General features: G+C 40.0%; 1 protein-coding gene, 3 long non-coding RNA genes and 2 pseudogenes across 5 annotated transcripts; 4 read left to right on the forward strand and 2 right to left on the reverse strand.

Annotated features, from left to right (window-relative positions):
* The first annotated feature begins 8,012 nt into the window (after window positions 1-8,012).
* On the forward strand, window positions 8,013-14,320 carry LOC121764005. Of its 2 annotated transcripts, none has more exons than XR_006042543.1 (7): window positions 8,013-10,014; window positions 10,450-10,502; window positions 10,576-10,650; window positions 11,776-12,003; window positions 12,177-12,649; window positions 12,726-12,839; window positions 13,951-14,320. It is a non-coding gene; the product is annotated as an uncharacterized LOC121764005 (long non-coding RNA). The 2 variants fall into 2 exon arrangements; XR_006042544.1 differs by having other exon boundaries at window positions 11,776-11,912.
* Window positions 14,321-20,092: 5,772 nt separating this feature from the next.
* Window positions 20,093-21,857, forward strand: LOC121764603 (splicing factor 3B subunit 6-like protein). The gene is made up of 2 exons (XM_042160614.1): window positions 20,093-20,245; window positions 21,342-21,857. Exon 2 carries the CDS (start codon window positions 21,350-21,352, stop codon window positions 21,728-21,730), a length of 381 nt encoding a protein of 126 aa, XP_042016548.1. The 5' UTR covers window positions 20,093-20,245; window positions 21,342-21,349; the 3' UTR covers window positions 21,731-21,857.
* A 153-nt stretch (window positions 21,858-22,010) lies between these two features.
* LOC121764604 lies at window positions 22,011-24,450 on the reverse strand. The gene is made up of 2 exons (XR_006042571.1): window positions 24,072-24,450; window positions 22,011-22,913 (listed from the first exon to the last, which is right to left on the reverse strand). It is a non-coding gene; the product is annotated as an uncharacterized LOC121764604 (long non-coding RNA).
* A 13,171-nt stretch (window positions 24,451-37,621) lies between these two features.
* LOC121765483 lies at window positions 37,622-43,905 on the forward strand (annotated as a pseudogene).
* Window positions 43,906-44,429: 524 nt separating this feature from the next.
* LOC121765482 lies at window positions 44,430-47,777 on the reverse strand (annotated as a pseudogene).
* An 11,079-nt stretch (window positions 47,778-58,856) lies between these two features.
* LOC121763984 lies at window positions 58,857-61,330 on the forward strand. The gene is made up of 2 exons (XR_006042537.1): window positions 58,857-59,101; window positions 60,716-61,330. It is a non-coding gene; the product is annotated as an uncharacterized LOC121763984 (long non-coding RNA).
* Window positions 61,331-72,089: the final 10,759 nt, after the last annotated feature.

Consider the following 72,089-nt stretch of genomic DNA (forward strand, 5'->3'; position numbering starts at 1 on the left):
GGCGATCTATAATCACCCAAATCACCGTGTTCCCTCGCTGGGATTTTGGCAGTCCTACCACAAAGTCCATTGCAATATGTTCCCACTTCCATTCCGGAATCTCGAGGGGTTGCAATTTCCCATAGGGCCGTTGGTGTAGCGCCTTTACTTGTTGACATGCTAGGCATCTCTCCACAAATGCCGCAACATGCTTTTTCATACCGTTCCACCAAAACTGTCTTTTCAAGTCTTGATACATTTTGGTGCTCCCTGGATGAGCAGCGTATGGGGTTTCATGTGCTTCTCTCATGATTTCCATCCTCAGGCCTTCATCCTTAGGCACACACAACCTTCCCTTGTATGTGAGACCATTATCCGCTGCCTCACGAAAATTTCTGAGTTCACCCGTCCTCACTTCTGAGCGAATCTTTTCTAGTAACGTATCTCGCCGTTGAGCTTCTACAATTCTGGCTCTTAAGTCGGGTTCCATCACCAACGTGGCTACTATCCCTTCCACAGTCTCGGGCATTCTCACCACTTCCAAGCGCATCTTACTGAACTCTTGGATTATACTCTCCTCGATAGTAAGAAAGGTGGCCAGCTGAGATTGAGACTTCCTACTAAGAGCATCGGCCACTACGTTTGCTTTTCCCGGATGGTAATTTATACCACAATCGTAGTCCTTTACCAACTCGAGCCACCTACGTTGGCGCATATTCAACTCCTTTTGCTCAAAGAAGTACTTTAGACTCTTATGGTCCGTGTATATCTCACAACGGACTCCATAAAGATGATGTCTCCAGATCTTCAAAGCATGTACCACGGCTGCCAGTTCCAGGTCATGTGTCGGATAGTTCAGCTCATGGGGCTTCAATTGTCTCGATGCATATGCAATCACTTTTCCCTTCTGCATAAGCACACCTCCAAGTCCCACCTTCGACGCATCCGTATACACTGCATAGTCAGTCTCTGGCTCTGGCACGGCTAGGATTGGTGCGGTGGTCAATTTCTCCTTCAACAACTGAAAGCTCGCCTCACATTCTGGTGTCCATATCATCTTGACTCCCTTTTTCAGTTGTTGCGTCATTGGCCTTGCTATCTTCGAGAATCCCTCGATGAATCTTCGATAATAGCCCGCCAGTCCTAAAAAGCTTCGGATTTCATTTTGTGTAGAAGGTGGCTTCCATTCCTGCACTGCTTCCACCTTGGCCGGGTCTACACGAATTCCATCTGAGGTTACTACATGTCCAAGAAAGTTCACTTCCTTGAGCCAAAACTCGCATTTACTGAACTTGGCATATAGTTTCTCGTCCCTTAGAGTTGCTAAGACGGTTCTCAAGTGCTCTTTGTGCTCCTCTTCGTTCTTTGAGTAAACGAGCACGTCATCGATGAAAACCAGGACAAACCGATCCAGAAATGGATGGAACACGCGGTTCATAAGGTCCATGAACACTGCCGGGGCGTTCGTCAGTCCAAAAGGCATTACAACGAACTCATAATGACCATATCTTGTTCGAAAAGCTGTCTTGGGTACATCTTCTCGCCGAACCCTCAGCTGATGGTACCCAGACCTCAAATCCATCTTAGAGAAGACTCCTGCCCCTCGAAGTTGGTCAAACAAGTCGTCTATCCTTGGTAGTGGATACTTGTTCTTTAGCGTTAGTTTGTTTAGCTCCCGGTAGTCGATGCACATCCTCATCGTTCCATCCTTCTTCTTTACAAACAACACTGGTGCTCCCCATGGTGACACGCTAGGTCTAATGAATCCCAATTCCAGTAGCTCTTGCAGTTGCACCTTAAGCTCATCCAACTCTTTTGGCGCCATTCTATAAGGTGCTTTGGATATTGGTGCCGATCCGGGCTCCAGATCGATCGTGAATTCTACCTGCCTGTCGGGTGGGGGTCCCGGCAATGCATCGGGGAAGACATCGGGATATTCACTCACTATCGCCACATCTTCTATCTTCCTGACTTTCTTCTCCTCCCCATTCAAATAAACGAGGTACGCTGGACATCCCTTCCTCATCATTGTAGTGGCTTGCAGCGCAGAGATAATGGACTTGCGTCGGCTCATTGGGACTCCGTGAAACTTCATCGGCTCTTTTCCGGGGGTTTCAAACGAAATTTCCCTTTCTCTACAATGAAGGGTAACGTGGTTCTCCGCTAACCAATCCATACCCAAGATTATGTCTACGCTACCCATTGTCATTACTTGCAAATTATAAGCCACTAAACTGAGTTCACCTATTCCAAAGTTCACACATCCACAAGATCGGGATATATCTATAGCCCCGCCTACCGGTGAGGTCACACTCATAGTGGGTTCGGTCTTAACAGTAGGTAATTCCAAAGTATCCACACAAGACGTTGATATAAAGGAATGCGACGCACCCGTATCAAACAAGACAACTATAGGCATATTTAGAAGTGTGCCCATACCTGCCAAGTTTCCTTGCCCAAAGGTTTCTTTCCCGTTTGCCGGCTGCTTCCCCTTCAAGGCGTAGGCCCTTGCTTGCGACGGCAATCCTTGGCGGCGTTGTTGCGGTTGAGGTGCAGGGTAGTGCCTGGGATGGTGGACGGAAGCCTAGCTGGTTTTGCCTCATTCCCATTCCCATGTTCTTACTCGGGCAACTTCGGAGGTAATGGCCACTTCCACCACAGTTGAAGCACCTGGGGTCTCGACACTCCCCGGTGTGGTACTTGAAGCATCTCCCACATTGAGGGTTCCTCGGTGGAAAGTTTGCCCTCGGTTGGAAAGTATTCTGTCTCCCGCCATTGTAAGGTGGGTTCCTCATGTGTTGTGGCCTCTTACCACCATACTGAGCCTGGTCACCATCCCACCTCCTCTTCTCTTGGTGGCCCGGCTGAGCTTGTAGAGGTGTCGCGTTTGTTGTTGCCACAACTCTTGGCTTAGGGAGTGCATCTTCCACGTCCAGTGCACAAGTCAAGATCTCCGAGTAGGAGAGTTCTCCTCGACAGGCCAATGCGGCCTTTATCTCATCTCTGAGCCCGGCCCGGAACTTCACCGCCCATTTCTCATCGGTGTCCATCAACTCGGGCGCATATCGTGCCATCTGCGCGAGGGCTCGGTCATACTCGGTTACAGTCATTCGGCCTTGGCTTAGTGTGTGGAACTCTACCACCTTGGCCCGTCTGTACGTCTTTGGAACATACTTGTTATCGATCTCTACTTTAAACTCCTCCCATGTTAGCGCCTCCAGGCGGGCAGGATTCATAGTTCTTTGCCGAGTCTCCCACCAGTAATCGGCAGCACCTGACAGTTGAAAGGTAGCACCAGCAATGCGCTCCCTATCTGTGCACTCCATGACCCTGAAGATACGCTCGAGGCCGCGTATCCACTCTTCCGCTTTGGATGGGTCTCCTTGTCCGTCAAATTTTGGGGGATTCTGCCTTGAGAACGTAACTATGAATCTTTCTTGTTGAGGCGGGGGTGGAGGTGGTGGTGGCGGTGGTGGTGGAGGTGGTGCCTCCACGTGGGGTCCTTGTCGTGGTTGGCGTGCACGTCTTGGCGGCATTCTGATTCAATATCCAAAAAGTGTTACTACAATTCTCATCCAAAATTACCACTTTCTCCAAATTTTCTTATAAAACCTTCATGTAGTATAAGATGCAACACATAGGATATAAATCAAAATCAAAATTCTCATTAAAAGAAAGAAGGCCAACATTGTTCCCAAGAGTAGATCGTACTGAAAGCAAAAACTGAAAAGACAACGAACTATTCTAATTCTAGACTACGACTCTATCATCCTCATCCATAGGCCCTTCCTCCGGGTCTTCGTCGTCGTCCTCCTCGGAGTTCCCTGGCAGAGCCTCCTCATAAACATCTTCATACCCTTGTTCACCCTCGTACATGCTCACATACTTGTCCTGATACACGACCCTCTCTTCCACCTCCTGTGGGGGCTGCTCCTCTCGAGAGTCCACCAGTGCACAAAACACGGCTTTCCGAAAGCCAGCCATGTCACCCACCATGTCGTCGGTAGCGGGCTCATGCCACGTGTACCTCCTCGCCGTTCTTTCGGCCCACTCCTTCCAGCTATCGGGAAGCAGATCTATTAGCTTCTCAATGCCGTCATGCTCTGTCACTCCGAACTCCTGAGCTGCCCTCCAGAGGGTGTCGAAGTGTGCCACGAACTCGATCAACGGTACGTGATCCTTCTTCCGGTACACTCTATAATCCCTGAGCACCCTCTGTGCCCTAAGTCTATCGCGATCACTCCGTCGCGGGGTTCGGAACATACGCGTCATCTATAGAAAAACAGAAACAACCGCCTCGCGTATAAAAACAGAGTGCATAACCGAAGAAGAGCGAGAGAGAGTGTGTATGCACGTATCGTTGTTCTAACCCAAACCCGCTGGTGTTCAAAGGCCAAAAGCTCTTATCTATCATAGGTCCAAGAAGCACTAGTGAAATTCTATCACGTCTAAGTTCAAACATTCAAAAGGCCAACACATACTCACATAAAAGCTCACATCAACATTCACGTCATCATATCATCACACATCAGCCACATGCTTTCATATAAGTTCATCATACATCAACAGTTCATAACACCATAACAGTTCATAACTCAAATAATTTCCAACTTTTCCACATCACGTTGTACCCTTCCACATGTCTCAACATTTACTTAAACTTTCTAAAAATCATTTTCTCCAAAACAACCCACACACAAAACCATTCCACACTTTCTCAAAAAACTCAACTCTTTACATCCACGTTCCAACGAAACCCAAATTCACAATTCCCTCCACTTACATATACATTCCAAAAATTCAAAATTTTCATTACCTCATTTCAGGTTGAGTGCGATGAGTCGGATGTTGAGCCAATGACACTTTTGAAAACTTACTCCAGTCAGAAAAAGAAATTTTTTTTTTTGGTCCAGAGCAGAAAGAGAAAACCTAGGCTCTGATACCACTCTGTCACGCCCGCATTTCCTAAGGATAGGAAGTACGGTGGACCGCGACTAGGGGAGGAGTAAAGAAGCGGGGAAGAAAGGGGAAAAACAAGAATATTTGACCCAAAGACATTTAATAAAAGGAAATTCATTTTAAAACAAGGTACTGTAGCGACATTTCAAAAGTTTAAGTAACCAGAGTTTAAAAGAAAACATTGTTTCGGATTACAAGCAGCGGAAAAAGATCAAGAGACAGATAATGCCGGGTATGACGACACGACATTATCCAAAACAAAGTGAAACGCATTTTGACTTTAACTGCTCAACATCCGTCCTCCCCATCGCCGCTCAACCTGCACATTAAGAAAACAACATGCAGTGCTGAGTACTTATTGCACTCAGTGGACACACGCCAAAAACATAGTTTGTCATGCCACATCAGTGTAACCTTGGGGTTTTAAGTGTAAGAAAGTAACCCAAGTACACCAAATATATTTCATAAATTCGACTGCGCAGTCATTTTCAGATATTGCCACCCTTATTCCCTCTATCATACACTATCTGATCCAACCATGACAAGGGGCGTGGCCACACCCCAGGTCAACTAGACCGGCCAACTTGCTCTCAGATGGCTCCCGGTCTCGTGTACACTAGCCTGAGGGTTCGCAGCCCAACAGACCCGAATTCGATTAAACATATGTGGTAAACCACTTCAGATAGGTTTCAAAACAAAACAATTGGCAAGACAAACAGTTCACCTCCATAAACATTTCCGGAACAAAGTCCGTATTTAAAGATAACCCACATAAAAGTAGGGTAGAAAAGCCCACCTCGATTGCTTAGCTTTTAAAACAGTTCCCTTCAACCACACTTTCCTCGAAAAAGATCACCCTTTTGAAAGATAAATAATATCATGATTAGAGTCAGAAGAGACGAGACTTTAAACGACAATGCATGATTCCTACGTGGACGACTTCAACATCTAGCACGTTACACGTACATACACTTAACAACATATTACAAAACAAACACACAAAGTCACACGTTCGAAACACACCCCGCACGCAAACGACGTACCCAAAACGCGCACACGACACACGAACACAGCACTCCAAGTCCTGGCATACCCTTACTGTGCAAACGGCTCACTTGGCTCGGAAAAGGTTCGGAAAAACTCGGAAAAAGGATCGGCGTCTCGACATGGCTCGGTGTCTCGGCCGCCTGGCTCGGCACGTCGGTCGCTGGCTCGGCACCTCGGCCGCCTGCTCGGCACCTCGGCCGCCTGGCTCGGCATCTCGGCTGCTGGCTCGGCACCTTGGCCGCCTGCTCGGCACCTCGGCCGCCTGCTCGGCACCTCGACCGCCGGCTCGGCACCTCGGCCGCTGGCTCGGCACCTCGGCCGCCTGCTCGGCACCTCGGCCGCCTGGCTCGGCATCTCGGCCGCTGGCTCGGCACCTCGCCGCCTGCTCGGCACCTCGGCCGCCTGGCTCGGCATCTCGGCCGCTGGCTCGGCACCTCGGCCGCCTGCTCGGCTCCTCGACCGCCGGCTCGGCACCTCGGCCGCTGGCTCGGCACCTCGGCCGCCTGCTCGGCCAGTGCACACTCCCCTTCCTCCAACTTCCGATTCTCAAACCCTATACAACATTCACACCACACATTCTACGTCCCAAAACACACCCAGACACCTGGGATCATCCCTTCAAAAACTCCCCACAACACTGCCCTAGGCCGGACCCTAAACTCTCGGCCAACCCACGCGAAACCCTCGAACCAAACACTGATTTTCCCGAGCCATCTCTTGGCCAAACACACCCACATTCATCACAAAAACATATCACTCAGAATCACGCCACTTGCACATGAAAACATCTCCCAAAAACATACAACTCGCGAAACTGCGCAGTTTACTTGCAAAAATCATAATAAATTCATACGACATCCAAAGAGGCTGAAATTTACACACCACACAAAAGACACATTAACCTTTACACAGTTCAAATTTCGTACCCAACGGAGATCGTTTGCTTAGTTAAAAAGGGGTCGGAACCCACTGCCAGTTACTATCAAAAACATGCTCAACCATATCACATAGCCACAAACCCTATTCAGCATCTAAACCAACCAAAACGTCCTATATGCATGAGTTTTCGAATTAAACAAGGGTTAGGGGTTACCTTCCCCGGATGGTTCAAACGAAACGCAAAAGCTTTACTTCCTTTTCCGACTCCGATTCACGACGAAGGAGGGTATCACCTTGAGGAATCCAAGAAGGTGATAAGAGGGAGTGAAAGGAAGAAGATAAAAACCGAGAGGGAGAAGGAGGGAGACTTACCAGTGAGAGAGAGCAACTTTGCGAGAGAGAGAGGGAGAGATTGAGGGAGTGACCGAAAAGAGAAAAGAAAAGGAAAGGGGAAGAAAATGATCGGTTATGTGAGGGTGGAGGAAGTTGAGAACATCATGGGGTGATGGGGAAGGGATTTCGAAAATGGGGAGGGAGAGAGAGGTTTAAATCGATTAATTAGAATTTTAAATCATAGCTGAATTAATAAAACCAAATTTTAATTTGTCTAGGTAGAAAATCCCATATCCACAACAAAATTATAAATCAAATAATATTTCCACACCATATATTAAACACAAAATCATAAAAATTTCATCCTTAAATAAAAGAATAAAATTCCACAAATTTTCGGATATTACATATAGATAACGAAAAACTTAAATGTACCAAAAGATCTGTTAAATTAGGATTTAATTAATTAAATAAAATACTCCCTCTGTCCCATTAGAAATGAAACGTTTTCATTTTTAGTTTGTTCCATTAAAAATGAAACGTTTCCTAAAATGGAAACATCTCTATCTCTACTTTTCATCTATCTTGCTTTACTCTCTCTTCATTAACTCACAAAACAACCTTACATAAAAACCCGTGACGATTCTCAAATGTTGCATATTTAATGGGACGGATGGAGTACAAACTTATCAAACAAAAGATAAAAGAACATGGGCTTAAGGTGTGTTTTGGGCTTAGAAAGTTATTCAAGTTTAGAAAAAATATAGTGAGCCGGCCCTAGTATTCATATCCTCTCTTCCGCAGCCAAATATGTTGTGTACTCTACCATCGAAGAATTCGTTGAACTTGTAAAATCTCATTCCCAACCTTTCTCAAGTTGAAAGACATTCCTCCATCTCATGGACAGGAAGTAGGTCAACCTATTTTTATCAAGAATTCATTTTGGTGGAATGATGGCTGGATTATCTGATCAATTTGATAATCGAAGAGATAATCTTCTAGAGCAATTGCACTTGTCGGAATGGGCGGCATTGGAAAAACTACGAACATCAAGGTAATAATTGTGAATCAACTTCATTACTACACTCGATTACTCCTAATAAGCTGATATCTCGGATTGAATTACTGAATTTTTTCGTTACTGATGCCCTCTGATATGAGATTGAGTAATTAGACTAAATGCATAAATAAGAAATAAGGAATGTGTGTGTGGGTGATTCAGTTTACGTGCTTTATTAAACAAGAACTCTACCGTTTGATTTATGTGTTTGCAGATTCATATCTAATTTTGGCCCTATATTTATGTATTCATATATAACTGATCACTATATGAATTGTTCTAAAATTCTCTGTGCCTTTTCTCTTGCTTCTGATTCTATGTTCTAAAATGTGTGTCTTGCATTTTGGAGATTTTTTTTGTGAGAGGGCATCGGAATTTGAGGGGATTAACATACTTGAATTTTATTGGCAATTTCTCTGCAAAACTGTGAACCATAGAATAGAAGAATGAGAATATGAAATTAAATCTCCGTTTCCGATTATGTGTCCCACCTTGACATTTTTATAGGTGAAGGTTGACATTGAGTTGACATTATATTAACATGTCAACTTCGTTTTTAGCGAGAGGTGTGCGTATTATGACGATGTTGTTTAGTTAAATAAACAATCAATTTTACTCTCTCAAACCTAGGTCTGACAATCAGACACGGACACACACACAATTAATGTGTTTGTGTTAAGCCTGACTGGATTTGTGTCATTAGTTAAACTCCAAAAATTGACTCATTATGAACAGAAAATTTTCGAGTTGGATTAATTTCACCATTTTGGGCCATCTCCTAAAATTAGAATAAACAACTAAACACTACTAATTGTGTGGATCTCACAATCCATTAATACTACGTACACTATCTTTTCTCCTTCTCTCTCTTTTTTACCAACTAAACATTAAAACCTATGTTGTTTCAAATGTGCTATTTTTATGGGACGAAGAGAGTATAATATAATTCATTCATTAGTGTTAGGTACCTTAAAGGTTAGTGAATCCCGAATCCACTAGTTCCAACTTCTCTATTTCCCTCACATTACTTTCTTTCCATTTTCCTTGTAATTTGAAATCGCTGCCGCTCATCGTTGGAGAGCTGGAGTCCGCTGCTAGGTGCCATTGTTGTCGCCCGCGTCCTAGTTCTAGTAAGGTTTTTATCTTCTAATAATATATGGAGTGGTAATGAAGTTTTACCAAAATTGTTATAAAGATTTCTACCAAACGAGATATAGTATTAGATATTTAGATGTTGAGTTTGGTCATTCCAAATTTGGTGTAAAGTTATCTTCTATATTTTTGAAATCATCTTATAAATTTTGAAAGTTTTTTAGTTTGGAAATTAGTTTATACTTTGCAGATTTATTAAGGGCTAATTGCCTGAAAATTCATGAACTTTCACAAAAGTTTGGTTTTTTCGTGAACTATAAATGTTGCTTTACAAGTCATGAACTTTACCCTCGAGTACCGATTTCCCATATCGGTTATTCTAGCTAAGCAGTGTGTTAATGTCGATATTTACGCTGACGTGGAAGATGAGTTGGCTGGTGAGTGTTTGGGGACATGGAAAATTTTATTTTATTTTAATAAACAAAAGCATTACACTTATCCCCCATCCCCAAATCCCAAAATTCACTATCAATTGAAACAAAACTCTATCCTACGAATTGGCAAAACCCATCTGCGATTCTTCTCAAGTGCTCCCATCTTCTGCGGCGGTTACGGCGACGGTGACGGTGACGAGGGCTACGGAATCCGATGACGCCACCGACTCTGTAAGTCCTCCCATCTTTAGTGACTCGTTTTTTGTCGAGAAAATCCATACAACTACTCAAGCTAAATAAAAATTGATTGTTTCTAATGAGTAAAACCTCCAATTTGCGTAAAAATATCTTCTTGAAGAAGCTATGTTCTGTTGGAAGATTGAGATGGTGGAGGGAGTCAGCTTATTAATCTGTATTGGTTTTATTAGAATACAAACTAAACACAAAATATGTGCATAGAACTCCATAGAGGTGTTCGTTTACATTTTTTGTATGTTTTTTTAAATTTGTTTACATATATACTTTACTTTTTTAAATTTTTTTTAATTTTGAGTCAATATTCGTTCACATTTGAAGTGTACGTTTTCTAATTGAGTTAGTTTACATTTTCTGATTTTGAAATTGAGTTGAGTTAGTTTAGATTTTTTGAGTTTGGAATTTGTACAGGGATGATGTTTTTGGCCTCTACATTCACCATGGGGGACATTTCATTTCAAATGGTAAGTTATAGAAATATGTTGGTGGTGGAACAGCAGAGGTCTGACCCAGACAGATTTGGTTATTTTGATTTAGTTGAGGAATTGAATAAAATAGAGATTGGCACCTCCAATCATCGGCGCGCACTTCTTCCATTTCTCACACCTGCAGGTTAGTGAATGTCCCGCTTCTCTATTTGGGTTAGCTAGGGTTAGTGAACATGATCTGATTTAGTTTAATTCAATTTGTTTATTATGTTTATATGCCAATTGAACATGTGTTGGATATCATTTCCTCTGATTATAACTAATGTAGCTATATGTGTAGCTAAATTTCCTCTGATGTGTTTCTACAATGATGTGTTCGGGATATCATTGTTCCTCTGATGTGTTTCTACATTGTTCTTCATGATTTTTTTATGTGTTTCTACATTGTTCTTTATGATTTTTTGGATATCATTTCCTCTGATGTGTGTTGCTATATGCCAATTGAACATGTATTGGATATCATTGTAGCTCCTTTCTACATCGTCATCATGATTTTTGTATCTCTGATTCTATGTAGTCAGGAACATATGAGAATGAGAGAGGGAGTAGGAGATGATTTTGAATATTGAACTCAAACTGGTCAATGCTTGTTTTTCTTTAAAATAAAGCAACAATTAGAAGACCATCTGATTATATCTTTCCCTTTCTCTATCATTTACATTTACTCATTTGCTAAAATGGATTTCTTGGGGAAATATGAGATAAAATTATTTGGATCAATTAATTAAGGTTATCCACCATCCTTTTCTTTTATCCTTTTCCCAGCCTTGCTTAATTAGGTAATCTTTTTTTCCCTATCCAATTTCTATGAAAATTTCTTCACTTTTTACTAACTGGGATCCTTTTTCATGCTTCTGGAATATACTCCCTCCGTTCCATATTAATAGAGGCATTTCTTTTCGGCACGGAGTTTAAGTATAGTGTGTTAAATGGTTGGTGAATAAAGTAAGAGAGAATAAAGTAAGAGAGATGAAGAGAGAATAAACTAAAAGAGAGAATTACTTTTGCCAAAAATAGAAATGATTCAATTACCTTGGAACTTGCTAAAATAGAAAAATGACTCTATTAACATGGAACGGAGGGATTAACATGGAACGGAGGGAGTATGTTGTAGCCATGAAGATACCGTCTTGATAGGTTGCTGCATTCTCTATTTTATTGTCTCTAACACATTTTTTCTACTTGTCTGAGGTATGTCTGAGGTAGTTATAACAGCTCTGAATATAAAATTTCTACTTGGCTGTTGTAGTTATTTAATTGTAGAAATGGGAGGGTCATCATCGGAACGCTCAACTACACACTCCGATGACTTACCACCACTTGGTACTTTAGAGTTATTGGACGAGAACAGTGAAGGAGAACATTCAACCGGTGATAGCATTGAAGGTGGGGCAAGTGCAAGTACTAATAATGCAAAAAAAGATGGATTTAAGAAGGACGCAAGAGGCTGCATCTATGTACATCTTAGGGATGGAAAGTACTTGCTCTGATAATTTTATGCAGTCATTATATTATTTTAAGTTACTAACTCTATATTAATATGCAAGAGGCTGCATCTATGTACACCTTAGGGATGGAAAGTACTTACTCAGATAATTTTATGCAGTCATTATATTATTTTAAGTTTACTAATTCTATATTAATCTGCAGATTGTGTCCGACCGACTGGTGTAGTGGCCAACATATGCAATAAGTCTTTCAAGCACATAGTTGACTCGGGAGGATACAACCAGGCAACGCTTTCAGAAGAATACATTGATCATTATTAGAAAGAATTTCATGTCAAATTGTGCATTTTATATTTATATCTCAATTATCATAAATTATATAATACTTTATTATTTTGCAGAAAGGTGCAAACTGTGAAGCTTATGATCAAATGCTATGCAAGATAGCAGTGCAAAGCTAGATACGGCGATTCCATGGGTTATAAGAGAAAGTCAATGAAGAAACCGGCCTACTTCATGGATGTCCAGTGGACGACATACACCGATGCCTGGAAGCTTCCTGAGAATATCAAGGTTTGTGAGAGGTGCTCGACAAATCGAAGACAGGGTCGGGAGAAGGCCTTTGGAACACATTGTAATGGTTGTATTACATTTGAAGAGACAGTTGAAAACATGGTAAAATTTATATTTTTCTAGTTTAATTTGTTTACATTTTTAATTATTTCTAAATCCTTTTTAATGTTGTTTGCAGACCGAGGAAAACAACTGGATATTGCCTACATTTGTAGATGTCTTTGGTAAGGCCTACACGTTCAGAACAATAGATTCACATGGGATGGTTTCGCAAAACGCCACTCAATTTAATGTAAGTTTCATCTTAATTTGACTAATTTTGGGCTTTTGATCCCTATTGGTATTTGAGAACAGAAAAGATCCGAGCCAGTAATGTGCATAGGTGATATATCATATGGTACATTCTGACTTGATTAATTTTTAGAACTACATGCTAAGTATTCTGAGCTAGTATTTATCATGTTGTTTAGTACTCCCTCCGTCCCTCTGTATTTGAGTCGTATTCCCTTTTTGGTTGTCTCACTGTAGCTGAGTCATTTCTATTTTGGCAAAAAACACAATCTTTTCTTCTCTCTTACTTTACTCTCTCTTACTTTATTTCTCTTAAGTCTCTCTACCTTTTTCCTTTCCTACTTTATTCTCCCTTCACTTAACTCACTTTTAACACAATTCTTAAATTCCGTGCCGAAAAGAAATGCCTCTACTACAGAGGAACGTAAGGAGTAGCATTTAGATGAAGCATCCTTGAAAATAGCATAAGAGGAGTAAAGAGTAAAAGTATATGACAGAGAAAGGAATATATAATCAGATGGTACATTCTGACTTGGATTAATTTCTTAGAACTAAATGATAATAAGTATTCCGAGCTAGCATTTATCATGTTGTTTAGTAGCATTTAGGTGCACCATCCTTGAAATGGGCGTAAGAGGAGGAAGGTACACCATACATAAAAATAGGAGAAAACCAAATTGGAATTTAGTAGCTACACACCTCCTTAATCACTCTTTCAAGATTTTGGCTTCGTTTTTTTTGTTGGGGGGTTCTCTCATTGTATACTTCTCAAATTTCAATGTTTTAATACAGAAATGCTGCAACAACATCTGTCAACTTTACCCCCTCTGCCCTGCAATTCTAAGTGTATAAAATGATTTGACTTTTGTCTTGCTGAGCATTTTCAACTTTAGATTACTTATGCTTATGCATGAATTTGATTTATTCTCTCTTAAAATGAAGCATAATCCAATTAGTTAGTCCACCATCTATACACAACTGAATTCTCTGTTGCCTCTTGTTCCATCAACATGATAACATGTTGCATTGCACTATTGAAGAGAAAGTTGTGTGAAACTGTTTGTTTGTTCGCTTGCTTATGATAGTATCTAATTGTGTTTGCTTGTTGGAAGGATGATATTATGAGAAGGGCCGAAGAATTAAGAGCCGAAGGGATAGACAATCCGGATTTAGATGCCATCTTCTTGGAGCTTCATGGGAAGGTGAAGAAGAGAGAGCAGATTCCCGGTGCAGGAAGTGTAACAAAATTATACTTCTCATCAGCTACTTCAGCATATGCAATCTGGACATTTGACCGGCAGCGACCCTAGGAAGATGGACAAGCTCTACGAGCAACAACTTCAAGAAGAGCGGGAGCGTATGGAAGCCCGGATGGAAGAGAGAGTTAGAAAGATAGAAGTGTCGGAGAAGAAATGAAAATGATGAAGGAAACAGATGCAAGAACACATTTTATTTCGCGTATGGAAGGCTCAGATATTACATAAAGGAGTTGACCATGTTTCGAGCACCCCGAAATGTGCTCGGAAAAAACTGGAGTATTGCTCGGAAACGTGCTAGGGAATAATTCCGGGAAGCAAATGGCTAGTACCCTATGTGCTCGGAATGTGCTCGGAAAACCTAATTTTTCCTAGCACTTTGGGGGTTTTCCTAGCATTTCGGTGCTAGCTAAATGTGCATTTTTTTATTGTCAATTTATTGCTTCCCCTTGACTCGCCCATTTATTTTATTTATTATTTTATTATACTATTATTTTATGAACAAAACTAAATCAATAATGCCATAACTAGATTTGTGGAGACTCAATACTACACACAAATAGACCCAATTTATACTCGAACACTCCCTTCAATAGATAATAAAGTAAACAGACTATATATAATGTTTGAAAGAAAATAAAAATAAGAGAAATTGAAAATGTAAGATATTTGATATGTAGAGAAATGATTCAAAATAATGTAAGACAATCCAAAATAGAATACAATTCAAGTAATGTATGACTGAAAATAGTTTTGAAATATTATAATCCGCCCATAAGCTGTTTATGTGGTTGGTAATTCGATTCATCAATCTACTACCAACTAAATTTCAATTCGTCATTAACTAAATTAGTCTTCTCATCAAGTCAAGAAAATGCAAAGTACTAAGAAAAACAACCGTTCTTGTTTTCTTTCATAATCAACAAGCACATAAATCATATCATCAAATTTATAGTGTTACATTTTTATTGCCTTCATCAACATAACACATTAGACATACAACTTGGATTCTGTAAATCATAAAACTGTGGGAGGGGAGAATTAAGGCCTTCTTGGGAAGACAATGGAAGATTGTGCCTTTTAGAGGCACGAGATATTGTTCAACGCAGAGTGGATGGTCGTTTCTTCAGACGATATGCGATTCTCCTCGCATAGAGTGAATGCAGATACGGCCCTGCCCTCTCTTTCAGCTTGAGAATCACAAAGAAGAGGAATCTGTAAACTACGATCAGAGCATACACTGCGCATAGATCCAACCACTTGGAATGATCTAATGACAAACCGAACATCTTCGTCAAGACATATTCGCCAGTCAGTTTTGGATCACCAGGGAATAAAGGGTTGAACACGAGCCCCAGCATGTCGTTCTTGTATCCTCCCTGCAAAATAATAAGGTGGAGTCGAGATTGAAATTCGATCACGAGTGAGCCGAAGAAACCTGATTGCAAAAAAAAAAAAAAAAAAAAAAACTAAAACCGTAGGGGTTTGATAGGGTCCTCGATTTAGTGAATCTCACTGAAAGTCATCTCCAGTATCTTTATCTTATTTGATTTAGTATCTTTTATTTTAGTTAGTTAATTTCCATATCTTTGTAATCTTTTATTTTAATTATCTTGCTTGATTAGCAAGATAGGTTTAGAGTTTAGAATTCATTTATAGAATTCTCTAGTATTTTGATTCATTGAGAAATAAAGTTAAAACTGGTTCTTATTCTGATTCTGGCAGAAATCGCCCCCTAGCACCTCAACTAGGGTTTATCTTGTTCTTCGTAATCGTTCTTGTTCTTTGTTTTACTACAAATCGTTGGTGCTCTAGTCCGATAGATCAAGGGTCTATCAACTGGTGCTTTCATTGATTTAATCTTCTCCCACCACAAACCACTACCTCCAAAGTCCTCTCAAATTTTCGCAAAGGTTTCACGCCACTTTCTCTCAAATCTTAATCACCCACACGTCCGATGGCACCGGAATTCGACCTCGAATCTTTTGCACGACGACAAGATTCTGTTCACAAAAGAATTGAGGAAAGCCTCGCCAAGCTCATAGCCGTTGTCACCGGGGCGCGAGCGAAGGAGCCACCCGACCCAGTCGCGACGCCCACCCAGGTTGGTCGTTGCCACCGTCGGTCACGAAAGCACCCCTGGGTGTCAGGCCCGAATCCCTACCATGGATCCTTCTCGAACCACCACGTTTCGATGGAGAGAACGCCCGAGATTGGATCTGTAAGATCCAAGAGTACTATAACTACCACTACACACCGCAAGATGATCGTGTTTATCTTATGCAATATTTATTCGATCACCCAACATCGGATTGGAGGGAATATTGGGTAGAAACTAACAAAGGAAAGAGCTGGGATGATTTCTTGTTAGACGTCAAACAACGGTTCGATCCCGAATTTTATAAACCCTGTGCAGTGACCGCCTCACCTGGGCTATCTATGGGCCCGGTATGGTCTGTCCGAGACCAGCGACAACCCAACCGCACATTGGCGAACCCTGTTGCGTACCAGAAATCTGATCGCCAGCCACCGCATCGAAACGAGGAAGCCAGACGAGTAGTTGATGAAAAATCTGTGTGGTGTTCAGCCTTTGGGAGTTGTCTGTCCTAACTTTGCTCCAGAATTAATCAAGGATGAGGTGATAGATGATGGAAAGTACATAGTTGCTCCACCTTCAACCGAGGAAATTATCACTGATTCACTTTCTCAGCACACGCTCTTTCTCTCCCATCAACCAAGGAATTATCCGGTGAGCCTACTCGGTTTATAAGGTCAAAACCTGATGAATTTGATAATGACACGTCAGAACACTTGCGCCCTTGGGCCGTGACAACAAGAAGTTGTAATAAAAGGGAACACCATGGGACGGGTGGTGGTTCATGCGCAGGGCTGCCCTGATGATGCTTATCGAGCCATTGCCGTCCCCGATGATGGTGAAGGTATTCCAGAAGATCCGTCTCCAGCAGCTCCCTTGGCCACCACCGCCGCTCGTGCTACCCAGCCTGAGGAGAGCTCTTTCTACTTTTGTTCTAGTCTAGTAATGGAATTTCATTTTAATGAAGGGGTTTAGATGTATTCCGACTCAGGGAGTGACGCACAACAATTATGCGTCGTTATTAATGAACGACGCACAACCCTTATGCGTCTTTGGTTAATGACGCACAAGGGTTATGCGTCGTTCAAAGACGCATAAGAATTATGCGTCTTACCCCAGTGACGCATAACCCTTATGCGTCACACTGGTAAGCATTTCCGCCTGTCACCCGGGTGACCCGGGTTCCGATCCATGAACTCTAAGGCAACTCACACCATGTGATCAATCCCCGCAGCAGCAAAAGAGCATATTGGTTGGCAGCAGCATCTACACCCAAAAGTCTGCCAACTCTCATGCCTTGTAGAGTACTAGATTATCACAATTCCCAGAATCTCCCCCATCTGGTAAATAGGAGGATGAATGGAAATTATAGATGAAATGTTCAACACTAACCCATGAAAAAGCAGGAACCTAAGTCACAGCTCTAGTAGAAACCTCCTTGGCGAAGAAAGCTCAACTGATGAAGTAAGCCGGCGACTTAACGCGAGAAACTTTGATGTGATCATATCTTACATCGAGTGCCAAAGCACAAACTCCTTCTGTAGAACGTACAATCACGTAATATGCCATCCAAAATCTGAAATCATATAAAACAATAAAAATGGCCAATACTCTTAGCAGGTAACAGAGGACTCACATTATTAGGTGGCCTTCCAATCATTGAAACTCACAGTGATTGCCCCCTTTGAACATGCACCATAGCAAGAATTTGCAGAGAACCCTGAAGGAACAAAAATCATCATAAACAAGTTTAAAAGTTTTATTAACACAGTAATGGATCTTTCTTGTTATTCAATTATAAATGGCTAAAGTCAATGACCACCAAGACAAAACTAGAACCTTATTATTAAGACACAGAGCCCTGAAGGAACATTAAATCATCAACAATCAGTTTAAAGAAGTGCTCTGTCAAGTGATGCAAAGGCTCCAAGATAAGTAAGTCCCGTTTAACAAAAAAAACTTGATGCCAAGATGCATTAAAGGTTTAGCATAAAGGTAAAGTTTCATGACTGCATGTGACTAACCACTCCAATAAATATTCCAATGAAATCAAATTTCCAAAGGAAGATGACGATGTGTGTCATTTCTCAGTCCAATAAGGTGTTTGTAACTTCCTTCCTTATGACTGATAAAAGTTTTGTATTCGTTCTCTTTATTCTCAAGACAATAAAAGGAGAAGTGGATAATGAGCTAAATTATGGAAGTGATTACATAAATTGTGCTATCTTGAAATCAATCATTAAATAAGAGCAATAGTCCTAGCCAAAGTCCAGTAGAAGTTCAAGCAACTACTTCCTTATTGATACCAGGGGAGGGAAATGCAAATATTCAACCTAGTTGAACCAAGTTCAGCTCTGAAAGCTTTATGTATCCATGAAAAGAGAACAAATGCCGGGACAAAGGCTTATCTAAGTCTACAACTATGCCCTTGAACGCAGAATATATATAAATAAACCAAAACGAAGCATAAGGTCTTTACTACATTAAATATCTCATAACTTTTGTGGGTCTACTTCAGCAAAGACTTGGGGCATTGTACACTCTAAAATGGAAAAAAAAGGTACATGGAAAATGCCATACTAACTACCTCCATACAAACTTATTGATAGGAAACTCATATAGCATATAAGGGAACAACTCAACTTTCAATTGCAACTAATAATTTTTCATAGCATGTATACAACTACTATATGCTGGAAAATATGCTCAGATCATATTCAGAAAGATCAGAACAGCAGGCTACTTTCAGTTGACAATCAATCAACACACAGTGCATAATTTCCAATCAAGTCTAACAAAAAAACCTTTTCCAGCTTGGATCAATCCTATTCCAATTTACAGTATAGACCAATCAAACCTTTAAGAAATAAGCTCATGATATATGTATACTGAATAACTTTGGTTGACGAAGTAAATTTATTGCTGTTCTACTAATTTAATTAATTTTTTCCTTCTCTTTAAATTTATCTACCTTCCACTCAACCTAATTGGTATGAACGAATCCAAATCCAAGAAATCAATGAAGAGAACATCCAAATAGTTTCTATACAATCGGCGTAGGTGTAATTTATGAAAAAATATCAATTGGATAAAAAATCATTAGAAAATCAGAAGAAATAGGAGTAATTAATAAATCCAGATAATAGGATACGGTTTCAATATCTGCTCACCGTTTAGACATGCTGCTGCAAATCCTTTACAAATCTACGAAATTTTTTATGATAACGATGAGAACTTTTACTCGGTGAAGAAAAATACGGCGATTCCGGAGTGAATTTAGGGATTTTGGCGGTTCGGATGTTGGGTGAGATGGTTGCCGCTATGGTCCTCCAAATTTAAGATTATATCTCGAAGGCCCCAAAACGTGCAAATATTTTATTTTGGGGAGATAATCTGGAATAAATTAGTAGCAGTACGGTTTACTAGATAAATACTTCTAAAATATAATTTTGGATTGAGTTATGTATTTATTTTAGTAAGATGTGATTAACTATTACTAATTATCCTATGATTATTAAATTATGAGATTAAATCTTAGGAATCTAATACACTACATATTTGATCTCGGGATACAATCGTGCAAACCGAACACATAGAGGGTGTTCGGTTTGCAAGATTGTATCCGAGATTAAATTTGTAGTGTGTTTGGTTCATGAGATTCAACCCCACAACTCAATCCTAGATGGATAATCATGGGATAATTAGTCATAGCTAACTCTCCATTAATAATTTCACAACTCAATACTATTACTAGATTGTATCTTGATATTATTTTATCTTGGAAACCGAACACCACTATAGAGTACTATAACTATGCCTCTAATGCAAAAAAAAATCCCTTACTTTTTTATTATCATCTTATTTCTCTTACATTATCATTTCTTACTAGTATTTTTTAGTAGTATTATAATTTAATAGTACTCCTAAATGCTAATATTATTGGGCTATAAATATATCCCTCGATTTGCTCACTCCTCCGTTGATGTGTGTGTTCCAATAGCGTTAGGTCAAGGCGGACTACTCTCGATCTCACATCGTCTACGACTCTACGCTTAGGTAACTTCTCTACTCATTTCTCCCAAATTCCTTGCTTCAATCATTTCAGCTCGATTGATTTCGTAATTTCCCTCGATAGTTTAACTTTGTGTCAAATGTTGTGTTTCTGCTGTTTACTAGGTAATTTTCGGCTTGATTTATGCTCACCTTTCATATTATGTACCCAAATCTTAGATCTGAAGGATGTTGTTTGCAATGATGCAGTTTTTTTTCACGATTTAGTATCTCTCTCATCATGATAGCATCTTTACCTAGTGATTGATGTTCATGTGCTGTCGATTACAACAAAACTTGATTTCATGAAGTTGTTATGGTTGAATTTAATCGATTAGCTTCGTCTATTCAGTTTTGTAATGTTTTTGATAAGTAAAACGTGTTGGAACTTTCCGTATATTCAGTATTAGTTCTCAGTTTGGCAGGTTCTAGATATAGCAATGGTCATATTTCTCAAGTGATTACTCAAGATTGTGTTTTTTGTCTAAATTTTTTTTGGTGGTTTTTGGTGATTATAGGGATATAACAAATCTATCTTTGTTGCTGGCTTATCGAAGAATGAATCTCAAGTAATTTATTTGAGTCGGGACATGTAATTTTCATAATCATGGCATTTTCTATTCAGAATTTGAAATCAACATTGCAAATCCATCACATTTGCTTTGATGATTATTCTTATTATAGTAGTATATCATAAATCATTTTTGGATAATCATTTAGCTGGTATATGTTTTACATAATAATGTGATTTTGGATATTCACATCCACGTCCACCCCCTCCTTCCTCTTCTGTGCATTGTGCACGCATGGTGTGTTATACCTGGATCTCATATCCAGTTTTGCATTTTTTTGCTTAAGTAAAACTTGAGAAGAATCACAGGGCTTGAGATCTTGTTCTTGTTCTTGTTCTTGTTTTGGTATGTCTCTATATAACAACCTTAAGTGAATCATACTCCAAATGTCAAATACAGTTAATTTTTTTTATCTTTGTTGCTTTCTTTTTGTGGTGATACTCTGTACCATGAACGCACAGGTGGATGTATATCTGTATGAGTGGTATTGTTTTTATTTTGCTTAAAATCAGTTTCTATTATTGATGCAGGTGCTAAAATGGCGGCAGCAATCAGCCTCCGCAAAGGGAACACCCGGCTCCCGCCGGAGGTGAACCGCGTGCTCTACATTCGGAACCTTCCGTTCAACATTACGAGCGAGGAGATGTACGACATCTTCGGCAAGTACGGGGCGATACGGCAGATCCGCATTGGCACCAACAAGGACACTCGAGGCACCGCCTTCGTGGTCTACGAGGATATCTACGACGCCAAGACCGCCGTCGACCACCTCTCCGGCTTCAACGTGGCGAACCGGTACCTGATCGTCCTCTATTACCAGCAGGCGAAGATGGGGAAGAAGTTCGACCAGAAGAAGAAGGAGGAAGAAATCCAGAAGCTCCAGGAGAAGTACGGCATCTCCACGCCCAAAGATAAGTAGTAATTCGTTTCATGTTCTGTGGAAAATATATAGCTTAGTAATATTGAATATGTGACTTTGTAATATGCTAATTGAAGCAAACTTTACTTTTTTGTGTTAATGATGATATGGATTTCTGATTCTTGCATTGATGAATCGAAGATTATTGTTGAATTTCGATCTAATCTGTGGAATAATTACAGTTTTTTGATGATTAATTTCAAACTGATAGATATGGAATTACAATCTCTTTGTTCTTGACAAACTGATAATGAATCACAATCGCTTTATTCTTGACAAGTAGGCAACTCCATTGCAGTTTTATAGTTAAAAACCATGATTTCTCCATTGCTCTCTACAAAGATGCCTTAGTGAGAGAGCAAGAGTGCTTGTGCACGAGCTCTAAGGGCATGTGCACCCTAGTGGCATGCGTGCATAAGGTGTTAAGTACGAAGATGACAGTGAATGGAAGTGAGATAGACTGGATTCTAAAACAAAAATCCAGCTTTGGAGATGAAATATCTACTTAAACGAAGCAACACGCACGCAAGAAAACGTGGAACAGTAATGGACAAAAACTGAAACGACTAACACTGGAAACAATATATACGAAGGTAGAACTGCTTGAATGTGCAATGTAAAGATCGAAAAAACAATATTGAGGCATTGGTTGAGGGAAGTATCGTGGCTTTCTTTCTGATAACCAAGATCAGTTGCTGATTTGAGTGCTCTCCCGTAGGTTTGTTTCATTGCTTCCTACAAATGCAAATCATTTATGTCATGGATGCATAGAGGGACGTAACAAAGTATAAGTGTCCCCAACTTGGTAGCAATAGTGCCAAGAAAAGGTTTAATTGCATTGGGTGTTACCTGAATTTAAAATCTTCAGTTGGCCAATTCTAGTTATGCTCTTTTAGTTCAAAATCTTCAGGTGACCAATTTAAGGTACACTCTTTTAGACACGAAAAGGATGAAATTGCATCATCTAATTTCGTGAATGCAACAATCTATATTTCTATAGAGTTAAAAGGCATAAAGGGAGACCTAGATTTTGCATTAAAATCCGTGTCGTTTCAATAATGAATCAGTTAAGGAAAGTCTCCTTACTTGGCTTTCTTTTTATAAGGCCATCCACAATAGGAATAGCCCAGCAATAGCCTAGCCACAAACTCCTCCTGCCACATCATCAACACTGAAAATCCTCCTGCCACATCATCAAAACAAGCAAATAGTCCAGCCATAGCCTAGCCACATCACTCAAACAAATAATTAACAATCACACAAAATACGGAATTAAATTTACCACACACATACGGGAAAATTCAGTAATAATATTAAAATTTTAAAAAGTACATTAATTAAAAAAATACACTTCATTAAAATTAAAATAACATTACAACATCCTCATTAATGAGTTTGTCCGACATCGAAAGTGGAATATAACACATTCAAGGATGTCTCTATAAAAGAGAAACAACCAAGAATGAGTTTGTCCCACATCGAAAGTGGAATATAAAACATTCAAGGATGTCTCTATAAAAGAGAAACAACCAAGAATGAGTTTGTCCCACATCGAAAGTGGAATATAAAACATTCAAGGATGTCTCTATAAAAGAGAAACAACTAAGAATGAGTTTGTCCCACATCGAAAGTGGAACATAAAACATTCAAGGATATCTCTATAAAAGAGAAACAACCAAGAATGAGTTTCATAAAAAAAACATTAAATAAAAAAAAATTAAAAAATCCGCTGGGCGATGCGCTCGGCGATCCGGAGCGCTGCAATAGCGCCGAGCGGATCGCCCAGCGCACCGCCTAGCTCCGTGAAACCGCCGAGCGCTCGGCGGTTTTTAGTTCCGGAAACCGCTAGACGGTTGCAATAGATCGCCTAGCGCACAGCCTAGCGCCGGCGCTAGGCTAAGCGGTGCGCTAGGCGCTATTGTGGATGCTCTAATCAAAATTAGTTGCTGACTTGAGTGCTCTCTGGTATATTTGCTTCATTGCACCTAACATGAGGCAGACTGATATTATTAAATTGAAATGTTTTGCTAGCATTAATTAGACTTAACCTTATATATTGAGGTTAAAGGAAAATGCTACAACAACAATGGTAGTAGTATTAAAGATTTGTGTTTATCCCACCAACTAATTCAGTAGTAATAGAAGAAGCAAATAGAGATCACAAAATGAATGTAGCTTCGTAAATAATCATACCAGCTGCTCGACTCACAAGTAAATCTAAACATTGGGACATCAAATATGAAGTCACTAGATTACATATCCATAGTCAACCAGTTTTCAATACCCAGTAAGCTAGTCGAGTTATAGCCAAATGCCAAGCGAAAGCAAGTCTGTTATATACCTGAGATTGTTATAGGAAGTGCACCATAAGCAAAAGCTCCTCTAGCATGGGCATCGATGTCTTTCCAGAACCACTAATTGCGCATCGCATCTGGGAGAAGAAACATGCTTTTAAAGATACTAATATGGTCAAGCTACATACTTCTCTTACTCAACCAAGGCATACGCTAATACACATAGTATAACTCTCTTGAAACTAGAAGTTTTAAGAGTTTCAAGATCCGAAAAGAAATTTTCTTCCCCATTTGACAAGGTTATTGATGGTTGGGCGAATTTTTGATAGTAGTAAATGCAGGTAATGAATATAGATCACGACACAAGGAATTACGTGGTTCGATTTACTGAGGTAAATCTACGTCCACGGGAAGAAAGGAGGGCAAGATTGTATTGCTTGATCTGGTTTTCCAGCTTACAAATACAGACTTGCTATACGATATTTGATGTCTAGAGAGCTCTCTTCTCCTGTCTGATCTAAGTTCTATTTATACATTGAACTAAGATCGTGGCTTGCATCACCACTAACTAGGTCGTGGCTTGCATCACCACTAACTAGGTAGTGGATGTCGTGGAGGTCATGAGATCCTGCATGGGTCCACTATCTCTTTGTTTGGTCCGCTATCCTGCATGAGTTGACACCACTAAATAGATCGTGTAGTGGAGGTCGCAGAGGTTCTGCATGAGTCCACTATCTCCCAGTTCGGTCGAATACTGAGACCGAACTTCTGAACTATTGCCGAGCAGCTTTTGCCGATCTGAGAGTAGAGCTTGATTGGTCGGCTTTTACCGAGCTGTAGGCTGGGGCCGAACTCTTTGGTAATGCCGAACTGATTGGTTGGCTTTTACCGAGCTGTAGGCTAGGGCCGAACTCTTTGGTAATGCCGAACTGATACTCTTCCTTGGGCTTTGGGCTGATGGGCCGTCACTGCTATTGGGCTTGTTTAGTACGTACCCCATCACTACCCCCCGAAAAGCGAAGTGAATCACTTCGGCGAAGCGAGTCACTTCGGCATTCTGGATAAAGGTACGGGGGAGGCTGACGTCAGGGGACGTGCCTTGCGCGTGACTGCATTAAATGCGACAGTAAAATCCGGCCGTTGAATCCTGAAAAGGTGGGATTCGAAACGGTGCGATGATTTTGAAATCTTCTCCGAATCTGATAAATACGTCCTTTCTTCATCATTTGAACACTTTTGCTATTGCTTCTTCTGCATTCTCTCTCTTTTGCGTAAAAATTTCCTTCCACTTTCAAGAATTTCTTCAGAATTTCTTCAGACTTTCAAAGAGTAAGAACCATGTCTTCTTCTTCTTCTTCTGAGTCAGGTAGCGGTAGGAAAGGGGGTAAGGGGTCTTCTAGCCGGAAAGAATCCGGGGAGAAGACCGTAGAGTATTTTCACAGCATCTTGAGTAAGGATACTGTGATATCCTTACACGAAAAATATTTTTTTCCTGGGGGGAAGGTTGCGATTCCCGACGACCTTCATAGGGCTGACTCGCCGCCGGAGGGTTACGCCACCGTTTATGAAGCCGGCTTGGAATGCGGGCTTCGTTTCCCTCTTCCCCCTGCCTTTGTAGAGCTGCTAGATTTTTTTCAACTCCCTTTAGGTCAGGTGACTCCGAACTCTTGGAGGCACTTATCGGCCTTTGCTGCCGAACTGCGTAGGCTAGATAAGGATCTGTCTCTGAGGGCAATCCTTAATTTCTTCCAGTTTAAGAGGAAGGGATCTTGGTTTTACTTGATCCCTTTACAGCCCTTTAGGGCCTTCTGCAAAACCAAGTGGCCAAAGTGGCAACATCGTTTCTTTTTTTATAATAGGACAGCGGCTCCGGGCTTTCCCTGGAGAGGGCCGAAGTCCGTGATTCCTCATCCTCGGTTAGAACCGTTGGACGAGCTCGAGGGCGAGCTCAATAAGATTCCTATGATTAGGAAGCAGTACCTGGAGTCTGAGCTCGTCAAGGGCGACTTCGTGTTCGACTCCTCGTCTTCGGACGAAGAGACTGAGGGTGAGGAATTCTTTTTTATGCATTACTGCCTTGACGACGAAAACTAACCTTGTTTTCTTGCTTTTTGGCAGTGAACTTGCTGAACAAGATCAGTCGCAAATCCTCCGAATCTAAGGAACCGGAGAGGCCGAAAACCAGCAGCTCGGCGTCTGATGCCGAGAAGAATCCGAAGAGGCAAAAGACCTCTTCGGATCCAAAGAAGCCGGAGTCGACTTCGGCAAGGGGGAAGGGGAGGATTCAGAAACCCCCAAGAGCGCCAGAGAAAGACGTGGTCTTGGCGCCTCCTTCGGAACATATCTGTGAGCCCTTTTTATGGCCCACGGACTTCGCCGAGGTGAATTCTCTTCTTGATTTTCTGGCCTTGCTTTTTTCCTGTATTTTTGTGGCCCCTCGGTTGACTTTTTCCTTTTTCCATTTTCAGAGGAACGATATGCTCTCCAAGCTCGTCGCCGTTGAACTCTCCAAAGCGTCCAACGATTATGCTGAGATGCAGAGGAAGTTGGCGGCTGCTCGTCACCAGGCCGAACAGGCTAAGGCAGACTTTGAGAAGGCCAGAGCTGCTAGGATCTCGGCCCAGGATGAAGCCCAGTTTGCCAAAAACCAGCTCGTCATCCAGCGAGAGCAGACGAAACGGAGGGATGCTGCCGCCGTGGTGGCCCAAGGGGAGGTTCTCCGCGCTTTCGCGGAGAAACTCTTTCTGAGCAATCAATTTTCGGCCTTTGTCGGTGATCTGCTGAAACTAATGACCGATAATGCCGAGCAGGGGCCCGAAGTCGTCCTGCCGCTGTACGGCCGAGAGATAGCAGCTCGTCTCCAGAGTCTGCCGCTCCTTGAGGAGCTTGCTTCGTCCTCGGTCTTGCTTTCTGCTGACCGAGTTCGTAGTTGCCGAGCTGACCGGGACGAGAATATGGAGGCTATCTTCGCCTCCTTAGGGCCAGTTTCACCCGCTCCAATTTTCCACGGAGAGGGTGAGACCGAGCAGCTCGATCAGCAGACCGGAGACAGGCAGGCCGAGCAAGAGGTGCTGCTAATCGGTGATGGGGGCACCGAGCAGGCTGGGGGGAGCAGGGAGGCCGAGGCTGAAGCTGAGGCAGACAAGGAGAAGGAAGCTGAACCTCACCGAGGAGCCGGAGGCGAAGCTGGCGGAGTATGATTTCGTCTCCCTTCTCTTGGTTTAGTTTCTTCCTTGTAAAATGGCCTTGAAGCCCTCCTTGTGTAAAAAATTTTTTTTCTTATGAATGAAAAAATTCTTCTTTCTGCACTTGTGTCTTCGTATAGCTTTTCGTACTCTCTTTTACTCCTGTTGTGGTTTACTACCTGCTCAGTAAACTGAAATGCCGAACTGACATAGGCTGCTTTGTATTCTTAACTCTTAAGGAGCTGGAGGTACTTCACTGGAAGCGGCTGTACTATTCCGCTTTAGACGAAGCTGAGAAAAAAGCCATAGCTGACCAGATGAAGAATGACGAACTCTTGGCTTGTTTAGTGAAGCTAGAGGCCGACAATAAGGACTTAGAGTCCGAAAAGAAAGATCTGGAGGCCGAGCTGAACACTGCCGTCGCTGAGAGGACTGCGTATGAGGATTTCATCAGCAGGCGCGGGGGAATGACCATCTCTGAAGTTCAGGAACGAGTTGACGAACTGTGGGAGGAATATCACGTACTCCGGAGGAACAATGCGCTGGAGAGCTCGGCTTGCCAACAAGTCGTGAAATCATTGCGGCGCTGGGCTTCTCGGTACGACATCATTCTTTCCCGGCGTCCCTCAATCGAGAGATTCCTTAGGCATTTCCCGCCAACAGATGGTCGCACTCCAGCTCAAACCCCTGATTCACTTGCTCAAAACCCTACTCCAAGTCAGCAACGAACTCAGGAACAGCCGGAAACGTCAAGACGAGAACGGACTCAGGAGCAACCGGAAACGTCAAGACAAGGACGGACTGAAGTTCGTAGAGGAGCTGTGATTATGAGTGAGCAAGATCAACAAATGCTTCGTGAAGAGACTCTTCGCCGCCGAGGTGCTAGAGCTTCCCGGGCTCAGGGAAGAGGCGGTAGGTCGATTAGAGCATCTCGTCGACCTGCTTATTCTTCAGCTGCCGAGAACGCCCGAACTCGGCTTCACGAGGATTTTGTGAATAGATGGCTCAACTTTAGCAACCAGGGACAGTAGAATAGTCCTTTGTAATAGCGTAACGCCTTCTCGTAGGGCAGCGGAGTTGTATGCCGAACAAGATTTAATAAATGAAATCTTCATTTCGCTTCTATCACTGCGTATTTACAGCTCAGCGAAAAAATTTCATCGTGCTCGTCCTAGGTCTTATGAAGTAAACTTCTTTGACCGGACTCGTCCTCGGTCTTATGAAGTGAGCTTCTTTGACCGGACTCGTCTTTGGTCTTATGAAGTAAACTTCTTTGACCGGACTTGGTCCTCGGTCTTATGAAATAAACTTCTTTGACCGGACTCGTCTTTGGTCTTATGAAGTAAACTTCTTTGACCGGACTCGTCTTTGGTCTTATGAAGTAAATTTCTTTGACCGGACTAAGCTTGTGTCCTAATTTGGCGAGTTTTATCGCTCGGATCGGACTTTCCCTTGTCCTAATTTGGGGATCGGACTTTCCCTTGTCCTAATTCGGCGAGTTTTATCGCGTGGATCGGACTTTCCCTTGTCCTAGTTCGGCGAGTTTTATCGCGTGGATCGGACTTTCCCTTTGTTGCAGTTCGTTTCAGACGAACTGCTTGTTTCTTAAGCTGAATTGTGGTCTTGTATCCTCCTTAGAAGCTTGGACTCACAATCGTTGGCTTATATATGTTCTAAAAAGGGGATCAGCCTTCGAAGAACAAGATACCTCAGTAACATTTGTAAGAGACGACACGCACATAGACAGACAAAACGCACATAGACAGACATGAAAAACAAGTAAAAAACAAAGCAAGCACATACCCCTAGGACCGAACTAGACACAAGACTGACTGACCGGACTGTCTCTTACAAATGGAACTTCTTGAGGTTGGAAATGTACCATGTTCGGGGTGCTTGTTCTCCTGACATGTGAGTCAATTTGTAAGACCCTTTGCCGAGGACTTCTGACACCCGATATGGACCTTCCCATGTGGGTTCGAGTTTGCCCAGCTTTTCTGCTCGGCTTACTTCGTTGTTTCTCAAGACGAGATCTCCCACTTGAAATTGCAGCTTTTTCACCTTTTGGTTATAATACCGGGCTACTTGCTCCTTGTACTTGGCTGCTTTTATGCAGGCCAATTCTCTTCTTTCTTCGGCCAGATCTAGTTCGGCTCTCAGTCCGTCATCATTCATTTCTGAGGAGAAATTTAGAGTTCGGGGACTGGGTACGCCGATCTCAACCGGAATCACGGCTTCAGTGCCGTACACCATCGAGTTCGGCTCCGGTGTGACTTCGGTCATTTCGCCTGCCTCTGACTCCGGCTGCTGTGATTGCTATGCTTGATGGTGCCGATCTGATTGCTCGGCACTTTTAAGCGCAATCTGCAAACACTCGCTCTTTTTTGATCACCTCGGATGACCGCTATCCCTCCTTTAGTGGGGAAGGAGTTCGGCGAGGAAGCCTCTGATCGCTATGATCGGGCTTCTTTTTGTCTTCTCTAGATGAGCTGTCTAAAGACCGTTTTCGACGGTCTGCCTCATCGGCACGAGAAAACTGGTCCGCAATGTCCCACATCTCTTGAGCTGTTTGCGGACTGCATTCCACGAGCTTTCTGTAGAGAGCTCCGGGCAGGATTCCATTTTGGAATGCCGAAATGACAAGTAGATCATTGAGATCATCTACTTGTAGGCATTCCTTGTGGAACCTCGTCATAAAGTCGCTGATCTTTTCGTCGCGACCTTGACGCGTAGAAAGCAGCTGAGCCGAAGTGATTCGGGCTTCCGCTTTCTGAAAGAACCTCCTGTGGAAAGCATCCATTAGATCTCGGTAAGATCTAATGCTGCCTTGGGGGAGGCTATCGAACCACCTTCTTGCGTTCCCGATAAGCAGCTCGGGAAACAGCTTGCACATATGGACCTCATTGAGACCTTGGTTCGCCATGTTATACTGATAGCGTCCCAGGAAGTCATGAGGATTTACTAACCCGTCATAAGTCATCGAAGGAGTTCGGGTGATATCGTCCGAGAACGGAGTCTTCAATGCTCCGTACATGGCGAACCCGACATCTCTTCGGTATGGAGGAGATGGAGTTCTCCTGTGATTCCGGTACCGAGGAGGAACAGGAACATGTCGGGGTTGAGGATTCTTCTTCCTGGAAGACACGGCACTACTGCGGTAGTGACTTTCATGTCTGGATGAGGAGGGAGAATCCACCGTTTTCGTCTCCGGCTTTTGGCCCTTTTGCAGGAAAATTAAGAACTCTTCCTGCTTCTCGGCCAAAAACAACTTGACAGCCTCGTTCAAATCGGGCTGCTGGGAAGACTCGGTGCGATGAGTCTTTGAGCGGCTTGTTCCTTCTCCGTGAGAACTGGAAGTAGATTTCTCCCGAGGCTATTTTCCAGACCTGCGGGCTGGACTAGCTTCCTCATGGTTATCACGGACGGAAGCACGGGTATTATGTGATCTGGTATGCATTTTTTTGGTAGAAGAGGATCAAAAACTCGCTTTATCACAAATTTGGTTCTCTGTTTCCCACAGACGGCGCCAGTGATGGTTGGGCGAATTTTTGATAGTAGTAAATGCAGGTAATGAATATAGATCACGACACAAGGAATTACGTGGTTCGATTTACTGAGGTAAATCTACGTCCACGGGAAGAAAGGAGGGCAAGATTGTATTGCTTGATCTGGTTTTCCAGCTTACAAATACAGACTTGCTATATGATATTTGATGTCTAGAGAGCTCTCTTCTCCTGTCTGATCTAAGTTCTATTTATACATTGAACTAAGATCGTGGCTTGCATCACCACTAACTAGGTCGTGGCTTGCATCACCACTAACTAGGTAGTGGATGTCGTGGAGGTCATGAGATCCTGCATGGGTCCACTATCTCTTTGTTTGGTCCGCTATCCTGCATGAGTTGACACCACTAAATAGATCGTGTAGTGGAGGTCGTGGAGGTTCTGCATGAGTCCACTATCTCCCAGTTCGGTCGAATACTGAGACCGAACTTCTGAACTATTGCCGAGCAGCTTTTGCCGATCTGAGAGTAGAGCTTGATTGGTCGGCTTTTACCGAGCTGTAGGCTGGGGCCGAACTCTTTGGTAATGCCGAACTGATTGGTTGGCTTTTACCGAGCTGTAGGCTGGGGCCGAACTCTTTGGTAATGCCGAACTGATACTCTTCCTTGGGCTTTGGGCTGATGGGCCGTCACTGCTATTGGGCTTGTTTAGTACGTACCCCATCAGTTATATATTTCTCACTCGATTTCCACAAGTAAAGGAGTTAGCAGGTATAAACATGCCAGTTACATTGAACGTAAAAGTAGTGTGGATAAGGCCATGGACACCAGATAGTGATGGAGAAGAGGAGTTGAGGAAAAGCAAAAACATGTGATACAAATATGCATGATATTAAGCATGGTAAGCTTCCACAATATAAAAATGTAATTCTATATATAATTTAAGTAATTACAGTAATATTAATTGATTAATATTTTAATAATCTTATAAAATAGAATGAATTATAAAAGTAGTCTATGAAATTTGCATGTTGCACTTTGATATCTATAGAAAAATATCACAAAATTTTTCAAAAATTTGTTTTTTTCTAGACACTTTAAATTTGGCCTAATAGTCTAATATAGAAAATGGTATATTAGTCTCAATTCATTCTTTCATTTTTTTTGTCTCTCTCCTCTACTTTCTCTCTTTGATAGTATTTTTAATCAAAATAATTGTGTTAACTTTTTTTTAATCAGTAATCGTACTATTAGTTAATTATAATTTCAAAATATTAATTACTAAGAGGATTATGAATAATTAGATTGAGTTGATTAGATTAATTAAGAATCTAATTAATTATTCAGTCATATGATGTCTTTGTATAAGCTAAGCAAATATACTTATTTATACACTAATGTATTCATCTTTGCAAATAAAATAATATGGAAAATATTATACAATCTTGATAATATATATAGTCTAAACAACTTAAAGCACATTGAAATTAGAGTATAAAATAATCATTGCAAAGTTTCAATTCTTGATCGAATCATTGTAATAGCAGTATTTGTTATTTTTACAGGAATCATATAAAAATTTACTACTACCATAGTTATTGATATCATAACATAAAAAAAATAATAAAAGAAAATTATTTCAAAACAACAATCCTAAGTTAAATTATCTTTATACAAATTATCTTAATAAATTTGATTAATAATCTATTCTACACGTTTGGTAGACTATAGGATATATTTGTTTTATTTTTTATGTTGTTTGATAGGATTTCAAAATAATAGAATAAAATAGGTAAATGACAATATTATCCTTTTAATTAACTTTCATAATAATTAGAGTTATTTTTAAAATTAGATAAAATGATATGTTCTAGTCTCCATCTCCGTTATGCAGTCTCCTTCTCCATTGCTCCATTCTTTCAACTCTCAAGTCTCCATTACTCATTTCTAAATATAGTAAAGAAAACCGGGGCTCCTATTCGCGGACGGACTGAAATGGCAAAACAAGACTCTTATTCGCAGGCGGAGGGAGTACTCTGCATTGGTATATCAAAACACATTTTATTAGCTTCAAGAATGCAATAATGAATGAGTTAGGCTGCAGAGAAATAGATCTTCTACTTCACTATTTATATTTTTAATAAGCAAAGTCCACTGATCTCTACTTATTTAATAGAAGTCGTTGGGAATTTTAAATAATTTCGGGTGATCAATTGAAGACTTGAACTAATCTTACGTAGATTCATAGCCCAACATATGTTAAACAAATCTTGAGACTCTTTTGCATGCGAGTATATCTCCTTAAAAAAATATCACTCTATCATTTAATTAAATAAGTCAATAAACTAATTTATATAAAGACTATTCATAGCCTAACATATGCTACAGTCATTAAAATAATGTAAAGTAATTTTTCATGAAATTTAAAAGGATTATACGGATGTAGAGAACTGAAAACAAGGGATATTTATGTAAACAAAATATGTTAATACGAGGGTATTTGTGTAAGAAAGAGATTTGTCAAGTTTTAAAATTGATGGTGATAAATAATCACACCATGGAGACCAGATTATCTATACATATATAAAAGTTGAGTTTTGGGGGCATTTTAGGAATTAAAAATTTTGGTTTGAGATTATAATGTGTTATTACATATTTAAATGAAATTATAATGTGTACGGTTTTTATTGTTGTTATAATAAATTAATAATTTAGGGGAGTGGAAGTGGAAAAGTTTTAGCCTTAATTGTAAATATATATAAGTTTTGGATTATATTGCAAACGTTAGATATTTTTGTTGGTCCATAAAAAATTAATTCAATTATTTAATATAGCTGTTACAATTCACCAATCATAATCATCATTTGAATCAATTCATCTCAATCTTACACTAATAATATTTCGTCCATAACAATAGAATAGGCGGTTACACTAATTAGAGTGATAAATGTGGCATGCAATTTCTTCATAGAGGTTTAAAAAATTTTGGCAGTTGCAAATTTTTAATAATTATGATTTAATTTCAAAATTTCAATAATAAGCACCACATATCAATCCGCCATGGAATTGGGGTTACACGAACTAGAGATTAACTTTATAACAGCCACATTATTACACATTATTAGTAATTGTGTTAATAATAATTTAATGAAAATTATAACACACTATAAACTCCCTATATTTTTTGTCTATATATTTGTGTCATTGCTAGCTTATTATCCACTTTCATATTACCCTCACCTATAATCTATTGCATCACTGAATTTTCTACAAAAAATAATATTTCGGTATGGTTCTTCCTCTTTGTCAACAATATCTTTTTATCTTTAACCACTTTATGCATTATTTTTGTGTGATTATTATGTTACTAATATTTGTTGTTGTGTTCTTACCAAAGAGGATGGTTGAAACTATGGAAATGGAACTAATCTCTTTTAGTGATCTACAAACCACAACTTTATCAATCAAATGTTGAAATCATGGAAGCATTCCCTTGCCAAATTTGGTTTTGAAATTGGTAAGTAATCTATAAAATTTTATAGTACAAAACGCAAAGTTGTATTTGCATTGTTCATGAATGAAATATTTATCGAATTGTAATATGGGGTATTTAGTTGACTTTTGTTTGAAGTTCTCATCTACATATGAGAGCATACTAACCTGATGGAGAAGATGGTGTCGACGCATGACGATAAAAGTGTTGGAGACGATGAGTGGAAAAGATGAAAGCTATTGGAGATAGATGGAGGCTGATGGGCGGTGGGCAAGAGCTGCATGAGCATAAATGATTCTGAACTCTAATATTTTTTATCGATTTCTTCATTTTTTGGTTGCATGATATAGATCTTATTAATGAAGTTGATTAATTTTTTTTATTGTCAATCGATTTTTTTCTATTAGTGAAATTATTGAATGTTAATAATTAAACGGATTGATGAACAATGTAATTAAATCAAACATAAGTATAAGATTAGAATTTCAACATTGTTAATAACATAATTAAGATTGCTTCGTAATTAATGTCATTGGTTTTTATTGACAAGATAATTAGTTTATGTGAATATTTTGAAAGATTCAATGGCCAATCAACATTTTTGAACAGTTATACACTAATTAAATTTATTTAATTCAGACAACCATTAAAAAGGAAGTCATTAATAAAAAATGTAACGATTATACAATAATTAAAAATTGTTTAATTTAGGATACACCCTAAAATAGGGGGCGGTTGAAATTATGAGAACAAAATTAGAGAATTTAAATGGGAATCAAATAACGAAACTGAGAATTTAAATGGGAAAATAATGATACGCCCTAAAATAGGGGGCGGTTGAAATTATGAGAACAAAAACAAAGAATTCAAAATTAGTAAATTGAAAATCACCTCAAAATGCTAGAGTGGCAATAAGATCCCGACTAATTGGCGCAAAGTATAAATGTAAAGTAATTGCGATTAAAAAAAAAGTAATTGCGATTAAAAGCTAAATAAATGTGTGACATTGTGATAACGCTTTTGTGCAAATAAAAATTATAAATATAATTGAAAAGATTGATTACATACAAATGATGATTGCAAATAAAGTGTGGCAAATGATTACTATGAAATGATTCTTGGTAAGTGATGATGAAATGAAAATGGAATTTTCATGTGGACTCCAATTCCATATATGAACCATAAATGAAACAGTGAAAGAAAAGGAGAAAAAAGTTGAGATGAATTGTATTGACTTGTCGGTATCGTTTTATGAGAGGAGTGGGTATTCGGTTAATTGCCTTGGTATCTATTTACATGATAAATACTGATACACAAATTATAACCACTATTCTATTTATTTTATTAAGTAATTTAGGGATCATGATTTTTCCACAAACTCATTCTCACTCACTTGCAAATAAAACAATAAAGTGTACACTATATATGAGTTAGGGATCATGATTTTTCATGATCTTTTTAAAGTTGTAATAGAGATCCAAAAGTAGTATAGTCAAAATATATCGGAGTATGTATTTGCGTTATTTAAATGTCAAATCGATTGAGTTTTATGTTTTTTTTAAATTCTTATACATTTTCTTAGTTTTAGATTTTGTACAATTATATCATTTTCCATTTCAATATTAATCGATAATGTGAAGTTAGTACCAAAAAAATAAATGAGAGACATATTTCTTATTAACGTTGTTTCACTATTGAAGTACACGTGTTCTTGATTATATATTGTTGTGTTTGTAGTTTTTGCATTAGATATAAAAAATATTTTAGTCACTGTTTATAGGTTATATTTAATGAATGATTATTTTTATATTCTTACTTTTCATAATAATTTCATAATACAATTTTGAAGGAAATACAATGGGTCGTGCATATAATTGCTATAAAATACTGCTATGTCTTAGTGAGGAAAGTCAAATGTTTTCCCAATTGTTATGATATATGTTTAGAGTTTAGGGTTTAGGATTTAAATTTTTAAAATGAAAAGGTTTTTAAATCAAATAACATAAATGGCTATTGAAATATCAAACGTTAAATATTAGAAGTGATAGTAAATTTATTTAAAAGATTTCTTCAGTTACAATATTATTAGTATTATTATTTAAAATATCAAACGTTAAATATTGAAATATCAAACGTTAAATATTATTTAAAATGACAAGCCAAAAGCTGATATGAGCATATAAACAAATTTACAGACAAGATTCAGGTAAAAAACCTCCACTATCAGTAAGGATTATCAAGTAGGCTGACCCAATGTAAGATATCAAATACATATCTAAAACCCCCAAAATAGAATAAGTGATCAACAAAGTACAATTGAACTGGAACGGAGGGAGAATTTTATTGATATTTGACTCATTTGTTGGTCATGATGAGTATATTTTGAATAAGTGATCAACAAAGTAAAATTGAACTGAGGCAGAGGGAGAATTTTATTGATATCCGGCTCATTTGTTGGTCATGATGAGTATATTTTAAAGTTAAGGGTTTATGATTTAGGTTTCAAGGTTTGGGTTTTTAGTGTATAGGGTCACTATATTGCAATGAAATGAAGCTCGACTAGGAAGTGTCTCACCAGTGCAATCTTAAATTATTGCAACGTAAACTTGCTCCTGCAGTTATAACTCAACGGTTAATTCATATTTTCACAGAATTAAAATGCTTTTTAATTTTAAGTCTGATATTTAAATGTCAAGACAGTTTATTAAAATGTCAACACAAATATGTGTTGAAATTTTAATGTGATCGTATTGACATTTTAAAGAAAAGTTAGCATTTAAACGCACTCTTGTGGCCATGTGGGGTTAATGTGATTGGAAAAGTATAATCCGAAGTAAGAGGACGTCGAATATTCTTTTGTTTATCATTTCACAAATTTTATTTCGCATAATGAAATAAATATGAAGAAATTAAAATGACCCGTGCATCGCACGGGCGTGATACTAGTTTATCTATAATATGAGAGTTTATTATATCGGACCCATCATTAATCATAGGCTTTAGAAATAAATAATTTATACCACCAAATAATCAATAATGTAAAAATACCATTATCATAGCTACCAAACTATGCCAAAACATATTATAGTACATCCTGAATTTAATACTCCATGTAATATAACATAGCTATGTTATCATGGAGAATAAATCTTTTGGAATAAGTAGAAATTTTATTAATCAATCCTTTTGGAATAAGTAAAAATTTGACTATTATATTAACTGTTAAAAAAATTAACACAATTATTTAGTTTAAAAGTTGCAGAGAGAAAAAAGACAGGAACATGATTTATGGTAGAAATAAATTTCCTCTTCTTGAGAAGCGATCCAGTTATTAACCTTATAATGGGTATTCCCTTAATTTTTTATTATCATCTTATTTCTCTTTTTTATTCTCTTACATTATCATTTCTTATTTTTTAGTGGGCTATAAATAAATCCCTCGATTTGCTCACTCCGCCGTTGATGTGTGTGTTCCAGTAGCCTTAGGTCAAGGCGGACTCCTCTCGATCTCGCATCGTCTACGACTCTACGCTTAGGTAACTTCTCTACTCATTTCTCCCAAATTCCTTGCTTCAATCATTGCAGCTCGATTGATTTCGTAATTTCCCTCTATAGTTTAACTTTGTGTCAAATGTTGTGTTTCTGCTGTTTACTAAGTAATTTTCGGCTTGATTTATGCTCACCTTTCATATTCTGTACCCAAATCTTCATCTGAAGGATGTTTATGCAATGATGCAGTTTTTTTTCACGATTTAGTATCTCTCTCATCATGATGGCATTTTTACCTACTTTTAGTTCACCTTTACCGATCTGATGCACATCTTGAGTTCCCCAGGACTTAATGTGTAATTCTACTAGCGATTGATGTTCATGTGCTGTCGATTACAACAAAACTTGATTTCATGAAGTTGTTATGGTTGAATTTAATCGATTAGCTTCGTCTATTCAGTATTAGTTATAGTTTTGTAGTAATGTTTTTGATAAGTAAAACGTGTTGGAACTTTCCGTGTATTCAGTATTAAGGCCATCCGCAACACTGTCTCTTATCCGTCTCTTAACCGTCTCATCTGTTAACTATTCATGGGCCCCACTGTACTTTTCATTCCATCTCTTAACTAAGAGACAACACCTGCAACCAGTGTTGTTAAAATCGCGCCCCGAGCGCGCCTGGGTCGCGGGTCGTAAGGGTCGAGACCGACATCGCCCCGATGCGACGGGGTCGTGCGAGATCCGTGGAGCGACGGTGGGGAGCGCCTGGGTCGTCTGGGTCGCCGTGGAGCGTTTGGGTCTCCGCCCCAAGAGCCAGCAAATCCCGCCGCCTGATTTTGTAAAATTGAAAATTTAATTAGGAAGGAGAACACAAGACTTGGGCGACGAAGTGGAGAAGAGGCAGAGAGAAATAGCTGTAAATGTGTATGCAAAGAGAGGAAATATGGAAAGAAGAAAAGGGGATGGTGCGACGGTGTGGAGAAGAAAGATGAATAGGGAAGTAGACAAGATCTGTTTTTTTATTCAGTACTATATCTCTATAGTAGTACTCCACATTGGAAGAGGGTAAAACATTTGACGTGTCAAATGATAGAAAAAATAGAGATAATTTTGATAGTCCGTCTAGTTGAACTAATCACAGGAGTATTTAATTTATTTTGTTCTCCCTAACATATTTGTAGTCCAATGGAGAAAGTACTCTATAATTTTCATTTTATCTCTAATAAATTTAATTTATTATCTAACAATGTATCTATAATTTGTTTAAATTTTTATCTTACAGAATACTTTTATCATAATTTAATTACACCCTTAATAATTAAAATCAAATCATCACAAAATATTTACTTATTCCAAATTATGAAAACTAGCTTTAGTTCCAAACATTCTTAACTATACTAAGATGCAGAGTATTTGTGAAACTTATTAAAATAGGTTTGTCATTGGTTTGAGTATATGAAATTGATAGTGAAAATAAATTTCTACAATTTGTGAAACTTATTAAAATAGGTTTGTCATTGGTTTGAGTATATGAAATTGATAGTGAAAATAAATTTCTACAATTTCAAGATATGACGATTCGTCTATAACAATTATTATTTAATGCTTTTTAAAATTGTAATGTTTGTTCTATGTAAAATTTAATAATTCACTATTATTAGTATTCCCATCCTTCAGACTAAGATGACACATTTTTTGATTGGCACGATATTAGGAGTTGTTGGTTAATATGTTTAATTGGAGAGAGAAAAGGTAAGTGTAAGTATTAAATGGAGAGAAAAAGAGTTGAATATTGAATTGAGGAGAGAAAAAAGTGGTCGAGTGTATTACTTTAAGAAATAAAGTTCTCAAAAATAGAAATGTGTCATTTCATTTGGGATAAACTAAAAAGAAAATTGTGTCATCTTAATTGGGATGTCAGGAGTAAATTGTATCAGACGGTGTCGACTTATCATTTTTTCAATTATCATTTTGTCTATGTATTTCAGACTGACTATCACATCATATCTTATTTCACCAGAAAATAGATGGGTGAGACAATTATAAATTTTCATCTTTCGTGATTTAATTTTTTTTTCAATTTAAAAAAATGAGTACTACCAAAATTTGACCATCTATCTTAATTTATTTAGCAAATTACCCAAAAAAAACACTTAAAATAATTATTTCTAATACTAAAAGATAGTTGAAGAGGGGAAGTGTCTAATATAGGGTAACTTTTTTTGGAACTTTGATGATTTTTGATAATAAAATTCAGTTATTTAGTTATATTTTGTTGTTTAAAAATTTATATTTTTCGTCCAATCTTCTTTTTTTAATATGGAGTAATGATGTATGTAGATTTATTTGATGTGATAAACATTCAAGCAACAAACTTATAAAAGAGACACAAATATAATCATCATTCGGCTATTCTGGCACCCCGATTCGTGGGTCTCTCGCCCCGTCGCCCTGCGACTCGGGGTCCCCCCTCATCACCCCGGGGGCCCCGCGACCCTAACAACACTGCCTGCAACCCTACATCTCTTATCCGTCTCTTAACCATCTCATCCCTTAATTATTTATTCAATTTCATTTTTTATTTTTATTTCCAACAAATTCAATTAATAAAAACACACTTCATTAAATAAAATAAAATTACAACTTAAAATCCTAAAAAAAATACATTATTAAATTCGTGGCAAAATAAATAAAAAAAAGGCATAATTTAAAATACAAATTTATAGAAATTATAAAAACTACCGGTGCACCGAATGGAGGCGGAATACCAAGTTGTCCGGCTAGATACACAATGACGGCATGATGGGCTTGATATTGGGCGGGTGTCATTCAGGAAGTGTCCGCCATCGTGGCGGTGAAGTACATAGACATTAGGGAGGAGGGCGGCCCTTGGGAACCCGCCTGGCTTGATTCATATCGGCGGCGCACACGGGAGAACCCCCTGCATCGTCTGCCGTGCCCTCAACCTCCTGTGAGGCAATCTCCTGTGCGGCGCTGCTTGAACCGCCCCCACTACACGAGTATTGGCCACCCGCTGTGTGCTTCGTGCGTTTTGAGGTCGAGCCCGTGCTGGACTGGACACCGCCGGCCACCTTTCGACATCTTTGACGGCTTCCCAAATATCGACATGTTTGAATTCTTTGCCGTTGTCGTCGAAATAGACCCGCAAAGCCGATCTCAGAATGTCGGCTCCAGTGGCTCTGCTTTGGTAATGAGCCGCTTAATTCTTGTAGATGCCGCAGAATTTTTTGACCTCTCTGTCGACTCGGTCAAAATGACTTCGGAGCATCTTCAATGTGTGGCGGCGGGACCCCTTCGGCTTAATCTCGTTGTAGGCCTCAGTGACCTTTTCCTAAAAGCACTTCTGGGATTGTTGATTCCCGACGATGAGATCGTACGAGACGCTGATCCAGGCGTTGTACAGAGCCATCGTGTCCTTGCGGCTGTACGGATGACGACCTATATCCTCCTCTTCCTCGGCCGCCTCCTTCTCTTCCTCCACGGCGTCGGATGCCCTGGAGCTTCCACCGTCTCGTCCTCCTTCCGGATTGGGTTCATCCGGATAATCCTCCATAAATTGGGATAATCCCTGCGAATACCTCGGGGTGGAGGGACGAGCGTATGCATCCACATCAAAATGAGGTGGTTGGTACCCCGCCGGCGTCGACGAATCGGAACCGGAACTACCCAAGACATTGTACATGCCCCCTAGTCGTCAAACGTGTTGATGTCAAACCCGCCGGAGCCGCCATAGTTTCCGTCGCCGAACATTTTGGGTTGAAAATTTGAGAGGTTAGATGAAAATTGGAGAGGAAATGGAGATCATTTGGGAAGAATAGATGTGTGTTTGTGTGTATAATGATGATAAAATAGGAGTATTTAAAGAGTAAAAAAAAAAAAGGTCGAAAGCGGTAACATTACCGTTTGAATTTTTAATTTTTTTTATAAAATTCAATTTTTTTTAAAAATGATTTATTGCGTCAGCGTGACGAAGCCCACTCGCGGGCCGGCTAGTGGGCGTCACGCCTAGTGCCACGTCGCGCGGGCGCGTGGCGAGCTGGCGCGCCAGCCGTCTTGGTGGGACGGGCGTCTCGGCAAGACCGGGACAAGACGGGACGCTGCAACGCGTCTCACTGCCGTCTCGTCTCGGAGGGACGAGATACGAGACACCCGCGCGACGCGTTGCGGGTGCTCTAATTCTCAGTTTGGCAGGTTCTAGTTATAGCAATGGTCATATTTCTCAAGTGATTACTCAAGATTGTTTTTTTTTTCTAAATTTTTTTGGTGGTTTTTTTGTTGATTCTAGTGATATTGTGTATACTAAAGACAAATCTTTGTTGCTTGAATAATCGTGGCTTATCAAAGAATGAACGCACAAGTGGATGTATATCAGTATTAGTGATATTGTTTTTATTTTGCTTAAAATCAGTTTCTATTATTGATGCAGGTGCTATATTATGTTGCTTGCCTTTTCATTCTGACCTTTTCTATATTTATGAAGCGTACATATTTTTGTATCCTGATGTGCACTTTTTTCATTTGAAAAGGTAGCAATGACTATGGACAAGCCACACTACCCCACAACTGCACAAAAGTTGTCTGGACAACTTTTCAGATCAACCCCCACTCAGCGTTTCGGAGCATTTGAAGGTGGTCAGCCTCGGCCATCTTTATATCAGTCACAATATAAATATGGGAACTACAGTAATGCTGCATTGACATATCCATGTCAAATGACATGCGATCTGTCTTTGGTCAAGTCTACTGCTTCCCCAGTTTTTGTACAAGCCCCTGCAGAGAAAGGATTTGCGGGTTTCCAAAACAGCTGCAGCTCCTATTGAGCGTGTGAAACTGTTGATACAAAACCAGGATGAAATGCTAAAGACTGGTAGATTGTCTAAACCATATGGAGGCATTGGTGAATGTTTCTCAAGAACAATTAAAGAAGAAGGATTTGGTTCCTTGTGGAGAGGAAACACTGCTAATGTGATCCGTTACTTCCCAACCCAGGCAAGTTATGTGATATTTGTTTTCTGTTCACTGTTAATATGTTTCTTTTACTCCCTAAATTATATACTAAATAAAATCTTTTGAATCATTTGCAGGCCTTGAATTTTGCATTCAAAGATTACTTCAAGAGGCTTTTCAACTTTAAGAAAGACAGGGATGGTTACTGGAAATGGTTTGCTGGGAACCTGGCTTCAGGTGGTGCAGCTGCTGCTTCTTCTCTCCTCTTTGTTTACTCTCTGGACTATGCTCGTACTAGATTGGCTAATGATGCCAAGGCTGCAAAGAAGGGAGGAGAGAGGCAGTTCAACGGCTTGATTGATGTCTACAGGAAGACTTTGGCATCCGATGGCATTGCTGGACTCTATCGTGGATTCAACATATCATGTGTAGGAATCATTGTTTACCGTGGTCTCTACTTTGGAATGTACGATTCCTTGAAGCCAGTTCTTCTCACCGGCTCGCTGCAGGTATCTACCACTCTAAATATTTGCATATTCATCTGCATTTTAAATATTCTGGATTATACTGACCTAGCTGTCTTTGAAATAATTTGCTGGTTTCAGGATAGTTTCTTTGCTAGCTTTGCCCTGGGTTGGTTGATCACAAATGGTGCTGGTCTTGCATCGTACCCAATCGATACTGTCCGCAGACGTATGATGATGACATCTGGTGAAGCAGTGAAATACAGAAGCTCGTTGGATGCGTTCTCTCAGATCTTGAAGAACGAGGGTGCCAAATCTCTGTTCAAGGGTGCTGGAGCTAACATTCTGAGGGCCATTGCTGGTGCTGGTGTGCTTGCTGGATACGACAAGCTGCAGTTACTCGTCCTTGGAAAGAAATATGGATCCGGCGGCGCTTAAAAATGCTCTGAGGATGATGATGAATAATGAGGGCGTGGGTTTTTCACCGGTAACAATCGGTTTTATACAATTTTGAATAATATGTTGATGGGGAAGTATGTGTATATCCCCAAAACCATCTTGCTCTTTGATTATTTAATATTTTGATGGAGTAGTAAACTTTGCATACGGTAGTAGGCTGACACAAACAAGTGTCAATGCGGCTGAGGACCTGATTTTCGGATTTAATATTTGGTGTAGTGAAGTTTGAAGGTAGTTCTGTTGCATGTATATTACTCACTAAACATTTACTGAGAGCTCCTTATGAATTTGTTTCCAAATAATGGTACTTGCCATTTTCTTAGCTTGAAGAAAGGCAATTAGTTATTGAGATATCTTATATCTGAAGTTTGATGACAGTATAACATGTTTTTGGTCTATTAAATTTTGAGAAATATAATCAAAGCTACTTTTGTTAGATTTAATTTACAGCCTTCAAAAAAGTTTTACTTTTAAAAGAGGGCCAATCGCCATGGTTTGAAAAACTCGAAATGAGGTGATTTTCAGAAATTTCGAAGTTTGGAAGATTCTTTCTCCTTAATATAAAGAAAACAAAATTGGGGTGAATCATGAAATTTGTAGTCATACTTTTCCACAATTGAAAATACTAAAGAATTTTGTGTAACGAAATTTTCTATACTTACAGTAGAAAGAATCAGCCTGCCAACTGGAACCATGCGTAGAATTAGTTGCTCAAATAAAGTTATATGATCCTAATGCAAAAATGTGACATCAGTGATTATTTAAATTTCAATCAGCATGAATTAAGCTTTATTAATTTTTTACTCCATTAAAGACTCAAAATACCAGCCATTTTAAAGGAAACGATTAACTAATATTAAATTTCAATCCTCACCACTTTGGCAAGCTCAAGTCACAAAATCAGTAACTAATATCCCATATTTGATAACTAAAGAAAACTAGTCTTGTGACTAAAATTCACAACATTTTCTATAAAGTGATTTGATAGGATACTTCAGTAGGCAGACTAATAACCAAAAATCATGATTATACAGGATTTACAAAAGGGCATTATTTCTACCTGTTCAGATGAAGAGAGCTTTCAGCTGATAATTTAACCAATTCCAGACAGATAACTTGGAGCCGTAGAACTGCACCCGCACCGATCTTCTAGAATCTTCCCTCGTAAATTCCAAGTCCTTGCAGACACCATGCTCGCTTCTTTCCCCATCGAGCAAAGGCAGCATGGCCGAACCATCTGACTCCAGGTTCCGGATCCAACCACGCAGAAGAAAGTTCACAACCTGAGTATATAAACATGAGACCTATTGAAGAGATAAGAAGAGTGCTGGAATTTGATGGATATTTAAAGCCAGAATCATGATCTGCTTATTTCAAATATCATCATCTTTTCAGGAGTTTTGGAATCTTAATCAAAGCACACCACAAATTTCCTGATAGTCACATACTTAAGGAAAATTGGCAGGGTACCTCAGGAACCTCGTCATGGGGGCAGTGACCGGCAGGGCTTATCTCGTAATATGGAGCGTCTGGAACTCGACGTTTCACCTGCAAACCCCAGACAGGCCTCACCCAAGGGTCGTCCTTCCCGTACATGAGACAAATGGGTGTATTGTTCTTCCGGCACCTATGTTCACAAGAAAGAGGACATCTCAATAAGCGACACAAGAACAAGTATGGTAACATCACATAAGTACTGCAACTCGGGTTTTGCACAGACCTATCTAAATTTTCCTCGAAGGTTAATCGCCCCTGAGGAGCAAATATAATAGAAGCAAACGATGCAGCAGCCGCTGGATGTCGTGTGGTTTCAACGATACGAGAATACACTTCATCAACATCAGTTGTGTGATCTGCGTAAACTTGCTTCAGTATCTCTGTGACACTTCTTGGATCACTTATTTTCTGCCATCTAGAATGATAACAGAAATGTTGCATGCTTCGAGAAAGAGAGAAAACGAATGAATGTTGCAGAAAGGATTCAACGAACTTACAGAATTTCGATAAACTTTTTGAGGCTAGAAGGGAGAGGGAACGTTCCCGCCCAGGGAAAGAGTCGCGATAGTCTTGGAGATCTTTCACGATTAGGGAGAAATCCCCAAAACGGCGTTGCATTGAGCAAAGTTACACCTTTTACCAATTCAGGGTGGCATGCTGCAAAATACAGAGCCACAAACCCTCCAAGAGAATTTCCCACAAGATAAACAGGTTCTTTTATCACCTGCAATACCGATGCAATACTTCATCTCTTTACCATATTGGTTCAACTATATAGTTTTCACGAATGCAGAAGATCAGATTTTCAAGGGCAGTGCAGTTGTAATAAAACTAGTAAAAACAGAAGTATATCATGTAGTAAACAGAGATGAATGAAAGAGTAGAGGGTAAAAGAAAAAAAAAGGGCATCCACCTTAATTTCTATAACAAAATAGTTCAAGAAACGATGAAATCGTCAAGAAACTCTCAATTACCTCTTGTATAAAACAGCGTACTTGATCCCTCCATAGATCAACTGAAAAGACTAGTTCTTCGGCCCAAGTCTTACTCTCATCTCCGAATCCCCAAACACTTGTTTCTCCATCTAACGAGCCCTTTTCTCTATCTTGTGACTGCAAAGTTGGATCTTCAACCGGTAATGACATGCCCTGGCCAAGAAAATCTAAAGCCCACACTTTGTAATCACGACCAAGATCTTTGAGCTGCTTCTCATAATGAAACGACCCCACCCCGAATCCAGGAAGAAAGAGAACTGGTGGGGAATCAGTATTCTCAGAACCTGATGTATCATAAATTCATAATGAACAATTAACTTCGGCTTCCATTCCCAGAAACGGCTGCTGATAAAATCTACACCATCACCATTTCCTCCGTCTGGCAAACTAGGAATCGACACCTTGGGGATTGACCGAACACCATCAGACACACTGCTACCACCCTCTTCACCATCAAGTATATAAGAGTTAGAAGTTTCAGCTACGACACTTGAACCAGCATGTTCATACTTGTCACAAGAGCAAACTCTCCCTGACCTTCGATGTTGGTGGAGCCTCATCGACCTCAGACTATCTACACGAGAATATCTTGAAGACGCAGACCCTGGTTCTGATAAAATATAAAAGAACCTCTCCCCCCTCAGAATGGGGAGCTTGGATATCCGTGTGCTCAAGTGGTTAACCCCTCTAAAGTCTAAAACATAACAGCAGCGTGCAGCGTGGCAAGAAATGATCTCCATCGTCCGGAGCCACCCTGCCTGGAAGTGTGAACCAAATGAAAAAAAAGTCATTAATACAACAAATTCAAGTTAACACTACATGCTTACTTTCCATGATCAATAAGATACATGATTTGAGTATCTTTATCCTCATTGCTAGGAATTCTTTAATCCCACCCGTTCAATGAGATGCAAATCAAGCAAAATTAGTTGAGAGAGAGAGAAATTAACAAGGGCATTCCAAAATTCCAATCCATCTTAGTAAATAATGGATTACTACTATAATACTATTATCAATACAGGCTAATCCTCAAAACTAAACGCGATCATTCATTTCTCTCACGATCATTCGTTTTCTTTGGTTTTTCCATAAACTTATGTTGCACTTCCATTATAGCTCGATCTGCCCCTTAATCTTCAAATCGAAGAGTTAATTCTGAGCTAAATCTTTTCAATTCGGTCCAAATAAATAATCGAATCATACAACTGTATAATACACATTCCTCTTAAAATCTACAGATCACATTTCTTTCAATCAAAATGAGAGAACTGAACTAGATATACAATAATTCCACAGTGTTGTAATGACATAGCCTTAAGATTTTGAAGCATCCATATACTGATAAAAATGCAAATTATGTCCACATATTTGGCAATTCCTCTGACAATGTCCAATGAACTTAATTCCTCAGTTAAATAAACTAATTTAGTTACAAAAAACAGAGAGTGACCAGAAAAATAAAGAAGTTATGTCACTAATAAAGAAGTAATTCATCTACAGCAAATTACTGCCAAAATAAGTGAAGAAAACGAAGACACAATCTTTACCTCTAAGTATAAAGCCCAGATGTTATATAGTATTTGACAAACTTCCAAGAATCCAGAATAAATTAACTGCTTCTTTTGATTTTGAACGTAATAGAGAAAATCATACACGCAACTTAAGAGTTGCTTCAGTGTGTAGCTTTCTTTGAAAACCATATAAATTAATCTTCAGTTAAAATAGTATTGTTATTATAAATTTTCAATCCTTTTTATTTCAATTTTAGAGTGAATATGTGAACCCCTTTGGTTGAGGGGCCACCGAAGAGATGACACCTGGTTTTTTGTTTTTTTCCCCTTCGTTTTTTGTTTTCTGGATTGAGTGAATTACATTTTTAAGTTCTATACTTTCGACGAACACTTAGGGTCCCTATACTTGTAAAATATCATTTGTGGTCTTCATACTATACCAATTGATCGTTTCAGGTGCTTTTTTATATTTTGACTATATTTTGGACAAAAAGGCCCCTAAAAGCCTAAAAGACATTTTTATACACTCGCTCTCCAAAAGTAGGTACTACTACTTATTTTGATATTTATGTTAGTTTGAGTACATTAACTATCATTTGTGTTTTATTTGAATAATTTTGTTTGGATTGGTTATAGTGTGCACAGTCCACAGGAGCAGAACTAGTAAAAAGAAGGGTGTGGCTTAAGCCCCTAATCAATTTTTTTTATTGTTTTCTACTTCAAAAATTTTCTAAACTTTTACAAATTATGTTTAGCCCTTACATAAATTTTGTTGTATAAGAGTAAATGATCATTATTGAATGAATGAGAGAGGCCGAATCTAAGAGAGTATAAGCTTAGATAGATTAAAAATGATTTTCTAGAGCTTCATACGGAAGCAACCTAAACATGCCCACGGTTCACGAACCGGCGGTTCCGGTTCGGAACCGGCGGTTCCGGTTCGGTCGTCTTCGGAACCGGAACCGAGCCGTGAGGCTATTTCACGGTTCCGGTTCCGGTTCGAAAACCGGCGGTTCCGGTTCCGGTTCGTAACCGCCGGTTTTCCGGCGGTTTTGGCGGTTCCGGTTTTCGAACCGGCGAAACCGGCGGTTCAATTATTTTTTTTTTTAATTTGAAATTTGGCTTTATACAATAAATTGGAACAAGACAATGCATAATTCAAGCACAAATAAGACGAATAAGGAGGAAATGAAATAAATTTTATTGATTTTGAGTTGTAACGGACAACGATACATTACAATTTACAATACATAAGTATACATACAATACAACACAACACATACAACAATATAATATATTTACAAGTGTCGTCGCCTCGTGGGACTCGGAAGGTAAATAAAAAAAACATGAAATGGGGGGGGGGGGAAAGGAAAAATTGAAAAGGGCTTGGGATCAACTTAAACTTTCAAAGTTAAACTTTTCAAATTTAAGTTGAGTTGTCTACGTATCCACAATTTTATTGAGGAATCAAAGCCCACGTAGTTCTCTTACCTTAGGATCAACCATTTTTCCTTGCAAAATGTTGCCCATTTTCTAAGCAAACACATATCAGCACGCCATATACACATTGCTGCATTTCTAATAGGGGCAATTTGATCTTCCAAAGCAATCAATGCATCTCGAACACACATAGTCAGAATATTATTCAAGCATGGAAAAAAATTAGCACTAATAGATAGTTTGTTCTGATTTTTCCATGATAGATGCTTGAATAATGTTCTGACTATGTGTGTTCGAGATGCATTGATTGCTTTGGAAGATCAAATTGCCCCTATTAGAAATGCAGCAATGTGTATATGGCGTGCTGATACGTGTTTGCTTAGAAAATGGGCAACATTTTGCAAGAAAAAATGGTTGATTCCGGCCAAAACCGCCGGTTTTATAGATGAGGATAAGGGGGGGTATTTATAGATAAAAATGGGGGAAAAATGGAAGAATTCGAATGTGAAATTTGAAAAAAAATTGAATTTTCGCAAAAACCGGCGGTTTTGGCGGAAAAACCGCCGGAACCGCCGGTTTTCCGGCCAAAACCGCCGGTTTCCGGGCCGGAACCGCCGGTTCGGTCAACGAAACCGTCTGCAAAAGCTGCGTCATGTCGCCTCGTTTCTCGCGCCGCATCCGGAACCCCTGAACCGGCGGTTAACCATCGGTTCACGGTTAACCGCCGGTTACCACCCAAAAACCGCCAGAACCGGCCGGTTTTTCAGCTGAAAAGCTGCCGCCGGTTGCCCCATCCACATGCCTTGAAATTAGCGCCCGAACCGGCGGTTCGGCCGGTTAACCGCCGGTTCCGAACCGTCCGGAACCGCCGGTTCGGTCACGGTTCCGGTTCGAAATATCTTGAACCGGAACCGGACCGCAACCCGAATTCCGACGGTTCCGGTTCGGGAAAAAAGCCACGGTTCCGGTTCGGAACCGGAACCGCCGGTTCCGGTTCGGCGGTTAACCGCCGGAACCGGAACCGGTGGGCATGTTTAAAGCAACCTAGTTGACAATAAAAATGAAATAATAACAGTATAATATTTATTTTTATTGTTATCACTCTATACTACTTTAAAATATTAAAATATTAAATTATTTGCACTTAAAAGCAACGATATTTCAAAATTTTATAAATCATCTTTATTTGATTCATTTTAGTTTGAGGAAATAGAATATGTGCTTTATAGTAAATCAATTTTTATTAAGTTAAAATCCAAGATTAAAACTATCTATGCATACTTTTTATACTATAACTGATCTAAACAAAAATTATTCGAATAAAATATAAATCATAGTTAAAGTACCCAAACTAACATAAATATCAAAATAAGTTGTAACTACTTTTCGAGAGTGAATGTATAAAAATGCCCTTTAGGCTTTTGAGGTGTTTTTGTCCGAAAATTTGGCCCAAAAAGTGAAAAAAGCACCTGAAACGAGCAATTGGTATAGTATGAGGACCGCAAATAACATTTTGCAAGTATAGAAACCGCAAATGTTCATCGCTAAAAGTATAGAGCCTAAAAATGTAATTCACTCTTCTGGATTTGAAAGTTTTATACACTCCATTTATAATAAAATTGTTTCAATTTGGCATTTTGGTCAATCTAAAAATTTAGTCCAAAAAATTTTCACAATAAAATCCGTCTTCTCTCTTGCTTTATTATATTTTTAGAAGAAAGGAATATTACACTTCAATATAAATAAGTTACTCCATCGGTCTCATATTAGATTCTGGACTCATTTGATAAAATGATATAATAAATAGTTAAATTGAAAAAATGATAAAATAAATTAAAAAAAGACATTTATTATTTTTACTCTTAAAACATGCTAGAGTGTTTGTTTGGGAATCGAATTTCTCCTAAACTCGACTTCTAGTCTTTTTTTGTTTGATTTGAATTTTGTTTGCTTGTCTTTGGATTAATTTGTGTAGTAGAAAGCCGCCTATTTAACTATTTTTGCTATAATTTCCAAAACAACAATCTCTATATAAAGATCTTCCCAAAAATTACTAAGCTTTCCCTTCTCCATATGAGACGTTTACTTCGCATATGGATAGAGCATGAATGTCACAAATTTGAAATTGCTCAATCAATCAGTCATATCTGATTAATTTTATTTATCATCCAACATAAATCAGTAATTGGATAGAATGCGATAAACTTCATGCTAATCACAACGAATCAATAATCAACGAAAGAAAATTCGTAAAGCTAATCACACCCAAACACAACAAGTCATTTCGGATGCAGAGAAATACTCAAGAGAGCCATAATTGGATAGAAATTGCAATAATTTTTCCCTACCAAATTCAAATTTTTACAACGCAGAAAAAAAAAGAAATGAAACTCATCTCTCAATTTCCCCTCTTCCTCAATTAAACTCAAAACACCACGCGGAACTGCGGCGCGTCAGAGCCACTCGCGGGCAGATCTCCCACCGGCATGGCTTCGAGCTCCGTCCGGACAGACGGGGCAGTAGCGGCCAGCGTCAACCTATCGGCCGAGGCGGCGACCCGACGAACTCGCAAACCGAGATATCCCGTCTCTCATGATCTACTTGTCATTTCGCATTCCAAAGATGGAATCCTGCCCGGAGCTCTCTACAGAAAGCGTGGAATGCAGTCCGAAACAGCTCAGAGATGTGGGACCATTGCGGAACAGTTTTCTCGTGCGATGAGGCACGACCGTCCGAAAACGGTCTTGTAGACAGCTCATCTAGAGAGACAAAAAGAAGCCGATCATAGCGATCAGAGGCTTCCTCGCCGAACTCCTTCCCCACTAAAGGAGGGATAGCGGTCATCCGAGGTGATCAAAAAAGAGCGAGTGTTTGCAGATTGCGCTTAAAAGTGCCGAGCAATCAGATCGGCACCATCAAGCATAGCAATCACAAGCAGCCGGAGTCAGAGGCAGGCGAAATGACCGAAGTCACACCGGAGCCGAACTCGATGGTGTACGGCACTGAAGCCGTGATTCCGGTTGAGATCGGCATACCCAGTCCCCGAACTCTTAATTTCTCAGCAGAACTGAATGAGGACGGACTGAGAGCCGAACTAGATCTGGCCGAAGAAAGAAGAGAATTGGCCTGCATAAAAGCAGCCAAGTACAAGGAGCAAGTAGCCCGGTATTATAACCAAAGGGTGAAAAAGCTGCAATTTCAAGTGGGAGATCTCGTCTTGAGAAACAACGAAGTAAGCCGAGCAGAAAAGCTGGGCAAACTCGAACCCACATGGGAAGGTCCATATCGGGTGTCAGAAGTCCTCGGCAAAGGGTCTTACAAATTGACTCACATGTCAGGAGAACAAGTACCCCGAACATGGTACATTTCCAACCTCAAGAAGTTCCATTTGTAAGAGACAGTCCGGTCAGTCAGTCTTGTGTCTAGTTCGGTCCTAGGGGTATGTGCTTTCTTTGTTTTTTACTTGTTTTTCATGTTGTCTATGTGCGTTTTGTTTGTCTATGTGCGTTTTGTCTGTCTATGTGCGTGTCGTCTCTTACAAATGTTACTGAGGTATCTTGTTCTTCGAAGGCTGATCCCCTTTTTAGAACATGTATAAGCCAACGATTGTGAGTCCAAGCTTCTAAGGAGGATACAAGACCACAATTCAGCTTAAGAAACAAGCAGTTCGTCTGAAACGAACTGCAACAAAGGGAAAGTCCGATCCACGCGATAAAACTCGCCGAATTAGGACAAGGGAAAGTCCGATCCACGCGATAAAACTCGCCGAATTAGGACAAGGGAAAGTCCGATCCACGCGATAAAACTCGCAAATTAGGACACAACTTAGTCCGGTCAAAGAAATTTACTTCATAAGGCCAAAGACGAGTCCGGTCAAAGAAGTTTACTTCATAAGACCAAAGACGAGTCCGGTCAAAGAAGTTTATTTCATAAGACCGAGGACCAAGTCCGGTCAAAGAAATTTACTTCATAAGGCCAAAGACGAGTCCGGTCAAAGAAATTTACTTCATAAGACCAAAGACGAGTCCGGTCAAAGAAGTTTATAAGACCGAGGACCAAGTCCGGTCAAAGAAGTTTACTTCATAAGACCAAAGACGAGTCCGGTCAAAGAAGCATACTTCATAAGACCGAGGACGAGTCCGGTCAAAGAAGTTACTTCATAAGACCGAGGACGAGCACGATGAAATTTTTCGCTGAGCTGTAAATACGCAGTGATAGAAGCGAAATGAAGATTTCATTTATTAAAACTTGTTCGGCATACAACTCCGCTGCCCTACGAGAAGGCGTTACGCTATTACAAAGGACTATTCTACTGTCCACGGTTGCTAAAGTTGAGCCACCTATTCAAAAATCCTCGTGAAGCCGAGTTCGGGCGTTCTCGGCAGCTGAAGAATAAGCAGGTCGACGAGATGCTCTAATCGACCTACCGCCTCTTCCCTGAGCCGGGAAGCTCTAGCACCTCGGCGGCGAAGAGTCTCTTCACGAAGCATTTGTTGATCTTGCTCACTCATAATCACAGCTCCTCTACGAACTTCAGTCCGTCCTTGTCTTGACGTTTCCGGTTGCTCCTGAGTCCGTTCTCGTCTTGACGTTTCCGGCTGTTCCTTAGTTCGTTGCTGACTTGGAGTAGGGTTTTGAGCAAGTGGATCAGAGGTTTGAGCAGGAGTATGAGCATCTGTTGGCGGGAAATGCCTAAGGAATCTCTCGATTGAAGGACGCCGGGAAAGAACGATGTCGTACCGAGAAGCCCAGCGCCGCAATGATTTCACAACTTGTTGGCAAGCCGAGCTCTCCAGCGCATTGTTCCTCCGGAGTACATGATATTCCTCCCACAGTTCGTCAACTCGTTCCTGAACTTCAGAGATGGTCATTCCCCCGCGCCTGCTGATGAAATCCTCATACGCAGTCCTCTCAGCGACGGCAGTATTCAGCTCGGCCTCCAGATCTTTCTTTTCGGACTCTAAGTCCTTATTGTCGGCCTCCAGCTTCACTAAACAAGCCAAGAGTTCGTCATTCTTCATCTGGTCAGCTATGGCTTTTTTCTCAGCTTCGTCTAAAGCGGAAGAGTACAGCCGCTTCCAGTGAAGTACCTCCAGCTCCTTAAGAGTTAAGAATACAAAGCAGCTATGTCAGTTCGGCATTTCAGTTTACTGAGCAGGTAGTAAACCACAACAGGAGTAAAAGAGAGTACGAAAAGCTATACGAAGACACAAGTGCAGAAAGAAGAATTTTTTCATTCATAAGAAAAATTTTTTACACAAGGAGGGCTTCAAGGCCATTTTACAAGAAGGAAGAAACTAAACTAAGAGAAGGGAGACGAAATCATACTCCGCCAGCTTCGTCTCCGGCTCCTCGGTGAGGTTCAGCTTCCTTCTCCTTGTCTGCCTCAGCTTCAGCCTCGGCCTCCCTGCTCCCCCCAGCCTGCTCGGTGCCCCCATCACCGATCAGCAGCACCTCTTGCTCGGCCTGCCTGTCTCCGGTCTGCTGATCAAGCTGCTCGGTCTCACCCTCTCCGTGGAAAATTGGAGCGGGTGAAACTGGCCCTAAGGAGGCAAAGATAGCCTCCATATTCTCGTCCCGGTCAGCTCGGCAACTACGAACTCGGTCAGCAGAAAGCAGGACCGAGGACGAAGCAAGCTCCTCAAGGAGCGGCAGACTCTGGAGACGAGCTGCTATCTCTCGGCCGTACAGCGGCAGGACGACTTCGGGCCCTGCTCGGCATTATCGGTCATCAGTTTCAGCAGATCACCGACAAAGGCCGAAAATTGATTGCTCAGAAAGAGTTTCTCCGCGAAAGCACGGAGAACCTCCCTTGGGCAACCACGGCGGCAGCATCCCTCCGTTTCGTCTGCTCTCGCTGGATGACGAGCTGGTTTTTGGCAAACTGGGCTTCATCCTGGGCCGAGATCCTAGCAGCTCTGGCCTTCTCAAAGTCTGCCTTAGCCTGTTCGGCCTGGTGACGAGCAGCCGCCAACTTCCTCTGCATCTCAGCATAATCGTTGGACGCTTTGGAGAGTTCAACGGCGACGAGCTTGGAGAGCATATCGTTCCTCTGAAAATGGAAAAAGGAAAAAGTCAACCGAGGGGCCACAAAAAATACAGGAAAAAAGCAAGGCCAGAAAATCAAGAAGAGAATTCACCTCGGCGAAGTCCGTGGGCCATAAAAGGGCTCACAGATATGTTCCGAAGGAGGCGCCAAGACCACGTCTTTCTCTGGCGCTCTTGGGGGCTTCTGGGTCTTCCCTTCCCCTTTGCCGAAGTGGACTCCGGCTTTTTTGGATCCGAAGAAGAGGTCTTTTGCCTCTTCGGATTCTTCTCGGCATCAGGCGCCGAGCTGGTAGCCTTCTGTTTCTCCGGCTCCTTAAGCTCGGAGGATTTGCGGCTAATCTTATTTAGCAAGTTCACTGCCAAAAAGCAAGAAAGCAAGGTTAGTTTTCGCCACAAAAGCAGTAAGGCACAAAAAAGAATCCTCACCCTCAGTCTCTTCGTCCGAAGACGAGGAGTCGAACACGAAGTCGCCCTTGACGAGCTCAGACTCCAGGTACTGCTTCCTAATCATAGGAATCTTATTGAGCTCGCCCTCGAGCTCGTTCAACGGTTCTAACCGAGGATGAGGAATCACGGACTTCGGCCCTCTCCAGGAAAGCCCGGAGCCGCTGTCCTATTATAAAAAAAGAAGCGATGTTGCCACTTTGGCCACTTGGTTTTGCAGAAGGCCCTAAAAGGCTGTAAAGGGATCAAGTAAAACCAAGATCCCTTTCCTCTAAACTGGAAGAAATTAAGGATTGCCCTCAGAGACAGATCCTTATCTAGCCTACGCAGTTCGGCAGCAAAGGCCGATAAGTGCCTCCAAGAGTTCGGAGTCACCTGACCTAAAGGGAGTTGAAAAAAATCTAGCAGCTCTACAAAGGCAGGGGGAAGAGGGAAACGAAGCCCGCATTCCAAGCCGGCTTCATAAACGGTGGCGTAACCCTCCGGCGGCGAGTCAGCCCTATGAAGGTCGTCGGGAATCGCAACCTTCCCCCCAGGAAAAAAATATTTTTCGTGTAGGGATATCACAGTATCCTTACTCAAGATGCTGTGAAAATACTCTACGGTCTTCTCCCCGGATTCTTTCCGGCTAGAAGACCCCTTATCCCCTTTCCTACCGCTACCTGACTCAGAAGAAGAAGAAGAAGACGTAGTTCTTACTCTTTGAAAGTCTGAAGAAATTCTGAAGAAATTCTCGAAAGCGGAAGGAAATTTTTACGCAAAAGAGAGAGATTGCAGAAGAAGCAATAGCAAAAGTGTTCAACTGATGAAGAAAGGACGTATTTATCAGATTCGGAGAAGATTTCAAAATCATCGCACCGTTTCGAATCCCACCTTTTCAGGATTCAACGGCCGGATTTTACTGTCGCATTTAATGCAGTCACGCGCAAGGCACGTCCCCTGACGTCAGCCTTCCCCGTACCTTTATCCAGAATGCCGAAGTGACTCGCTTCGCCGAAGTGATTCACTTCGCTTTTCGGGGGGGGGGTAGTGATGGGGTACGTACTAAACAAGCCCAATAGCAGTGACGGCCCATCAGCCCAAAGCCCAAGGAAGAGTATCAGTTCGGCATTACCAAAGAGTTCGGCCCCAGCCTACAGCTCGTAAAGCCGACCAATCAAGCTCTCTCTCAGATTGGCAAAAGCTGCTCGGCAATAGCTCAGCAGTTCGGTCCCAAGGAAGAGTATCAGTTCGGCATTACCAAAGAGTTCGCCCCAGCCTACAGCTCGGTAAAAGCCGACCAATCAAGCTCTACTCTCAGATTGGCAAAAACTGCTCGGCAATAGTTCAGCAGTTCGGTCTCATTATTCGACCGAACTGGGAGATAGTGGTGTCAACTCATGCAGGATCTCATGCAGGATAGCGGACCAAACAAAGAGATAGTGGACCCATGCAGGATCTCATGACCTCCACGACATCCACGACATAATTACTGATGATGTAAGCCACGACCTACTTAGTGGTGATGTAAGCCACGACCTAGTTAGTGGTGATGTAAGCCACGACCTAGTTAGTGGTGATGTAAGCCACGACCTAGTTAGTGGTGATGCAAGCCACGATCTTAGTTCAATGTATAAATAGAACTTAGATCAGATAGAGGGGGGAAAAGAGCTCTCTAGACATCAAATATCATATAGCAAGTCTGTATTTGTAAGCTGGAAAACCAGATCAAGCAATACAATCTTGCCCTCCTTTCTTCCCGTGGACGTAGATTTACCTCAGTAAATCGAACCACGTAATTCCTTGTGTCGTGATCTATATTCATTACCTGCATTTACTACCATCAAAAATTCGCCCAACCATCACGTTGCTTTTGTTATTCTCTATTTGCGTATTCATCTTTGAAGAATCTGACGTTTAATTTCATCTTCTGGCAGTGTGCGAAGCTCAATTTAGTACTCGTTGGTAAGCTTTTTGAGTAGAAGTTTCTGCCAGTATCAATCTCTTTCTTTATTTATTCTTCCGGTTATTTTTACCTTAATTTCATTTTTGCCTTAGTATAATAGAGCGAAATGACTGGAAATGGGGATCTACCTAAGTCAATTTCTAGTTATCCGTTGATATTTTGTAATGGTTCATATCACTAGTTTGGAGTTCTAGTTATCTGCATAGTTTGTAGTTTGTACAATATATGAGTTTACATTTTATCACTACCCTATATATAGGGATATATTAAGATGACAACACTCTTTATTGTGACACCATACCACCATTTTAGGCCATTGGATCTAAAAATCGTGTGCTTGTCAAGCTGCTATGTTGCTGAATCAATAAAAAACGCGGGTAAAATAGGAAATCTTTAATTTTACATTACCAGATTGCAGTGTTATTCATTGAATATTGCAGTCTTACCACAACAATATTGTAGTTTACCACGCCAGTAATATCTAATACATTGGACTGCAATATCCAATACGCTAGACTGTAATCTATAGAGTGCATTGTAGCGTTTATACTATTGCAGTGTATTGTTTATAATATTGCAGGCTACATGTTGTCACTGTGTCACTTTAAGAGGGGTTGTCATTTTAATGTACCCCTATATATATATATATATCATGATAATCTACAAACCCCACTATCATCCAAACCAATGTTATCAATCTCATATGACGGCTTATGGCGGTTCGCCTAAAAACCGCCACAGGGATATGGCGTATTAGTATGACGGATATGGCGGTCAATAATTAAATAAATAAAATAATCCTTATATATTTATATACTCCCTCCGTCCCGCACTACTCGCACTTATTTCCTTTTTGGGCGTCCCAAGTTACTTGCACTCTTTCCATTTTTAGTAAAAAATTTCATCTACAACCGTCATTTTTGACTTTCCTATACACTCATTCCTTAATCTCCGAGCCGAAAAGGAAATGAGCGAGTAGCCCGGGACGGAGGGAGTATAATTCAAAAATTAGAAAATAATAAAAATATAACATCTAAAACTATTAAAACAATTAAAAAGCATAAAATACAACTCTAATATCCATGTTTCTTGCATAATGCCCCATTCCTAAATGTAGTACACACGCAATGTTGTCAAATGGCAGATATGGCGGTGCTATGACAGTGCCATGGTACTATGACGTTTCCATCACCGAACGCCATGCCATAGCGCCATGGCACTGCCATAGCTGCTATTTGATAACATTGATCCAACCTATACAAACTTTTATCCTATCCACTATTATTAATTAATCAACGGTTAATCTAGTATTTGGTTAAAATGTCAATGCTTCCTATAAATCGGTCAATGAAGGGTATTTTAGAAACTGAACGAATTAGTTGAAATCCTTAATTACGGTGAGATTATGTAATCCCGATAAATGCGTCGTTCTCTCTTCTTCCATTATTCACGTAATTAATCAGCTTCATCTCTCTCTTCGTTCCTCATTCCAAAATTTTGACTTCTCACCTTCTTTCTCCTTAATCGGTGGCGAGTGAAAGAATAAATTTCCCTCAGCGGTGATACTCGAATCCTCGGTGACGGCGTCATGAGTTCCAGTCGATGACGTGTGCCAGTTCCGTCGGATTCAACGAAAGGTGCGATTTCCGACCTTAAAACCTACTTTCCAAGTGTGTTGAAATTTTTAATCCTGCTTTCCGTCCCAAAAACCCGTTTCAGTGCTAGTGACATTTGATTTCTGGGGAGATTAATTTTTAATCCTGATTTCGAGTTCCGACCTTAAAACCAAGTGATATTTTTACTCCTGCTAGTGACACAAAGTTTCTCATACATTTATAAGATTTTTTGAGTTAAAATCACAGTTTTGCATTGTGTTAGACATTTTTATCGGCTATTTATTTGCTGTTACCCAGATGTTGTTTTCTGGGGGAGATTATTTTTCTGTTGTTTGTGTTACTGATATGTTGCTGTTGAAATTGCTCCATGTTTTTTAATATTGGTTGTTGACATTGCACTATTTCTGTTGATATTGGCTGTTGAGATTATGTACAGAGAATGAGTGCTTTACTGATATGTTGCTGTTGAATTATGTTGTTCACTACTTTGCTGATGTTTCGCAATGTTTCTCGTGGTGATAATAAGATGTCAGTGTGTGGTTGTTTTGTTTTTTTTTGGTGTTCGCATTGACATTGCTTATGATTTTTTGCCTGAAATCTTGTTGTGTTGAAATTGTATTTCGATTTTGCCTGAGTGCTTTACTGAAATTTTGATTTCGATAACCTAGTGAAATTTGTACTGCTAGTGACACAAAGTTCCTCATACTTTTATAAGATTTTTTGGGTTAAAACCATAGTTTTGCACTGTGTCAGACATTTTTATCGGCTATTGACATTGCACTACTTTTGCTGTTGTTTTGCAATGTTTCTCGTGGTGATAATAAGATGTCAATGTGTGGTTGTTTTGGTTTTTTTTGGTGTTCTCATTGACATTGCTTATGATTTTTTGGAATGTTTATCATCTTTGTGATATGGAGATAGATGTGATTGTTATTTTCCACTGAGAGGTATCAAATGAATGTGATTTCATTTATGCAAAGTTGCCAGCCAATACACTGAATGTGATTTCACTTTTGCAAAGTTCTCCGTCAGTGTGTTGTTGTGTTGTGGTGTTAATAACATTTCAGTGGGTTGTTGTGTTGTGCCTTTCTTGTTGCGCATAATGACATTGACTAACTTGGTCTACATATTGACATATGAATGAAATTTTTTTGTTTGGTGCTCTCCTTGACATATGAATGAATACTACCATATTTGACATATGGTAGTGACATGTTGGCCTGAATGTTGACATTTTATTACATAGTTCTGTCGAAATCCTGAAACTTAGATGCATTTTGTTGATTTTATGATAAAATAGTCTTTGATATTTGTGGGTTATGGAAATCATTCGATGCATTTGACACTATATGATGTGGTAGTGACCTGTCGGCCTATATGTTGACATTTGTATGGGAGATAATGTTGCTGACTTTTGTAGTTTAGTCATTGACATTTTACATTTGTTGATATTGCTAGTTGATATTGCTACATTGTGTTGGCATAGTAGGGTAAAGCTGTTGTGTGATCATTCCCTTTGAAATTTTGTTTGCATTGACATTCCAACTTGCTAATGGATGTATCTCTTGACATTATTTACATATGGATCAAGGCTGGCATAAAAGAGCTTACATTACCTCTGACCTTTTTTTGCAGAGGGGTTTTCTTGGTTTTTATCTCAAGTCAAAGGGACTGCACGCACTGTCTGAAGTAATAATCTAGCAGTGTAGAACGCACGACTTGCCTTAGAAGACAACCAAGACCACTAATGACTCGGCAGTATTCCTGATGAGACACATGGAGGCTTACATATGTAACCCTCCCAATTTAATGACTATTGGTCTTCAAGGAGTTAGTGTGATGATTCTGCAGATTTTGAGGGGGAGGTATTGCAAGACCATGCTCCTTGCACCGTTCAACATTGCCAAAGAAAGGTTCACGTCCTACATGAGTAATTACATTAACGTGACTCCTAACTTCAGAACAGATTATGCGAAACTTCAGAACAAATTATGCGAGACAAGTGAATGGCATGTTGAACAAGGCTCCCAACAACGAGCAACACAATGAGCCGGCGAGGAAGAAAAGCAAGTTGAATTGAGTTGATTTGGAATTGACTATATGTTTTTTAATGTTAATGGTAGTTTTTGGATATTGATATTGGAATTTTTTTTGCTTGAGAAGCAGTCACTTTTGTTAAATGAACTATCAACATTAAAAATTTGTTTCAAGTTATGAAACATGGTATTGGCATGGTGTTGATTTGTTACATGATGACAAAGTGTTCAAGTTTCATTATGACATGGTGTTGATTTGTTTGACTATGACAAAGTGTTGATATTCAGGTCGTTTCTTTGTTGAGGGTTTGATTATGGGAAAAAAATCCTGGCTGAGAAAAATTCATTGAAACTGCATAAGTAAAAAATATTTTGACATTTGTTGCTTAAAAAATTTGAAAAAAAATCGAAACTGCATCAGTTTGTTGACATGTATAGTTCGTACACGTGCTTGTATGTTGCCGACATAAGTGAAAAAGAGTAGATGTTGTTGTATACGTGTTGACATGGTATTGACATCAACGAAAAATGTAGATATGGTTGTAGACATTGAGATTTGTTGTTAACATTCGACAAAATGCACTTGTTTTCTGTTTACATTCTGAATCAATGGATAAAAATATGGTAGACAATTAGATTAAAGTTTAAGCAAAATGAATGTGTCCAGTTAGTAAAAATATTGATATAATCTTGAAAACAATGGGTAAACAAAAACAACACTAAGTAAACAAAGTGTCAACATCGACGAAATGTTGATATAGTCTTGAAAATAGTATGGAAACTAAAAAGGCAGACAAAAACAAGAAACTATTATTTGGATTTTCCTTTCTCCCTACCACAATTCTTTGCATCGTGATGACCTAATTCTCGACATTTTGCACATTGTCGCATAGGTTTGTTCTGTAATATGATAGCCTTCTCTTTCGCTGATATAATTCTGCTCCCACCACCACTTCCGGATCCCTTTTTCTTCACTACATCGGGAGGGTGCACGCTTACAACACTCGGCCGAGATGACTCGTACAAATTCTCAATCCTTTGTCTTCACTACATCGGGAGGGTGCACACTTTCATAATAATGATTCACGTATTATTCAAATTAGAATGAAGAAGTAAGAAATATCCATTCAATACAAACGTGGCCGATGAGCTTAGCCGGAGAAAAATTAGCAGATGCGTTGATCTTACGCCAGAGAAGATTTAGAAGATCAATTTCAGCCGGAGAAGATTATTTCGGAGAGAAAATATAAAATATTGATATTGAAATGTTGATTTATTGATGAACTACGTCAGCGAAGATGTGAGATTTAATGGCTGAATGATTATACGATTGAATGTAATCTCTTTCCAAAAATGTGAATATTGGTATTTTGGGAGATTAGAGATAAATTAGAGACGATCATTGACTTTTCATGGAGTAAGCTGTTACAAAATATTATTGTTAGTGGTATGACAGTCTGGGAGTGAAATTAGGGATGTATGTAATTGATGACAATTTCGAATTCAATATGCACCTGTTCACAGAATTGTAGCTATCTGTTGACATCGAAATTCAGCACATTACATGATGTAGATCTGACATAATTAGTGGATGAGATTAAAGTTTGTAGTTTTTATTATAGAGAGAGGTTTGTAGTTGATTACCTTCTTTATATATATATATATATATATATATATATATAATGGTCCTTGAACTTATATAATTCCAGAATAACCTACTTCTGAGCACATGGATATGCTCGTGAACTTGCTCGAATTAAAGGTTGTGCTCGTTGCATCCAAACAAGGACCATTCTAAAATACCGAGCACGGAGCACCAATAGGTGCTTGCAGGGTGGTTCCAGTAATCCGAGCACATATACGTGCTTGCCAACCTGGCCGAACAATGGCTGTGCTCGTTGCATCCTGTTGGAAAGAAATCACTAAAGATCTTAGATTGATACATGATTGATATTCTACCTTATTTAGAATAGTAAATACGGTAACGTAGGTTTACCATATCTGTGTATTTCTCCTAGTATATAATGGGATTATCCCTGTATACAAAATACAGTGAATAATAAACAATCTCTTTAACACCAATCAGTTTATCATGGTACCAGAGCAGGTTCGATAGGGCTCAGAAAATTCATCACAGCCCCAAATACCAATCCCAGTCAATTAGGCAAAACCAAGCCAGAAAAACCAATTTCTACACAAAAAAAAATGCCAGAAACAGATGATACGAAACCAAACGATTCTTCAAACAAATTGAAGACGAGCAAGAATGTCTCGGTGGCGTTCAAATTAAATGGGAAGAATTACCCATTATGGTCCAGATTAATGAAGGTCCAGATTGGCAGCCGGAGGGCGTATTCTTTCATCACAGACGAATCGCCAGAACCAGGGAGCAAAGATTACCCAGATTGGGAGGAAACCGATCTCATAGTTTTCTCCTGGATCATTGACAATATCGAGAACGAAATTGTAGCCGATTTCGCACACCACCAAACCTCGAAGGCGTTATGGGATAGCCTTGCCGTTACGTTCGAAAGCAAGGCTGATCCGTATCTCATCTACGACCTGGAAGATCGAGCAAACACATTCAAACAAGGAGATTTAGACCTGGAAACTTACTACCGAAAGATCCACGGGCTATGGATAGACGTGGATCGATGCCAGAAGAAACCTATCACGTGCTGCGACAAGGGAATAAATCAATATCGAGTTCATTCGAACACCAAACGGCTATTGAAATTTTTAGCCGGATTGGCCGAGGTGTATGACCCAATTCGACGGGACATACTCAACGAAGATCCACTCCCATCGGTTGAAGCCGCCTATGGCTGGGTAAAGCGAGAAGCAACACGCCGGCGCATCATGTCGACATCTGCTCTACCCACCGTCGGAGGCAATGGCGGAATCGCCGATTCGTCATCTGGGGAGATCGGATATGGTCTTGCCGCCCAGAGCCAACGCCCTCCTCTCCGAAATGGAGCACCACCACCACGATCCGCCTCAGCCGTCTACCGACCAGGAGCCAAACCGGACAAAACGAGACTGTGGTGTTCTCACTGCCAAAAGCCGAGACACACACGCGAGGAATGCTTCCTCTTAATTGGATACCCAGAGTGGTGGGAGGAGAAGCAGAGGGCCCGAGCACAAGCAAAGCTCGCCGTCGGCGTCGATGAAAGGGGACAGCCGCGACAAAACAGGGAGATGGCGATGGGACAAGGAAAGTCGCCGGGAAACTATCCGGAGGCTTCAACTTGTGGTGGCGGCGTAGGCGTACGAGGGGTCGGAAATTTCGCCGGACGGACAGAGGATGCGAGATCGGAGGGGGATGGGCAGAGGGAGACGAGAGGCGGCGCCATTGTTGGAGGTAAAGGGTTTGGTTTAATACCAAACCCTATTATTTCTTGCAAATTAAATTTTACTCCCCCAGATTGTGGTCTATCTCAGAAAAGACCCCATCATATTAGAATAAAACCCCCAGACTTTGCAATATATCATAAACACCCCCAGAATTGTGGAAATAACCGATCAACCCTTGAGTTTGTGTCAAAGAACCCTTTTGCACCCCTAGAAAATTGTTCCGCTACATTTCATGTTTCTAATATGGGTGAAACCAGTTCTCGAGGTTGGATTTTTGACTGTGGGGCGACAGACACTATGACCCCATATAGAAGTGATTTTAGCAGCTACAGTAATGTTACTAAAACATTTATTAGGACTGCAAATGGAGAATTGATTACTGTTGTAGGGTCAGGAACTATTGATATATCTCCTACTCTACGATTGTCGAATTGTTTGCATGTTCCTACTCTCTCTCAAAGATTAATGTCCATAAGTCATGTGACAAGGGAACTGTGTTGCACACTCCTAATGCACCCTACCTTTTGTATACTGCAGGATATACGGACGAGGAGGATTCTTGGGCGTGGCACTGAGAATCATGGACTCTATTATGTGGACGAGATAGCTCAAACTGGCAGTGCGATGCTGGCTCACGGGTCCACAAAACAAGAGGCTTGGTTGTGGCACAGAAGATTAGGACACCCTTCTCTTGGTTACTTTAAACTTTTGTTTCCAAATTTATCTATTCCTACTGATTTTTCTTGTGAGACGTGTGTTTTGGCCAAAAGCCATAGACAATCTTTTAAACTTACGAATACCCGTGTGAAATCCATGTTTTCTTTAGTTCATTCTGATGTGTGGGGTCCTGCACCTATTGTTGGGGGAGGGGGTTGTCGATATTTTGTGACATTTATTGATGATTGCACTAGAATGACATGGATTTATTTTTTAAAACACAAATCTGAAGTTGTTGATAAATTTATCCTTTTCTTTCAAATGATTCAAACACAATTCCAGACAATCATAAAAACCCTTAGGTCAGACAATGGGAGGGAATTTGTCAACAGTACTATGTCCAACTTCTTTAAAGACAAGGGAATAGTACACCAAACCTCTTGTGCTTATACACCTGAACAGAATGGGGTAGCAGAACGGAAAAATAGAACAATCTTAGAAACCACTCGAGCTCTTATGATTGAATCTAAAGTCCCGACACATTTTTGGCCAGAAGCAATAGCCACATCTGTCTACCTCATTAACCGCTTACCCACCAAAATCCTCAACATGAAAACTCCTCTCGATATCCTTTCCAAACAAGCCAACATTCCTGCCCATCTTAACCTACCACCTAAAGTGTTTGGAAGTACAGTATATGTTCATATCCCAAAACATGAGAGAACCAAATTGTCCCCATGTGCCACCAAATGTGTCTTTGTGGGTTACGGGGTGAACCAGAAGGGATACAGATGTTATGATCCTAGCACTAAAAAAATCATTACCACCATGAACTGTAACTTCCTTGAAACCGAATACTTCTACCATAACCACCTTAGTAGTCAGGGGGAGAGTGATCCAGGTAGATATGAGGACTACCTAAGTTGGTTTGTGTCATCACCAAGTCCTTCGATTGAGGACCTAACAGAGACAGTTGTCACTGTCGCCGAGTATGTCTCTCCACCTGAGTTTACTCAGACATCACCGTCTTCGGATCCTCCTCAACCAATATCCAAGGTAACTCTTGAACCCACCATTCTCGAAGAAAATTCGGTTTCCACTAACCATGTTGATACAGAGGATCTACATGAGGAGACAACTGTAGACAGTGACACAGGGAAGTATGTACTGCCTCCACGAAGCACTCGGGGGATCCCGCTGAAAAGATACTCCCCCGAGAAAATTGGGAGGAAGAGTCGATATGGGGTTGCTAACTTTGTTCAAGGGAACCTTACGAAAATGGCTCGAGCCTTTGAAGAGGCACTGTATGAAGAAGAGGAAATTCCACAGACTGCCGAAGAAGCATGGAAACATAAACATTGGAGAGAAGCAATGTTTGTAGAGATGAAGGCTCTGCAAAAGAATAATATGTGGGTGAAAAGCAAGCTACCTGATGGAGTTAAAACTGTGGGATGCAGATGGGTCTTTACAATCAAGAGAAGACCTGATGGCTCGATAGAACGGTACAAAGCCAGACTTGTGGCAAAAGGATACACCCAGACTTACGGAGTAGATTATGCAGAAACTTTCTCCCCCGTAGCCAAGATTAATACTGTGAGGGTCCTGTTCTCAATAGCTGCTAATAGGGATTGGCCGCTTCAGTTCGATGTTACAAATGCTTTCCTACATGGAGAATTGCCAAAACCGATATTCATGGAGCCGCCCCCCGGATTTACTCAAGAATTTCAGGATGGAGAAGTGTGTCAGCTAAAGCGGACGTTGTATGGATTGAAACAGTCCCCAAGAGCGTGGTTTAGCAGGTTCACAGAAGTTATGAAGAAGTATAAGTACAAACAGAGTAACTCCGATCACACTTTGTTTATGAAGAAGAAGAATGGGAAGATCACTTGCCTAATCATATATGTGGACGACATGATTATTACCGGGGATGATGAGGAAGAGATTGGTGAGCTAAGAAAGCATCTTTTTAAAGAATTTGAGATGAAGGACTTAGGACTACTCAAATACTTCCTGGGAATTGAAGTGTTGAGATCAAAGAAGGGGATCTTTATTAACCAAAGGAAATACATACTGGATCTACTTGCTGAAACAGGAATGATAGACTGCAAACCTGCAGATACTCCACTGATGCAGAATCATGGGCTACAGATGAAAGAGGGAGTGAAGTTGACAGAAAGGGGGAAATACCAGAGACTAGTAGGAAAATTGATTTACCTCTCCCACACGAGACCTGATATAGCATATGCTGTGGGAGTAGTCAGTCAATTTATGCACTCACCGCAAGAGGAACATTGGGAAGCCGTCTTGAGGATAGTGCGATATTTAAAAGGAACGACTGAGCATGGTTTGTTATTTGAAAAACATAGACATTTGGAGATACATGGGTTCACTGATGCCGACTGGGCTGGAAATCCGAATGATCGAAAATCGACTGCTGGATATTTCACGTTTGTAGGAGGAAACCTTGTTACATGGAGAAGCAAGAAGCAAAGTGTGGTGGCTTTGTCAAGTGCAGAGGCAGAATTCAGAGGAATAAAGAGTGGCTTAACTGAGATCCTATGGCTCAGGAAACTTATGAGGGAACTAGATATGAACCCGATGCAACCTTGTAGATTGTTTTGTGACAATAAGGCTGCTATCAGTATTTCTGATAATCCAGTTCAACACGATCGGACAAAGCATATTGAGGTGGATCGACACTTCATAAAGGATAACATTGAAGCCAAGATTGTAGAATTTCCTTATGTCAAGTCTGAAGACCAGTTGGCTGACATCTTAACTAAAGCTGTGAACTCGAAGTCATTCCGAGAAGTATTGAGCAAGTTAAGTATCGGAAACCCCGTTACTTAACTTGAGGGAGAGTGTTGGAAAGAAATCACTAAAGATCTTAGATTGATACATGATTGATATTCTACCTTATTTAGAATAGTAAATACGGTAACGTAGGTTTACCATATCTGTGTATTTCTCCTAGTATATAATGGGATTATCCCTGTATACAAAATACAGTGAATAATAAACAATCTCTTTAACACCAATCAGTTTATCACATCCAAACGAGGACCATTCTAAAATACTGAGCACCAATAGGTGCTTAATTCACCAGGTAGCCGAGCACCAACAAGCACTCAGATGAAAATTGCCAACGAAGCAAATATCGACCACCTAAAGTACTCAGAAAGTGCTCGGTAAAGTGTGATATACTGAGCATTTTCCCCTTTTTGCCGACCACATTGGTGCTCGTTAAACACCTCCTTTTTTGTAGTGTACAATTCATTATTCAGATTGTTTATATCAATTAATTATTACTTCATTCATTCGGTCTATTACTTCATTCAATAGGTCTTCTTCCCAATATGTGCTAAAGAACACTACTATGCTGTTTGTTTTTGCTTTAAAAGAAGCAGTATAGTCGTAATAGACAATTCAAAAAATGGGGACTACAACGATCTCACAACGAACTATGGTGACATTCCAGCGACATTGATTTGTATACTTCTCATATGATTGAATTTTATTAAAAGTTAATAAAATTATTGCACATATATAAACTAGATACATATAAACACATTTGTTTTGTATATGCAGATGTCTTTTTATTACCACTTTTTGAGCCAGATTGATCTCCATGCACAATGCAAAACGATATCTACCTTCAAAATACAAAGGATGACAATGCGATGGAGGACATCAGACAATGTTGAAGATTGTGGCGTCTATATAATGTGACACATGGAATCGTACAAGTGCTCCATGTACAAGGGCAAGCACGAAGTATATTGGTATTGTGGCTTGAAAAAAATCAAGTGGGGGCATACTTCAGCTTGAGGGCCAAATATTGTTCAACATTGATGAATGCCTCAACAACAAACGGCTTACAACATCATACTACAATGACGCAATCATACATGTTGAAAAAATGATAGCGGACTACTTAAAGGAGAAGTAATGTTTTTAGGAGTTTAAGTTATGGGGTAGATATATATACTACAAGTAGGCAATCATACACACTGATATCGACGTTGAAAAACTGAAGCAGACTACAAGAAGTAATGTATTTAGGAGTTTATTAGAATTTGATACTAACTTTTAATTTTGTTCATAATTAGTTTACAAATACTTCATCTTATAATTGATTTAGTTCATTTTTCCCGTGCATTATTTTGAGTCAACATAAAACAAAACTAGAACTATTGCTAAATGATTGCCCCATGGAAAATGTATCACTGTAATCTTAACTATATGCTAGTATATATTTTGTTTAATAAGAGATTGAATGATTAATTGAAAATTTTACGCATATTATTTTAAATAAGCATTATCGGAAAGACCACTCTGGCTATGCAATGATCAAAAGTTAATATTGTTAATGAATCTTGAGATATAATATGAATTTATTGCTGCACCTTTATTGGTTGAGTGGAGTTTTATTCGATCTGTTATATATGCAATTAGTATTGAATCCATTTGTATTGTGTTATTCTGGCTATATATACTCTATTCTGTGATCGCTGTTTTGTATTAGTACCAATTTAGCATTGAATCCATTCAATTGAAGAAATATTAAGGATTACATAGACACTATTAAATTTGCTTTGTTAGTTTTTGTTACTGTATTGAGCTAATCAAGATCAAGACTCATTTTTGGAGAAAGCACTTTCAGAAACTAGCCGTTGGACTCAAACCGGAAGTGACCGTTGGATTGGCGGTTATAACAGAATTTGGGAAGAGGCTAGCGGTTGAGCCGAATTGATCGAGCTTAACTTCATTTAAGAAGCAACGATTCTTCCATTCAAGAAAAAAAAAAGAATTCAAGAGAGATCGAGTGAAGAAGAGAGATTTTCAGTTGTGTATTTGTGCTCTCGGAGCAGGCTGACTTCGAGCGAGTTGAGAGTGTTTTCACTTGTAAATATCTGAGAGAATAGAGCGTTCTTGTAAATCTTTCATTGAGTGATCAATAAATACATACACTAGTTTTCTGCCCATGGACGTAGGCCTAGAGCTAAACCATGTAATCGCTGTGTTTTCTTCTCTTGTTGTTTATCATTTAATCGTGCAATTGGTGTTTCACAACTACTCGGTTGATATTAACAACGTGGCGCCGTCTGTGGGAACACATTGAGCAGTTGTGGAAGCGTAAGGGTTTTCTCTGGAGTTCTTTCTTGGTATTCATTCTCTGTCATTCAAGAAAGGCACCCTATCTGTTTGAGGAATGGCTACAACAAGGTTTGATGTTGAAAAGTTCACTGGCCGAAATTATTTTGGCTTGTGGAGGCTTAAAATGAAAGCAATCCTGATGCAGCAGGGTTTGTGGGAAATCTTGAATGGTGGAGGCAGCAGTGAGGAGAAGAAGCCCGAGCTAGATGAGAAGGAAAAGACAAGGGCTCAAGATATGGAATACAAGGCATATATCACCTTGATCCTTAACCTCACTTATAGAGTTCTGAGAGAAGTTTCAAAGGAAGATACAGCGGCTGGAGTTTGGTCCAAATTGGAGTAATTGTATATGGCTAAGTCATTGGTCAACCGACTACATTTGAAGCAGAAACTACCGATATTCAAGATTGCTGATGGGAAACGTGTGTTAGAGCAGCTTGAAGATTTTGGACAATGTGTTGATAATCTTGAGAACATTGATGAGGAGATCAAGGATGAGGATAAGGCTCTGATGTTGTTGAACTCTTTGCCACTAAGTTATGAACACTTTAAGGATGCTATGCTTCTTGGTGGAGAATTCAAGATCAAGTATGAAGGAGTCTATTCTGCCTTAAAGCTGAAAGAGATCCAGAAATCCAACTCTAAGTCTGTTGATATAGTGTCTGAAAGTCTGAATGTTGCTGATTTCAAAAGGAATGGAAAGAAGAAGTCACAAAAGAAGCCTTGGAAGAGTAAAGCAACTGATGGAAAGGAGACTAGATCATGCCACTATTGCAAGAAACAATGGCCCCTTAAAGAAGAATTGCTGGTCTTGGGAAGAAGAAGTAGGCTGAGGATGAGGCTGGAAAGAATACTGCTGATCTTGCAGAAGAGTTGGAAATCCCAAAGGCTCTGTGTGTGTCTGAGATATAGAGGAACTTCCTTGATCAAGGACTCCGGTTGTAGCTTTCACATGTGCCCAACCAGAAGCTATTTTGATGAAATAAGAGATGCAACTGGATCGTTCTATTGGGAAATAATCAGATATGCAGGATCAGAGAAATAGGGACAATCAGACTCAGGCTGCATTATGGATCTGTAAAGGTTTACTCACTGGTGTGAGATTCATTCCAGAAATTAAGAGAAACTTGATTTCCATTGGAGTCTTGGATGCTGCATGGTATTCTTGCATATTATCTGGTGGAATCATGAACATTGTCATGAATGGCAAGGTTGTCATGATGGTTGAGTGAAGAAAGAGCTTGTACTATCTAAAGGCAAGTGTAATATCTGGATCAGTGAACCTAGTGCAGACTTTGAATCTGAGAACCTGGCATCTCAGGCTTGGACATATAGGGGAGACATGAATTAAAGAATTGGCTAAGAAGGGCCTGATCAAGCTGGAAGATCCCAGTGAGCAGCTGGGATTGTGTGAGCAGTGTGTGCTCGGGAAAAGTAAGAAATTACCCTTTGCAAGGGGCATTCACAGTTCAACAACTCCACTGGACCATGCCCACACTGACTTGTGGGGGCCAGCTACACCAACCACATTAGGTGGAGGAAAATATTTTCTGTCCATCATTAATGATTTCTCTAGAAAGTTATGGGTATTCATCTTGAAAGAGAAGTCAGAGACTTTTGCAAGATTTAAGGAATGGTGCAGAGAAGTTGAAGTTGAAAATGGTTGTTCACTGAAGTGCTTGAGAACTGATAATGGGTTAGAATTCCTAAGCAATGAGTTTGATTCCTTCTGCAAGGAGAAAGGGATGAGAAGGCACAGGACAGCTCCATGCAATCCCCAACAAAATGGGGTTGTTGAGCGCATG

The sequence above is a fragment of the Salvia splendens genome, chromosome 14 (genome assembly GCF_004379255.2).
Source record: "Salvia splendens isolate huo1 chromosome 14, SspV2, whole genome shotgun sequence".
Classification (NCBI taxonomy): Eukaryota; Viridiplantae; Streptophyta; class Magnoliopsida; order Lamiales; family Lamiaceae; genus Salvia; species Salvia splendens.

What these genes read in the sequence shown, in the direction of transcription:
- LOC121764603 (XM_042160614.1), top strand. Translation starts at nt 21,350, where the DNA reads ATGGCGGCAGCAATCAGCCTCCGCAAAGGGAACACCCGGCTCCCGCCG.